Source organism: Pinus tabuliformis, chromosome 7 (assembly GCF_031772625.1).
Source record: "Pinus tabuliformis cultivar Carrire ecotype Pingquan chromosome 7, CPIR1, whole genome shotgun sequence".
Taxonomy (NCBI): Eukaryota; Viridiplantae; Streptophyta; class Pinopsida; order Pinales; family Pinaceae; genus Pinus; species Pinus tabuliformis.
The window spans coordinates 1,425,566,238-1,425,638,326 of NC_142293.1; the positions used below are offsets into that span (position 1 = coordinate 1,425,566,238).

At 39.2% G+C, this 72,089-nt stretch overlaps 1 protein-coding gene across 1 annotated transcript; it reads left to right on the forward strand.

The window, feature by feature from the left end:
• Positions 1 to 4,844: 4,844 nt before the first annotated feature.
• On the forward strand, positions 4,845 to 57,015 carry LOC149253026 (uncharacterized). The gene is made up of 7 exons (XM_089454345.1): positions 4,845 to 5,173; positions 5,375 to 5,615; positions 19,752 to 19,925; positions 20,040 to 20,133; positions 20,333 to 20,561; positions 20,648 to 20,718; positions 55,339 to 57,015. Exons 1-7 carry the CDS (start codon positions 4,845 to 4,847, stop codon positions 56,925 to 56,927), a joined length of 2,727 nt encoding a protein of 908 aa, XP_089310471.1. The 3' UTR covers positions 56,928 to 57,015.
• The last annotated feature ends 15,074 nt before the right edge of the window (positions 57,016 to 72,089 follow it).

Sequence of the window (72,089 nt, forward strand, 5' to 3'; positions counted from 1 at the left end):
TGATTTGACGACTTGTATGAACACGAGACCATTTTTAATGCTACATGATAATCAAGATTATACCAAATATAAGTATGACGAGAACAACATTGTTCGAGGACACTCATCCAACTCTTACTCCCCTGTTTGAGCTCCCAGGGTGTGGAATTGAGATAGAGGGCTTCTAGGGTTGAGGGAACTCTGGATAATAGGGTATCGCCCCTATATGTCACCCATAGGGTTGGAGATGTTGCTACCCTATATTCATAGCATCAAAGATGTTTCTCCCCTATCTGGTCTATGTAGAGTATACCCCAATTGGCATTATAACCACAAGTAGGGCTTGTTGGGAATATCACTTCCTCTTTGGCCAACGGGTTGAGAGTGTACTTGGGCTGTACAACCCAAGTCAATTATGATGCAGGTGTTCTACCACATGAATGCTTAGAGTCGTTGATGGGACGATTACAGGCAATAGGATTAGGTTGAGATTTTCTCCCCTATCTGATTTCGAGTTGAGAATGAGTTGCCTAATGTGATTCCAGGGTTGATATTTGCTCCCTTGTGTGTTTGGATATCCTATTGCTAGATATGGGGTTGTAATAGTAGCTCCCCCATAAGATTTTGGGTCGATATGTGCTCCCCGATGTGGTTCCAGGTTGAGACATGCTCCCTAATTGTATGTTCTTCGATGAGGATACAAATCACAGATTTAGCTCCCCACCAATATCCCCGGGTAGTAGCCTGCTGGAAGAATTTCCAAGTAGTAGCCGATGGATAGAGGGTGGTAGATTGAGCTCCCCTCCGATGTCAAAAATCTTCTTCTTTTAGGTTCAAGAATGTTTAGCACATGAGCAAGAACAATCAAGAGATAAGCAAGAATAAGGAAGAGATGAATTGATATGATCAGTGATGATATGAGATGGTGAGATACTTGAGATTGGATATGATGACAGGATGACATGTTGATCGATGGTCAAATATTGGCGGGTGGAATTCTCCCTAGTTAAGAGGGAGTGTTAAAAATATGCAATCACGATCAAATTCAACTTTGGAAAACTCACTTGTTTGAGACAATAAGTGCATTGAATTCCTCTTTTCGAGAGGACCAAAATCGACCTAAATATCACTCAAATCAGATAAGGGAAAGCGTAATTATGAAGAAAATCCCACATGTGCATATTTGATAAGGTCGGCCCTAAAGTAAAGTGGACCACCTTGGAAGGCTATAAATACAAGTGACTTCTACCTAATTTAAACACAATGATAAGACACTCTTCTATCTTATTTTTGGCTCGCACAAGTCTGAGGTTCATCAGTGGAGGATCAGGTTCGCTCTGAGGTGAAATTGCAGGGTTCGAAGCTCTCATTTCAGATCTACAGTTTTGGGCCACAGTCGCAGGCACAACACAGAAGGATCCCAACTACAGTCTGTTGTAATGGGGTCCCTGGGTCAGTTTTGTTAAGTTTTGAGTCAATTTTGTAATATCTTGTGGTAGCAAATGTAAAGTCTCCGCAAAATATGGAAGCACAGCATGAAGCGAGTAGGAGTCAAAGGGGCTTTAGTCCCTTAGGTAGGTGATAGAGTTGTTTTGAGACCCACCCATGGTTCCCATGGTATTGTAAAGCAAAGGCCATATAAATATGAGTCATAGCGAGTCTTAGAAAAAACTGAACAAGAAGAATCATTGTAAGAGCAAGGTGCTAAGGCAGGAAAGGTTTGTTTCATGTAATTAGGCGAAAGGGGAAGACTCCTGCAGTTGAGTGCACGAAGACCTTGGTAAGTTCACAATCTGAGTGTGTGGGTGCCTGCAGCTGAGTGCGCAGGGATAAAGAGTATGTACCTAAACACTTACACTTAATAAATATTGTTTTGGGCTGAAATTGATGCATCCGTGTCCTTTTATTTATTTCAGCTAAGTTTATATACCTTCGCTCTATGATGTGTTTTATATGAATGAATTTTTATTTGTTGCACAAACTTCGTAGACCTATAAACTTTATGCATAATAAGTACAACTAAGTACCTTTTCGAATATCTAGACGTCATTTAGTTAGATTTGTAGTAGTTATCTATTCGGAAGGGATAAAGCAGCGCGAAGGCAAATCTAAGCCGTAGAACTTCAGGAAACCATCACACGGGCCTCTGGATGCAGAAACCTGGTTCTAGCATCCCCCAATACTTCTTTGGTTGAGACAGCAACTTGCGCTACGTGGGTTTTTGCCAAAAGGGCCAGTAGTTTAGGGTTTTGTGGTTAGCGCAATTAAAGCTGAACCTGGGTGAGGCCCCATCAAGCCAACAAATGGTTCCGTTGTTGGGACCGGGATCTATCTGAGGAATGTGTGATATCAAATAAATGGTTTCCTACTAAGAAGGAAATTGAGAAGTGGATCTATCAAAAGTTTCACGCATTTGTAGCTCAGGAGAATAGAAATTCATGATTATCCAAGGAACAGTGGTTGGAGAGATACCTATACACAGACGAGACTGAAGCCTTTTTCTATTTCTTCCCCTGCAAATTGCATGAGTGGTTGTCTAGATTAGTGGATAGTCAGGGTACATGGAGACTTGACGGCCCTATTGTGTGGACTCCATAGCTGGTGAGGCGCTTGGAAGCTTCAGAAAATAACATTGCACGAGTTGTTGATCACTAGATTGATCGTATCATAGGAGGATTCGTCACTGAGCTCGCAATTGATATGACCATCAGTTATAGTGAAGCAGAGCACAAGCTCTTCAAGGGACCGCGAGGTAAGTATTTAAAATCTCTGAAAACTTGGATTAAGATGTTGTTGTGTGAAAAATGGGTTATGCCATTACCTTGATGTTTGGGACTACACGAAGCGGAAAACCCTTCAGAAGGAACGGAGAATCGGGCTCTAAATATAGTCCGCTATTGGGATCCTCTTCAAGCAACGATGAAGGAACTATTTTGAATACACCGCGAAGTGTACTGCAGTTGGTAAGTCAGGGTATCCTGAGGATACCTCATCCATCCACTCCACCTCTACCTCCACTTCCGCCACATACACCTACACCTTCACCTCCACCTCTGCCTCCGCCTCAACCATTCAACATGGCAAACACAATGAAGATGTTGATCTTCAAGGGGGTAGGGAGCGAAGACCCCGAGAAATTCTAGTTTGTTGCAAATGTTGTGTGGATAACGCAATAGATCACTGACGATAATCTAAAGAAAGCGCAGCTGGTCACAACGTTGCAGGATAGGGCGCTGACTTGGTATATCAAGTTTTGTCAAGACAGACCTGGTGCGATGTTGGCAGAGACTTAGCAAGCATTGAACAATGAGTTTAAGAAGCATAAGTCTTAGACGCATCCTATCACAAAGTTTAAGGAGATACAACAGAGGGTAAATGAATCCTCATGGGATTTCGATCAAAGGCTAAAATTCCTGATCTGACAGGCTAATATGAACATCACAGATGATCAACACAAAGACTGGTACATTGCTTCATTATTGCCTCACCTAAGATTACCATTATCGCAGCAGAAGATAGGAACGCAAGAAAAGTTTGTGGAGATTGCGATGAGGTTAGAGGCCTTGCTAGTACAAGATACAAACGTTGCAGTACAATAGATTCAATGGCAGCTCGCAAGTCTGCACATGGACTTACAGAGCTTGAAAACAGGAAAGGAAGCTCAGCCAAAGGTGTGTGCTGAAGTCTGGTGTATAAAATGCAAGGACAAGGGACATGATAAGGATCATTTCCCTATTTATCAGAATTACCTGATTGGAGGAGGTCTTGTGCCTCTGAAGCCTGAAAATATCGCGGGATCAAGCACGGGAGTACCATTATGGTGTGTTATCTACCAGATAGTTGGGAAGCATGCAACTGATAATTGTCATATCTCACAAAAGCATGTTCAGACACCACAACAATTGTCTTGTACCTTCTGTAAATCAGTTGGACATGATGAGTGAAACTGTCGAAGTTATGAATTCATGATGGAAAGGACCCCTACCTATCAAATGCAGGTGGAAAATCGGCCTCAGGATCAGGGCGCAAGTGTAGCACGCAGAGGATTCCAAGGTTGTGGAAAAGGAAGAGGAGGAGGGGGTGGTAGAGGTTGTGGACAATTTATTCGTTATAACTGTGATGAAGTTGGACATTTTGCACGCATCTATCAGAACCCAATGCATCCATCTTGTCAATATTGCAAACAGTTCGATCATGTGATAGAACACTGTCCGGTGTTGATTGCCAAGATGCAGGAGAAAAAGACACAACAAACTATGTAGAATATCCAAATGATGAGGGTGGAGCCTCGCGAAGAGGATCATAGCATCAATATTATAACGCGCAGTGGTATGGCTACAAGAGAAGATAAGGGAAATCGACCAGAAACTGAAAGATGGGTGCGCAAGGCTACTGAAAAGGAAGTTGGGTTTGACCTAAACCAAGCTAAATAAACTTTTATGGAGGCAAAGAAGAATTTTGCTGAAGCTTCTACGTCCAAGAGTTAAGAGAAATCAGCTGGGAATAGTGAAGTGCAAGATGCGGATCCTTCGCTGTTAGCCACTTTTCTCAAAACTTGTATGAAGTTGTTAAGGGATCAGTAGGTGGTAGAAGGGCTCTAGGAGCTCATTGAAAATTGTACGAGAAAAAATAAGATTCCTTCATAACAGCGCATTGTGAGGAAACTAAGTAAACACAAGAAGCAGATCGGGCGCAAGATGAGGTTAACCTTGCAGATCAGGGAGTATGGAATGGACCAAGTCATCCTGGATTTGGGTTCTAATGCGAATGTACTGCCTAAGAAGACATGGGAAAGGATGGGAAGACCTGTGCTACAATGGTCTCCTATACAGCTACGCATGTACAATCAACAAAAGATCATTCCTATGGGGCACCTATACAAGGTAATAGTGGACACTGAAGGAGCGAGTGCATTAGCTGACTTTGAGGTAGTTGGAATACCGAATGACAGTAATCCTTACCCTGCGCTACTAGGAATTGATTGGGCATTCAACATGGATGTGGTGATTAATCTTAAGAAGAAAAGGATGACATTTGAGAAGAAGGTGCTCAAGGTTATTGTGCCACTGGACCCTGCTGAAGGAGCATGCTACACTGAATTGGTCCGCGATTATGTGGAAGATGATGATCTAGATCAGATATACAAGATAACTATGCACGATGAAGATTGGATCAATCCCACTGAAGATGGGCGGTTCGCATGGGATAGGGACAACTCCTGTACCTCAGACTTAGATGAAGAGGTCGAACACTAGAAGAATTGGTTACATGAAGTCTCTATGCTACGTTGCAATATGATGACAAAATTGTTGCGATGCGTATCTACGGAGGTAAGAAATATCTCGCATTATGATGGTTTGAATGATGTTAATCTCTTTTTGGATGAGTTTGAAAGGGAGGTTCCTGAGGAACATCGATTCCAGGCACTTGAATTGGCACTACGCACTACGCTTGCCCGTTGGTGGGGTACGCATAAGGAAAGCTTCACTAACTGGAGGGAATACAAGTGGATGATGAAGTTGAGGTTTGGATATGCTAATACCTGGATGATTAAGAAATATAGTGGAAAGGATGATACGTGTGATCATTTGGCACGGTGGATTAAAGCTTGGGGAGAAGAGCCACAGCCAGAATGGGTACATATCTTCTGTCATACCCTCGATACTATCCCAATGAATTGGTATTTGGAAACAGAGCTATGCCATGGGACGGTCGAATGGGACATCTTGAGGGAGAGCTTCTTATTAACTTTCAGCTTTGAGGATGGATTCGAGTGCATTGATGAAGCGCTCCAGGAAATTAAGGTCGCTATCTTTAGAACACCTGAAGAGCTGGTAGAATGGGTTCAACCAGACTGGAGTACCCAACTGCGCCATGCGCTGGAATGCTACAATGTGACTGTAGAAGAAGAAGAAGATGATCCGCGAAAAATCAATATTCCAGAGACTGAAGGATAACGTGAGATTGAAGGACCTAAAGCAGAGAACCCTGATATATCAAAACCTTTGAAGACCAAGCAAGTAAACATTGGATCTGAAACACAACCTAAGTTTGCAAACATAGGAGATTACTGGGATGAAGATACAATTGATAAAGTTGAGGAGCTGATGTGTGAATACCAGGACTTGTTTCATACCAAGTTCTCAAACCTGAAGGGAATAGTAGGGGATCTGGGAGTAATGAAGATCATTTTAAAGCCCGATGCGAAGCCCGTGAAATAGAGACCTTACTAGTTGAATCCCAAGTATAAGGAAAAGGTGCACAAAGAGCTAGACAAAATGCTGGAAGCAGGAATTATTGAGCTAGTAGAAGAATCTGATTGGGTGAGCCCTATGGTAGCTCAGGAGAAGAAGCAGCAGGGTGAATTATCCAAAATGGATTCAGTTTTGCCTCCAGATCAAAGTCTTCAAATGCAGATGAAAGTGGTATCAAGTTGAAGTGTTTGTCAAACTCAACGGTGTGAATGGCGCATAAATCCGAGTTCGGATGAAGAAGTTAAGGCCAGTCAAAGTTTCAAGGCAAACTAGGGAAAAAAGAGGGAAAGTCAAATTCAAAGTCAAACAGTCAACGGTCAACCCAGGGTGATGTCAGCAGGACACGTGTCATCCCGGGAATGCACCATATGTCCAGGGTGATGTCATCAAGGTTGATGACGTGTCGTGATTTGATTGGTTGAAACGGGCCAATCCGGGGCTGACACATGGCAACCCGGATTTGCCCAATATTGGCATGCAATCCCAAAATTTTGGGGGTCAGGGATGATCGAACCCCTAACCTCCCAGAAACACTGAGACTTCGCCAAATTCCGCGCACCGATTGGGCTACATTTTGGATCTTGGTAACTGAAGGGATGATATTGTATTTATTGTTTCGGGTGTTGACCGCCGGAAAAGGGCCGAATGGTTAGGGTCAACCCCACGACCACCAATCCCTTAGCATTTAATGTATGTTGTAACCGCCAGACTCACCATAACCAAAACCATGCACCACAACACATATAACATATGTCAATACAATGTATCAAATCCCACATTCACCGTGGAGTTAAACCAACCATGATATATATAGATATATCATATATATATTACGCAACAGTCAAAGGGATATGTGGCGGAAGGGTCGAGCAGAGGTTTCAAACCGCCGACCTTCCAAAACACTTATATAAACAGTGCTTTAACACAAGTCCACTAGCCAAACCCGCAACACCAACAGCGTGCTTTCCAAAGCAGTTTTTGCAGGCAGAGGTGGTTTTGTGCAGTGGAAAGGCGTTTTTTGCAGATGTATGGTGGTTTTTGACTTTCCATGGGGTTTGGAAGTCACTGTAACCAAATATGGCCAAGTTTATACTCGTTTGACTCGAAATTTCGAGCTGGACGCAGTGGTGATGTCCATTTTCTCATTTGAGACTCTGTTTTTGAGCTCATGCCTGTAACAGCATATTGAAGACAAAATAAAGAGGTCAGCACTGGAAGAAAAAGGACCAGGAGACGTAGCTAGAAAGTCTGGTGAACTCCTTTATTAAATTTGGTTGTGTTGATGTGTTTAAATATGTTTTCAAATTATTCATGTGTTTATGTTATTCACAATCTTTTCAATCCATTGTACTAAGTAACATAAGCGAATTCACACATAATCTATAATAACTTTTTCAATAATGGATCAAGTGGTATCAGAACAACAAGGTTTTTAAGGTTTGACAAGTTTGTGTGGAGATTTGAATGCTTACTAGGTTGGGGCTCAAACGAGGTGACGGAGTTGAAGCAAATCCAGAAATTGGAAGGGTCTTTTCACAAAGAAGGATGGCATCTGAAACTCCACTTCGGTCAGAATCCCAATTCTTGGATAGTTTCATGATGATACGTGCCATGGTGGAAGAGATGTATCATGATTTAAAAAGGGTAAAGGTGAAGGCACTTCATCACCTAAACCAGACAAAGGAGCAGAGGAACCTTTTCTTTTTACTCCTCCAGATAAAGAAGATAAAGGAAAGGGAGAAAATCCTCCTCCATCTCCTCCCTCATCACCATCATTGTCATCATCATCGTCTTCTTCTCATAAAACTAGTTCTTTTAAGAAGAAGAAAAAGAAAGCCTCTTTGATCAAATTAGATGTAAAATTTGATTTGCCAATTTATGATGGAGAACTTAATGCTGAAAAGCTTGATATTTGGATAAGGCAAATTGATGTATATTGCAGGGTGCAGAAAGCTGATTTAGAAAGAAAGAAGATCCATCTTGCTAACCTTCGACTTGGAGGAACCGAACTTGTATGGTGGGAAGGCAAGACACAAGCAGATCTCCAAAAGCATGGTAAAATCATTTCAACTTGGAATGAATTCATTTCTGCTATTAAAAATCAATTTCATCCATTGGCTTATATGCAACAAGTAGTGATGAGTTGGCAAACACTACGTCAATTAAAAGGTTAAAGTGTTCAAAGTTATACTCAGGAATTCCATAAGAGAGCTTTAACATTAGGCATTTCATTAGACTCACCAGAAACATTGTTGAAATACATAGGTGGTCTTCATATTTATTTGAGGCATACCATACTTATGTTTAATCCAACTAGCTTAGATGATGTATTTGTTCAAGAAACTCATCTAGAAGCTAGAGGTAAAAATGTAACCCTAGATGTTGGGAAATCATCCAAACCTATTGAAAGCAAGAATAAAGGCAAGAAGAAACTTAAGTGGAAGGAGAAGAAAACAAACAATGTGAAGAAAGATAAACCTTAATGCACTCATTGTAAGAAGGAAGGACATGATGAGGCACATTGTTGGTCTTTGCATCCGGAATTAAAGCCTAAGAAGTTTGGAGGTAAAGAGCGAAAGAATGTTGCTACTATTCAAAAGGACTTGGGATCAGATTTAGGTGACGAGACAATGGTATAGCTACATGTATAAAAGGTAAAGATTCTAAAGCATCTACAAGTACTTCTTCACATTTTGTTGATAATGGTAATGATGAGAGGAAAAGAAATGAGCTATTTCACATAAGAGTCATTTCCAAGCATACTAAAATTGATACTTTATTTGATAGTGGGTCACAAGTTAATTTGATTTCTAAAGCAATTGTAAAGAAGTTGCGTCTAGGAACAAGACCTCATAAAAAGCCATATCCATTAGGTCGGGTGTGTGATAAAACTAAACTACAAGTTACGAAACAATGTAAACTTCGTTTTGCTATTGGGTCAAAGTTTGTAGATGAGGTTGAGTTAGATATAGTCCCATTGGACATATGTGGAATTGTATTAGGAAGTCCATACTTGTACGATGGAAATGTTATATACTATCGAACTGAAAATAAGTACCAACTCACTAAGGATGGAATTGAATATATTGTAAGGGCTCATAAACTCAAAGATAACTTCTCTTTCATAAATTCAGGACAGATGAAAAGAATTGTAAATGCAAGTAAACAATTTTACTTATGATTGTAAAAGCAAAGGATATTGATAAATCTGATGCATTCCAAGGTTGTAATCCTAAACAAAAAGCAGATCTAGTTAAAGTTGTAGAGCTGAGGCTTCTGTGATCCATAACAAGTTTGCGAGAGATTTTTCGGCGAAAATCACATGAGAAAAATCTCTCGCAAACTAGTTAAAGTTGTTTCCGATTATAATATTCTGTTTCAAGAACCTATAGGGCTTCCACCCAAGCGAGAGATAGAACATGAGATTTATTTGCAGCAAGATGCTCCACTACCTAACATTGGAATGTATAGGTTATCAGCTCTAGAGAATGCAGAAATAAGGAAGCAGGTACAGGAGTTGCTCGATTAAGGATTTATTCAACCAAGCACATCACCGTGCGGATCACCTATTGTGTTAGTGCGAAAGAAATACAGTTCGTGAAGGATGTGCATTCATTTAGAGCATTAAATAAAATCACAATAAAGAATTGTTATCCTCTTCCTCATATTGATGATTTGCTATATCAGTTAAAAGATGTAGTTTACTTCTCTAAATTGGACTTGCGAAGCGGCTACCATCAGATTAGAGTTGCAGAAAAGGATGTTTGGAAGGCTGCTTTCAAAACGAAGCAAGGACTCTATGAATGGATGGTTATGCCTTTTGGCTTAACTAATGCTCCAGCTACATTCATGTGAGTCATGAATGATGTATTTAGACCATTCATTGATGATTTTGTAATAGTCTATTTAGATGATATTCTTGTTTTTAGTAGAACATGGGATGAACATGTAAAGCAGGTTTTAGATGTCTTGAAAAGAGAAAATATCTATGTAAAACTATCAAAATGTGAATTTGGCAGAACATCTTTAAATTATTTGGGTTATATTGTAGGGGGTGGTGAATTGAAGATAGATCCCTCTAAGGTCGAAGTCATTGTAAATTGGCCTAAGCCCAATATTGCTACAGAAGTTAGAAGTTTCTTAGGGGCAGCGCAATATTGGAGAAAGTTTATTGCTAACTTTTCTTTGATTGCAGCTCCTTTACATGCTTTGACAAGTGTGAAACAGGTGTTTCAGTGGGGAGGAAATGATCTGATAATGAGATCTAAGATAATTAATAAGGTATTATAGACTTATGTGCATGGATTAGTCTATGTCATTATATGCAATGGATCGATAAGATTGTGAAATGCACAGACAATGAAGCAGTAACAAAACATAATAGATAACACATGACACAACAAATTTAATAAGGAGTTCACCCAATACTCCTGGGCTACATCTCCTGGTCTAGCCTTCAGTGGTGGCCTCTCTATTATGTCTTCAAGCAAAGTTTTGTTTACAACAATGAGCTCAATTTGAGCCTCACACACAACAGAATATAGCAATAAGAGTTTACTTGAACCTCTCAAGTTCTCTATGAGTACAGACTCCCCTAATGCTCTCTGTCCCAACTCTGTCTTGGCATTTTCCTGAATACTGCCCTCTCCCATTATGCTCTATGTCTGTGGCTTTTAAAGCCAACTACACTGCCTATTCGTTTCACATCCTCGGCTCTCAGTCTCCTCGGCCTCTGAATGCTTAGAATCCCTCTGCCAGCATTATTCAATCATTGTTTAACATATGGAGGGGAGGTGGCCACCTATCCATAATGCCAGAGTGCCCGGGTCTCTGAAATTCTTAAGATAGCCGCGCTCTGTTAAAACACAGGGAAATGCATTTGAAACGGAGAAATCCGCCAAAAATTCATATATTGGACTTTAAAAGTCCTTAAATATGTTTCATTTCTCTATCGGGTCCGTTCATAGATCGGCAATAGCATATCGGATTATCAGGCCCGTAATATCGCTACCCTGATGGGTATCAGCCCCGCTCTACTGTATAATTCTGATGCGATGTGGTGATGCGATATATCACAATCACTCATCACAACAACCCTCGGCCATTATAAAGCGCTCCTCTGCATGCTCCGACAGTGATCCCGTGATGTGATATGGGTCGTCGATCTGCGCGCTTGATCGACGGTCCAGATTCACTCTGCCATTCGCTCATCACAAATTATATATATAAAGCGCCGATCCACACCAATAGTCTTCGCCGATTGCGATTTCCCGATCCGATCTGGACCGTTGATTGGCCAGATCGGACAGCTACTGTGAATCACTTATTCCGCCTGCAATTACTCTATTTTTTTCACAATTTCACGGGTTTTGGGCTGCCTGATAGTTTTCCGCCCAGCTAAGGGTGTCCCCTTTATGATATTTTCGATCCTTTTAAAGGATTTTTGGCTTTGGCATGATTTTTAATAGTTTTATGAAGACTTAGAGGCATTCTTGGATCCATTTGGATCAGGCAAACAGCAAAAAGCCTTCGACACATTAAAAGAAAGGATCAGTACAGCGCCAGTACTATCACTACCAGATCTTCAACATCCATTTGAGATCGAGACAGATGCAAGTGAATATGCCATGGGGGCAGTGTTGATGCAGCACGGAAAGCCTATATGCTTTCATTCTGAGACATTCACATCAGCAGTAGTTAACTATCCTACATATGATAAAGAATTATATGCATTAGTTCAGAGTGTTAAAAAGTGGAAACAATACATAATGGGTAAAGAAACAATCATACAGACAAATCATCAACCACTTCAATATTTACACTAGAAAACTAAATTGCAACAATCATGTCATTACCGGGGGATGGGTTTCCTACAGCAATTTCATCTTATTATCAGATATAAGAAGGGCATACATAATAAGGTTGCAGACATGTTATCAAGACCAATTATAAATGCATCCACAATACTTAAGCATAATTCAGTAATTCATGAAAGTTACATTGAACAATATGCTCAAGACATAGATTTTAAGGATGTATATGCAACTTTAAATCATGGCAAGCAGGTAGAAGAATTGGATTATTACATAAAGGACAAACTCTTATATCATTTGGGAAAGTTATGCATTCCACAAACTGAAAGAGTTAATATAATTCAAGAAGCACATACTTCTCTCATATCAGGTCATTTTGGTGTAAGTAAAACAGTTGCACAATTACAAAGATTCTGCTATTGGCCACGAATGAATGAGACAATTTCTAGATATATTAAAGGATGTACTATGTGTGCTACAAGCAAGCCAAGTAATAGAAAATTAGGCTTGTATACTCCATTACCAATTCCTTCTCGTCCTTGGGAAAGTGTTTCCATGGATTTTGTTGGGGGATTGTCAAAGTCCAGAAAGAGTCATGATTATTTGTATGTAGTTGTGGATAGGTTCAGTAAAATGTGTATTTTGACACCATGTAATAAACAGGTCACAGCTGAACAAACTGCAAAGTTGTTCTTTCAAAATGTATGGGTTCATTTTGGGTTACCCACTTCTATTATATCCGATCGAGATTCTCGATTTGTCGGGAAATTTTGGTCAAGTCTATGGGAGTTAATGGACACAAATTTAAAGAAGAGCACGGCATTTCATTCGCAAACAAATGGTCAGACAGAAGTGGTCAACAGGACAGTGATACAGTTGCTTCGAGAATATTGCAGCAAGCATCCCAAACTTTGGGATGAGCATTTGTGTTATGTGCAGCATGCTTACAACCATGCAAAACATTCTTCTACTCAGAGATCTCCTTTTGAGACTTGTTTTTGTCTTATACCAAAGTCTCCCTTGGATTTTTTCTTTGGTAAAGACATAGCAATTAATGGACACAGTGATGTGGACAAAGCGACCAAGTTTATTGAACAAATCCAGGAAATTCACCAGGCAGTATAGGAACAGCTGGAAAGAAGCGAAGCAAAGTATAAGGCACGGCATGACAAGCATCGAGTTGAGCATAGTTTTCAAGTTGGTGATCAATTCTGATTGTACATCAACAAAGAAAGACTACAAGGGGAAGGTAAAAATTTGAAACCAATTAGATATGGTCCTTTCAAAATACTTGACAAAATTGGTGAAAATGCTTTCCACCTAGATCTACTAGCTTATATGCAGATCTATTCCATTGTAAATGTTGAAAACTTGTGATTGTATGAGCCTTCGTTGATTTAAGATCCTGAAGAGCAAGGTCAGCTACCTTCCATTGAAGATCTTCTGCCCGAGTATCTCAATGAGCTACAGGAGGACACAGTTCTTGACAGGAGGATAAGAACTTCGCGACGGGGAAATGTTGAGTATCTTCGAGTTGGAATCAAAGGTACAAATCCAAGTAAAGCACGATGGATAGAGATCGGAAAAGTGAAGGAAATTTATCCTCACATACTCGATAGCTAAAACCAACTTTTGGTGGTCCAAAAGCTTCTAATGGGGAGGAGCGATCCAAAATGGATTCAGTTTTGCCTCTAGATCAAAGTCTTCAAATGCAGATGAAAGTGCGATCAAGTTGAAGTGCTTATCGAGACGATTCCAACGGTGTGAACAGCGCATAAATCTGAGTTCAAATGAAGAAGTTAAGGCCAGTCAAAATTTCAAGGAAAACTAGGGCAAAAAGAGGAAAAGTCAAAGTCAAAGTCAAACAGTCAACGATCAACGATCAACCCTGGGTGATGTCAGTAGGACACGTGTCGTCTTAGGAATGCACCATATGTCCAGGGTGATGTCATCAAGGTTGATTACGTGTCGTGATTTGATTGGTTGAAACAGGCTAATCTGGGGCTGACACGTGGCAGCCGGGATTTACCCAATATTGGCATGCAATCCCAAAATTTTGGGGGTCAGGGAGGATTGAACCCCTAACCTCCCAGAAAGGCTGAGACTTCACTGGATTTCGTGCATAGATCAGGCTACAGTTTGGATCTTGGTAACTGAAGGGATGATATTGTATTTATTGTTTCGGGTGTTGACTGCCAGAAAAGGGTCGGATGGTCGAGGTCAACCCCACGACCGTCGGTCCCTTAGCATTTAATGTATGTTGTAACTGTCGGACTCACCATAACCGAAACCATGCACCACAACACATATAACATATGTCAATACAATGTATCAAATCCCACATTCACCGCGGAGTGAAACCAACCATGATATATATAGATATATCATATATATATATATATATATATTACGCAATAGTCAAAGGGATATGTGGCGGAAGGGTCGGGCGGAGGTTTCGAACTGCCGATCTTCCAAAACACTTATATAAATAGCACTTTAACACAAGTCCGCTAGCCAACATACCAAGCGGTGGAGCTTGGTATTCCATCCGCCCAAATTTTATATATTGTTATGCAGGTGCCAAACCCGCAACACCACCAGTGTGCTTTCCAAAGCGGTTTTTGCAGGCAGAGGTGGTTTTGTGCAGTGGAAAGGCAGTTTTTGAGGGTGTATGGTGGTTTTTTACTTTCTAGGGGATCTCGAAGTCACTGTGTCCAAATATGGTCGAGTTTATACTCGTTTGACTCGAAATTTCAAGCTGGACGCGGTGGTGATGTCCATTTTCTCATCTGAGACTCTGTTTTTGAGCTCATGCCTGTAACAACATATTGAAGACAAAATAAAGAGGTCAGCACTAGAAGTGAAAGGACCAGGAGACATAGCCAGAAAGTCTGGTGAACTCCTTTATTAAATTTGGCTGTGTTGATGTGTTTAAATGTGTTTATGTTATTTGCAATCTTTTCTATCTGTTTTACTAAGTAACATAAGAGAATTCACACATAGCCTATAATACCTTTTTCAATAATGGATCAGTGAAATTAGAATATGCGTAGACCTGAGGAAGCTCCATGATGCATGCGTTCATGACCCATTTCCAACACCATTTGTGGACGAATTTTTGGAGAATGTTGGAGGGTAGGAAGCTTATTCGTTCAATGATGGGTTCTCAGGGTATCATCAGATTAAGATCACGTTGGAGGACCACAGCAAGATGACCTTCACAATGGAGTAGGGATGCTTCCAATGCATAGTGATGCCATTCAGACTGAAGAATGCGCCAGCAATGTTTTCAAGAGTTGTAATTGCAACATTGAAAGAATTCATCCATAAATTCTTGGAAGTGTATTTTGATGACTGGACTGTGTTTGGGTTGGTAAAATGCCATGTTGAAAGTCTATGCCTCATGTTGGATACTTGTCGCAGATACCAACCAAATTTCTCTAAATTTGAAGAAATGTATCTTTTGTGTGCCTTATTGGATATTATTAGGTCATATGGTCTGCAAGCAAGGATTAACGGTAGACCCTACGAAGATAGTAGTGATTGTCAATTTAGAAGCTCCGAAGAATGTAAAGCAGTTGCGCACAATGTTGGGGCAAACTAGTTACTATAGAAAGTTCATCAAAGCTTATGCATAGATAACCATGTCGATGGAGAAATTATTGAAGAAGGACGTGACCTTCTGATGGGATGAAGAGTGTTAGCGCAGTCTGGATGTGTTAAAGGAAAATATGGTGACTACACCCATTTTGGTATTTCCAGACTGGAATAAAGAATTTCTTGTTCACATGGATGCCTCTTGTATCGCGTTGGGTGTGGTATTGACCCAGCCAGGCGAAGGCAAGATAGATCACCCTATAGCCTTCGCGAGCCAGAAACTGTCAAAGGCTAAGAAGAATTATTCAACTACAAAGCGCAAAGGATTGGTGATGGTCTACACGCTACATAAGTTTCGACATTACCTGTTGGGTGCACATTTCAAAATGTATACAGATCACTCCACTCTCAAGTACCTGGTCAACAAGCCTGTGTTGGGGGGAAGATCTGTAGATGGTTATTGATGTTTCAAGAATATGATTTTGAAGTGATTGTAAAGCCTGGATGGTTGAATGTGGGACCAGATCATTTATCCCAGATTGAGACATCTGAAGAACTAACTAGTTTGGAAGAAGGGTTTCCGGATGCATATATCTTTGTTGTACAATTCGCAGATGATCACTTTGCTGATATAATTCAGTTTCTAACTACTGGCACAACCATAGAAGGATATTCTACCCAGCAGAAGAAGGAATTAGTGGTCCGCGCTTCCTACTTTTCTGTGATTGCGTGACACTTGTATAAGATGGTTCTTGATGAAATACTGGGCCGATATGTTCCAGAGTTTGAACGATTTAGTATCCTCACTAAAGCACATGGAGGAGTGGTGGGAGGACACTATGCAGGTAGAGCGACTGCGCACAGGATTATGGTGGCCAATGCTACATAAGGATTCTAAGGCATATTACAAGGCATGTGATGCATGTCAGAGGACGGGAAATCCATCACGAAGGGATGAATTTCCCTTGAATCCTCAGATTTCATTATAGGTGTTTGACAAATGGGCGATTGACTTTGTGGGTCCAATACAGTCCCCAAGGAAGAAGACTGTCGCGCGGTATATTATTAGTGTGACTAAATACTTGACGAGGTGGGCAAGAACAATTGGTGAAGGATTGTAGTGTCACTACAGCCGCAAATTTCCCATTTGAGTATGTCTTGACAAGTTTTGGGTGTCCTAAGATACTGATGAGTAATATGGATACACACTTTCTGAATGAAACTATTGTTGTAATGCTTGAAGAATTTCAAGTTTATCATTAGAAGAGTACACCCTATCATCCTCAAGCAAGTGGTATGTTGAAGCATTCAATAAAATCTTGGAGAACGCATTGACGAAGGTTTGCAATGCATGCAGAAACGATTGGGATGTGTGCATACCAGCAGTCCTATGGGCATATAGGATGACGTGTAAAAAGTTGACTAAACAAACCTCGTTCAAACTAGTCTATGGGATAGAGGTTGTGATGCCTATGGAGTATATTGTGTGGAGCTTGCGAATTGCAACATTAAGTGATATGGCAGATTGTTAAACTATGGAGGAACGCGTCGCACAATTGATGGAATTAGAAGAAGGCTGATTTCTAGCAAGATTTCACTAGCAGGAGCAGAAGGAGTGCGAGAAGGCCTGACATGATCGACATATTAAGAAGCACACCTTCAAGGTGAATGATTTGGTCTTAATTTATGATAGCAAGTTCATATAGTCCCCTGGTCAGTTTCAAATGCATTTGTTGATACCCTATGTAGTCAAAGAAATTACAGATGGTGGCGCAGTTTAGCTCGCGAAGCTGAATGGGGAATTCTTTCCGAGAAAATTCAATGGAAGTCATCTGAAGTTATATCAAGGGGATCCTGCCCCTACGCAATGACTACATGATAGCAGGACAGTCTTAGTACTCTAGGCAGCTGCAAGGAAGTATGGGACTATAAACTACACTGCCCAAAGATTGAGAAAACGAAGTAATGGGATTACACGAGGGGAGCTAGAAGTGTGGCAGGAGGAGCTACGCCCTGGAGGATGGTGTCGCGTAGATGAGTCTAAAAATAGCCATTGGATGCACTATAGCTGATTGGATGGTGAAAATATCGTTAGGAGGAGTGGGTAGGCTGCATTTATGGCGCAAATCTTTGGCAATCTACCACCAAAGATGCATTTAAGAGCATGAATTAGAGGGAACGGTCATATTTGAATTTGAAAGTCCCTATAAATCTGGCATGTTGGCCTACAGTCGAACACTTTTCTTTCAGAAAATTTGTTGCCCTCCCTGTATGTCTAAGAACAATTTGGAGGAACTTATGTCGCAGTCGGAGTTCACAAACTTGCCTGAGTGGAGTTGTAAGCTCTTCCTTGAGAAAATGGTTAATCCCACAAAAGTCACTGTCTCTGAAGCCGCTCTCTCTGAAGCCATTGTCTCTGACATCACAGTCCCTAACATTGTGTTGGGAATGGAAGCTACACCATATGTGCCTATGGCGCCGAGGTCACCTAGGTCTAAACCAACCGCTGCTAAGGAGAAACATAAGAAACCACAGGCTGTCCCGATGCGACAGTCACCGAGGAAGAACCCTACAGAGGCTTCGCAAAAAGGGAATATGGACAAGTCAAAATAGCCTTGGATCTTGACGTAAAGGAGCTTAATGATGGGGTTCAAGAATTGGATGTTGAGGAGGGCGAGCCTATTACTAGGCTCTCGAAATATACCCCCCCTTGAAAGGGTAAAGCGAAGGTACAAAAAGATCTCAATTTTGGCAAGTTTATGGTCTCTACACCACTATTACCGGAGAAAGTGCCATTTGAAGGTGCGTTGTTAGGGTGCATTCCCGCACTCAAAATGGAGGATTGGGATCTAGTTGACCACGAGAAATTCCCACACTTGGAGACAAACAAATATTTGGCAAAGATATATTATGAGGAGACCGGAGTCACGCAACTAGAGACTATGAAATGGGTCACGGGGGTTGAAAAAGTTTGGTTTCTGAATATGTTATGAGTACAAAACTTTAGCTGAACCACTATCAACACGGTGTGTGTACGCCAATTGCTTACGATGGTGCATTATGGGTGTCTCTGGCTCAAAGAGCCCATCCCCATCACAGAAATGTTGATCCATTGTATCACAAGGTTTCCCTACCAAGGGGTGGATCCAGCTGAGGAGTTTGGAGACAAGAGTAAAGAAAAACAAATCGCGAAAAAAATGAAGTGCGAGTATGGCTTAGTGAAGAAGTCACGCAGATACCCTATCTATTCCATCACCGATAGGGTGGTGTAGTTTGTCGCCATATTTTGGCTTGTAAGATTATGAGAAAGTTTCGCGTGGATGAGGTGTCAGCGCCAGTCATTTCCTTGGCTACATAATGCGCGAAGGGGGTGCAATATAACTGGGCGCAGTACCTTTGCAAAGAGTTCCTGTTGAATTGTCGTGAAGCATAGGATGACGGCAAGGCATTCCACTATGCCTGACTGCTATTGTTGATTTCCCTCATCGTGTGGAGGCTCCCAGAGGACATCCAGTTCCCTCCACAAGACGATGATTTACTGGAGGCCACGAAGTTCGCTTCGTTATGGGAAACGAAGGACCCAGAGAGGGTCATGGAGACAAAAGTATTTTGGGTGCTGGTCGAGATGGACCTTCGCACCATGATCAGCTAGAGGCCAAGGTTGTCACCAACATTATTTGGGAAATTGGAGGCCTACGCGGAGTTTAAAGCAGATTTTCATAACGTATCCATCCGCGCAAGGCGAGATCCTAAGAAAGTATGGTACAAGTTTCCATACCTAGTCACTGACACAGATGTACAGGAAGTCATGGGAAAATGGCCAAGTGACTAGCGGCAACCATCAGATCTCAGCACAGGAACCAACACGACCGCAGAAAGTTCCTCTGCACGGGACATAGTAACACAGAAGAAAAAGGAAGTTGTGCAGGCTACTGCTCGAGAGAAAGCAGCACAGAAAAAGAAAGAGGTTAAGCACGCCACAACCCAAGAAAAAGCAGCATAGGAAAAGAAGGAAGTTGTTGCTAAGGCAGCTACTGACAAGGAGTGCACCGTAAATGAGGCCACACTGGAATTTAAGGAGTCTACTTCTCAACATACTACAAACAAGGAAGGGTCTGAGGAGAAAGGAGGTGGTGGTGAGGAGCAAAGCACTCCGTTTAAATTGAAGAAGCAGAAAAAGGAGATGACTTATGGACCCAAGAAGAAGCCGAAATCAGACAAGCATGCACACATGAATCCAATGGTCCTCACTGAGGGGGAGTTGGATGAGATTGGAGACAAGGTCTGCGACACAATGATGAAGTTGTGGACACAATTCGACCAGCAGTACATGCAAACGCTAGGGAGTGTGCAGAAGGATCTGCATGAATTGCATATTCAAATAGGTCGACTTTAGGTGAGCGGGATTCAAGTGAGCCTGCAGCAAGCAAGCACGTCGGTGCTAGACACAGATAGAACTCTGGACCTCAAATTTATTCCTTTACCAGACGGTTCACCATGCGCAGAAGCAAATGAATCAAACACCCATCTTGGATAGATAAAACATGTGGGTGTCAACTTAGTCGTGTTTCCTATTCAGACCCTCCACGCCCTTCATCAGGGGGTATCAGACATGCTCAAGATCAAGGAGCAGCGTGCACTATCAGTTATCAGCAAGGTAAATATGAATAATGAGCATTTTTTTTGCAGAAAAGGCTCAGGCACTTAAGGAAAAAGAAGAATTGGTTGCGCAGAGCCAAATCTTGGAGGCTGAAATTACACAGACATGTCAGACGTTGCTAGAACTTCACATTCCAAAAGATACAGCAGCAGCAGTGAAGATTCAGAAGTTGGCTACCGTAGTCAGAGAATCGAAGGATGAGGTCGACAGAGTAACATTTGAGTTCCAAATGAAGATCTCAGAGCTCGAGTTGAAATTGTAGCCAACAACTCTGCTAGAAGTCAGGGAACAACGCGGAGCAACTATCAGAGAAAGTATGACCACTTTGGATGCAGTTGTCACAGGCTGCACATTGATCTTCGAGTAGGTAATGGAACTATGGACGAATCTGCAGGAGGACCCAAACCTACAGAAAGTTGGCACAAATATTAGGGAGCTACAACAACAATTTGATGAACTGAGGGTGACTACACGCATTATGGCACCAATCTAGCGCTTCGCTCACCTAACAAAAGGAAAACAGCTTCAAACGCATATTGAGGAGCTGCAAAGGAAAGAGGTTGTCTTAAAGGAAAAAATACAGCCATGGATAGAGGAAGCAAGTTAGCTTACTCTGCCAGTCCAGGAAAAATGAAGACACTCCAGCAGACTCAAAGGACGATGCGCCTCGCGATGGAAGGCCCGACTATAAAAAAGCTAGTATAGGAAGTGCAGCAGGTCGCAGTACAAGGTTCTTATGACATAGTTGTGTTGAATATGGAGTTCAACAACCTCCGCAACAAGATAGAGATTCCAACTCAGTGACTCAAGGGCAAGTCACCCAATTTGTGTTGGGGGTTTGTTGGGATGGGGTCCCTGGGGTCAATTTTGTTAAGTTTTGAGTCAATTTTGTAATATCTTGTGGTAGCGAATGTAAAGTCTCCGTGAAATGTGGAAGCGGAGCGCGAAGCTAGTAGGAGTCAAAGGGGATTTAGTCCCTTAGTTGGGTAGGTGATAGAGTTGTTTTGAGACCCACCCATGGTCCGCGAACCATGGTATTGTAAAGCAAAGGCTATATAAAGTTGAGTCATAACGAGTCTTAGAAAAAACTAAACAAGAAGAATCATTGTAAGAGCAAGGTGCTAAGGCAGGAAAGGTTTGTTTCCTATACTTAGGTGAAAGGGGAAGGCTCCTGCAGCTGAGTGCGTGGAGACCTTGGTAAGTCCACAAGTTGAGTGCACAGGCACCTGTAGCTAAGTGCACAGGGATAAAGAGTCTGTACCTAAACACTTACACTTAATAAAGATCGTTTTGGGCCGAAATTGATGCATTTGTGTCCTTTTATTTACTTCTACTAAGTTTATATACCTTCGCTCTGTGATGTGTTTTATATGAATGAATTCTTATTTATTGTGCGAACTTGGTAGATCTATAATATTTATGCATAATAAGCACAACTAAGTACATTCGCGAAGATTTGGATGTCATTTAGTTAGATTTTCAGTAGTTGTCTATTCGGAAGGGATAGAGCGTGAAGGCAGATCTAAGTCATAGAACTTCAGGAAACCATCGCACAGGCCTCTAGATGCAAAAACCTGGTTATAGCATCCCCCAATAATGCTTTGGGTGAGACTGCAACCTACGCTACATGCGTTGTTGCCGAAATGGCCAATGGTTTAGGGTTTTGCTGGTTGGTGCAGTTAAAGCTGGACATGGGTCAGGCCCCATCAAGCCAACACATTCACTATCTCAGAGACTAATGCATGCGAATGGAGCCTTCATATCACACAAACAACTCACTATGCATGCAACTGGGAGTTAGGTTTTCCACAGTCCAGATCTGACCCCAGTTGCTCACTTGCTAGGATTAAGGGAGCGACTAGGTAGCCATAGTCGCTCGCATAACTCCTCCATGTGACCAAGACCTAAAAGATGAAATCTCAGTGTTCTGAAGTTTTATCTTGTTACTGTAGTGTTTAGTAGTTGACCATAAAGACCGCAGATAGTGATAGTTCATTGCAACCTTCAAAATCAAGGGTTTGAGTATATACATTGTTGGGTTCATTTCAAGGATGTCGTACTTTTTTTCCTTGTTAGCTACATAGATGAAGATATGGATCATTGTACTCTCTTTTGCTGAATCATTTGATGACAATCTAAGAATAATAATTTGCAAGGGTTTTCCCCATCCTAGGTTTTGCCCTGATCTTCGACCAATCCTAGTGTCTCTATGTGTGGATGTTTTTCTTCTATTGTTCCTTTATGTTATGTTGCATTGATGATGATGTTATTGTTCTTTCTACATATTTGCATATGTTATTGAATAATTATGTAAATCTAAATAATATTATGATGTTATGGGGTGAACTTAATGTGTTAATGAAAGAGTGCAATTATCAAAGCAAGGAACAATATAGCCCTAAGAAAAATTAACATCGCATACCACCTGACCATATATTGGATTGAACCAAATCTCTCTTTCAGTCAATCACCCTCACGTCATATTCCAAGCATGAATGTGGGATATCATGGAATAAAGAAAACAAAACCAAACCAGGGCTTTCATAGGCCAAACCACCTCAACCCTCAGCCAACAATTCTACCTCATGATCATACATCACTAAGACCAGCCATATCAGTCTCTACGCAAGTTGTCTAGGGCTTCAGAAACTAGTAACTCGACCCACAACCTTCCAAGGCTCCAGAGTGTTTGTCCAACCCGACCCCAAGGACTAGTAACTCGACCCACCAAGGGCTCCAGAGCATTTGTCCTAATCTAGGCTCCAGGACTAGTAACTCAACCCAAGTTGTTCAATGGATTCCACAGTGTTTGCTCCAACCCACAACCATAAGGAATTATGAGCACCAAAAAAAAAAAAACAAAACAAAATAAACAAACAAACAAACAAACAAAACAAAACAAAACAAAACAAAACAAAAAAACAAAACAAAACAAAACAAAAACAAAAACAAAAACAAAAAAACAAAAACAAAAACAAAAAAACAAAAAACCCACAACACCATGGCTATCCAGGAAATGGCAAGGTGATGCTAAAATCATTGTCAATATAAGAAATCCTCCATGCCAATGACAACACATAACTAGATAATCACATGTATGTACCATGCATCCATAAACTAGCAAGGAAATCACACATGCAACCTGTTACCTGTGAAGCAATCTAGTTGTAGTTGTTTATCCACTTGTTCCCTTATGCTTTCCTGCTTTTTTTCCCTTCTTTCTCCAAATCCAAGTGAATACTAGAGTGCACAAAGCATGCTCCAAGAATTTTCTAAGTGTGCAAGAGTAAGAGAGAATGAGATAATAGAAGAGAGATCCACCCAAAACTGTCAAAAGGCTAATAACTGGTCCTCAAAAACCTTTTTATCATCGAGGCCCCTATTTTCTTCATTTTCCTTCATTTTTATTTCAATTTTCCTCACATGCAAATTTGTGACCCTTCATCTCCCTTTTCTCTTATTTTCCTTTATTTTCATAAATAAAAATCCAATTATTGCCACTTTTCCTTTGCCAATTTCCATAGCCATAAATTAATCACTAGCAATACCCATCACTATGTTTTGACCAACATTCATCATGGAATATGTGTCCCATGACCTTCGTCTTATATTTTATTTATATAGGAAATCAACCAGGGGTTGTTACAGAGAGCTTGTAAAAGTGGGTAAATGTGGAAGGAGGCATTACAACCTATGACATGCTTGACATCTTCACACCAGATATTTGATTGTCCTTTGAGATTGAAAGTAGATATCTTGGCTTTCATATTATTTGAGTAATCATGAAGTCTGAAATTTTTCCTCATTCCAAGCATTCATGCTTCTTCATCTTCTGATTTGGTCATCTCACCATCAAAAGTAGGAGGCTTTCTTTCTTCAATTCATCAAGAAATTACTCCTCACTTCTCCTATAATGTTGTTGGTGGTGGTGATGTCTCCTAGAAGTAGATTTAGAATCGAATCCATGTGTACTAGCCCTCCTCTCAGGTGTATCCAAGAGTCTGCCACTCTTTACTGTATCATCACGGCCCATCCTGTACCTCTTCTGAGACTGTCTTCCATCTACATGATTAGTATTTTCTTCCTTTCTATCTCCATGACTAGTCCCCAGTTGTCTATGCTTCTGTAAATCTGAAAGGCTTTGAAGGGTGACTACATTAACCTCAGCTCGCATTTCTTTAGCTTTTGCAATTCTTTCATGGGATTCAATCAACCGCTCATTATCAAATTTATAGCTTATGATCTCTCATGCGGACTTCTTAATGTATCTACTAAATCAGGAGAGTCTCCCTCTCTCTGTTGCCAAACTAATTTCTCCCATCCCACTAATTTCTCTTTTGGTTTGTACGGGGAGTCATATGAATTGTAATCCACCATTCTTCTCTTCATCTCTTGGCCTTCTATTTTCCTGCAGCATACCACTATTAGATAAAATGAAAGGCATAATCAAAACATTACTTCAATTTCCTGTTGGCAAGGTTATTACATCTGCACAGGTCAATCCATATTAACGCCATACATAATAACATCACAAGAATATCATGTACATGGATATAATAGCAATAAAAATAAATAGTTGGCATGCATGCATGGTAAACATATAAACATCTCACCTGAATGCGTAACAATCTGAATTTACCCCAAGGTCTAGTGTTGTGAACTTGCTCTGATACCACTTTGTAACACCCCACCCCATATTCACCCACCTTAACTTACTTATCAGGGTAAACATGAGTTGAGAGTTACTATGCATGAACCAACCTCCAAGATTCAGTTATGGAAATGGGGTCCACTTGTCAAAACTTATAGCATCACCCAGAGACACATGATCACCTAGATGTCAAACAAAATCCATTGGTGACCTTTTCTATGAGATGGAACCACTTTTATATTAGCTTTACGCGTGCAGGCCTGCCACTATGGCCAGAAGGCTCCAGTTGCACGCTTAATCCATCCTCCATGCGATTGTGGTTGAATTTCCTCTTTCAGTGCATGCCGCCACAACCTTTGTTCCAGAGTTTTAGGGCTAGACTACATGAAACCTTCCCATAACTCTATCAATAGTCTATATGAGGATTTAAACTATGTTTCCAAGTTCTATTCTTGCCCAATATTACAAAACATGTGTTAGTCATTACTACAAACACTTGATAAACATGGTACTTGTAGGTCATGAATGCATAATTGTTCACTATTTCATTAGTTTCATCAATGTTCATCAAGAAGACTTACTGCCCCTCAAGCTGGCTGCAACAAACACTTATTAGCTCATGCATTCATATAACTATTTAATAGCTTGCCAAAACATGAGCAAGATCAATAACAAGAGCATTTCATATAATAAGAAATATACCATGCATGTAACCAACATTTAACCAGCATAAAGCAATGATAAACCAATCATATAATCACGCAATAAACCAAAACTTGTGCTCATTGATCTCATTAAAGAATAAAACATAATAACATATACATAGTGCCAACCAAGTCAAGGACTTTCAGGTACCACCCAACCATAGATTGGGTTGAACTGGATCTTTCTTCCCGCCAATCACCCCCATGCCATATTCCAAGCATGAATTTGTGATATGGACTTATGCAGGAACATAACAAAATAAAAATATAAACATAAACACATAGATGCATTAGAAATAAAACTTCATTTCATTAATATCAAAAAACTAAAATATGCTTACATACAAAATGGAAATAAACTAGCTTGGGCAATTGTAGCTTATCTCTAAAAAGAGATGTAGTGGCTACATGCCTCTGAACTGTGTTACAATGAGGCTCAAGGGCCTTTTTATTATTGAATAATAAAGTAAAACCCTAAACAACCAAAACCCTAACCCCAGGAGGTGAAACGCCAAGAATTTGTGGGCCCTGTTAGGGTTAATTGGTCAGCCAACTTCCTAGGGTCGTAACTTGGTCATATGAGCTTCGTTTGGCGCGTACAATACCTCATTGGAAATATATTTCTAAGTACTACAGGATTTGCCATAGGCCCTACCTATGGTTATGGGCTTGTTATAGACATCAGAAAACGTCGTTTAGGGGGTCAAAACAGCTCCAGGAATTTAGGACTCGAAAAATTGCTAAAACAGTAAATGCTCCTATAATCAAGGAAACAGATGAAACTGGCTGAAGGTCTAGGTGGAATAGGGATCAATTTGGGATCACATGGGATAAACCAAAATAGGGAATCCAGAGGAAACCACCTCCACCCTCAAGCCACAGTGATTTCACCCAATACCGAGTCCAAAAAACACCAAAACCAATACAAGCTTGGATGCCTCATAATTTCTTCACCATACCTAGAGGAGGTTTCCTATCTCCACCCACTTGTCAAGAGCTTCACAAAGAAAACCATCTCCGCCCTCCACCCTTGGGATTTTGCTGAGACCACTTCAACCAACATCCAAAATCTATCAGCATTCCAAAGCTCAACCAAATAGGGAACTCACTACATCATGGTTATCCAGGAAATGGATAGGCAAGGTTATACATATGTGACAGCCCCATCAAGGGCCCTCACATAAGTTGAATTTTAAATATATTGTAAATATTATGCAATATTTGAAATCAAGAAAAGCGAATTGAGTCAAAGGGACACAAATTCTAAAGCTAGGGAAGAGAATTGCTTGCTTGGGATGTTGTGGTTTCTTATGTAGAGGAAGAAACCTAAATTGTAGGACAACCATTAAAGGTTGGTTGGTGCATGAATTCAAGGGATTGGTTCTTGAATTAAATGGGTTGCAAGAGGAAGTACTCAGGCCCATGTTTCTTGAAAAACAACAACAAGAAAAGAGGATAGATATTTATGAAGAGGGATTGTGCATTGCAAGGTAGCAAGGACACATCAGTAATTATGGCTAAGAAAGAGGCCAAGGCAGCAAGCACGAGGGGGTAGAATCCCTGAAAAATAAGAAATACAGTAGGAGGGATTCATTCGAAGGAAGATATAGGCAGAGCAGGAGAGACACCCATAGGAACCTATGCAGGCTAGAGGAAAATAGAGAAAAGATTGAATCGAGCATGAAGGGGGAGATATCAATAGGCAACGCTGAAGGGAAGAGAAGAGAAGAGAAGAGAAGGGACTAGTTCTTTGTCCCTAAAAGTTGTGGGTTGAGATGCTAGTCTTTGGAGCCTTGTAACAGCTTGGGGTCCCTAGGGGTTGTGGGTTGAGATAGGATCCATGGATCCCTGTAAGAGCTTGGGTCCTTGGAGGTTGTGGTTTGAGACACAGGTCTTCAGAGCCCTGTAATATCTTAGGTCCCCGGAGGCTGTGGGTTGGGATGGAATCTTTGGGGCCCTATAACAGCTTGGGTCCCCTATATGCTATGGGTTGAGATAACAAACTTTGGAGCCATGTAACAACTTGGAAAGAGGCCATCACGAAACATCACCAAAGGAAGACCAGACTGAAGACTTACGGTTACAATGTTATAGTTACAGTGGACTTTGGACTCCCTAGAAGGGGGGGGGTTGAATCACTATGTGTGCACCTAGGGGTGAGGTAGAGTGCCTCTAGAATCCTTATGTGCCAATGAAGTAGTGGTCAACTAGTGGGATTGAGGAAGGAGGTCCTCTAGAGTCCCATTTTCAGTTGGAAGTTGATGTTTAAATCCCTTGAGCAAGCACCCCCCTCAAACTATGGAATCTGGCTCGAGGGTGACAACTGCAAGTAAGTGTGGTTGTAGCTATCTATGGTTTGGTGGAGAGTCCTTGTCCCGTACTCAGTTTCCCTACAAGCTCAAATATAAGTATTTGTATATGCTTGTTTACCTTTTAATGAACCATGTTGCATTATTGTTGGTAATGGTTATGGACTTAGGGACTGCATTTGTGTTATTAATGCTTGCATATGCGGTGCATCTCTATGAGGATATGTCACTAATATATGTGTTGATTTTATACATGTATGTTTGTTGAATCCGAAAGAAAATGTTGTGTGATGATTTTATGATGGTAAACATAGAGCATATAATGCATAAATGTGCAAATGAACCACATGATAATCAAGGCTATGTTATATCATTAAGTTGGACATTACTCTGAATAAATGCTTAACTATATTGAAAGTATTAAATAAGTAAGCAATCGAGGAATATAAGGCCCTGACGTGGGCTGTAGCAAAATATTGAATAAAAACTTGGAAGAATGGGCTTAGAGACCCATTTTATTAATGTAAAACAGTTACATGGAAGACCCTTTGCTTAGCAAGCTATGTATTTGCTTAGAGTTGTTGTTACCAAGTTACAGGTTGTTGTGTTGCATGGCAAGAAACGCATTAATGCTGAGGGAATTTTCCTCTAGGGCTAGTCATGCCCATCAATTTTACCTAAATGGGATTTAGCCTTGCATTCTCAACAGGATGGATATTTGTCATTGGCGTATTCGTGTTATCGGTAAGGCACTAGAAGGATCTATGTGGCACCATAGAGCTTCTTACAGGCTCGACATGGATTCGAGTGTTGTTGGTGTGTGGCAGGAGAGGTGGGAACCTCTCAGGAGCCTGCGCCAAGCCTGTGGTAGGTATTAGACACATGAGTGCCCATGCCACCATACGTGGATTTCCCTATCTGAGGGTGGGGAAGAACCACAAGTTAAGAAACCATTGGAGAATCCATCATCCAAGCTCAGGAGGGGTAGCACCATGGAACGCCTTAATCAACCCTGGGTATCGACGCGAAAACTTGGTGTGGATTTGAAGGTCTATCGGGCCTCTGAGACAAAGACATGGTCAAGAAGGTTAACTCGAGGGAGCCTACACAATGGCAGAGCTTATCTTCGAGGTGATTGAATAGATCCTCATCTAGGATGTTGCATGAGGCAGAGCCAAAGCCCCTTAACCAAGTCATGGTGGAAAATGATTAGGAAAGATTTGTTGTGGCACAAAGGTGCGAAGCCCTAGATTCATAGGAAGGATCAGATGCCCTTATCCCTTTGAAGATAAAAAACACTAATTGGGAAAGCTTGTCATTGGTGCGAAAAATTTCCCCTTTTGTGATTGGTTGGATGAATGTAAATGTGTCCCTGGGGTGGGTTAGCTCAGAGAGCTAAAATGCCAGCAAGTTAATTTAATTAAACATTAAGAATTCAATGGTAAATGGTGTTGGGGCCTGGGTTAGTCAAAAGACAGTGACAGGAATTTTCCTATTGCCCGGGACTGATAAGTCGGAAGGTTGAAAGGTCAGAAGTGTCGGAAGTGTCAGATCCATAAGTTATTTAAAATTGGTGTCAGGAATTTTGTCAAGTTTTGGAGCGGACACTGTCTACTAACAAAATCCCTTAATGGAGATTCAAGCAGAGGTTGGGAACTCGAAAGCCCTAGAATCCTGTAAGTGTTTTAATTACAAGTCTGTGGTGTGTCGGGGACAAGGGATCGTCAAGAGACGATGATGGAAGGAATGTTCGTTCCCCTGATCTATCAACTTAGAAGGAGTTTCCAGAAGGTGGTTTAGCCTAGAAAGCCTGGAGATCTCAATTCCCATAAGATATTTAAATTGAGCGTTAGGGTGCCTAGAATGCTAATTGACGATGCGTGGGTTGACATAGAAATTCAGGCTAATACCTAGGATTGTTAGCCCGTAGGTTATTTTAATAAAAACGTTAGGGTCATGGGGCCTATAAGGGAATGAACACATTGGCGGGATAACGGCGTAAAGGTTACGTGGTCACCTCGAAAGCCCGCAACTATTTCGAATTGAGTTTTAGAAGTGTCAAGGGTCCGAGGTAGTGGGGATGACATAAGGAGGTTGTGTGGTTGGGCTTGCACCGATGTAGCATGCCATTGGCTAGAGAGTTCAGCCACAACCACATAGGCTAGGAAGTTGTAGCCCGGAACGATTTTGCGACTATATCCCTTGTGATTCTCTTGTTGTAATTCTGAGGTTTCAATGGGATTTGATCCTGTTGGTTTGGAGGAAGTGTTGAGTTAAAGGCAGTTGAACAAAAAAAAAAAGATACCCCAATCCTCCAATGCCAAAGGAGGGGTTGGGTACATTACATAGTGGTATCAGAGCATCCAAGTTCAATACTTGGACTGGATGGGCTTTGTCATGGACAAGTGATGGTTTTTTAAATATATATATATATATATATATATATATATATATATATATATATATATATTATTTTTACTAAGTAATTGTTTAGGTGTTGAAAGTCGGTATGAGCTATTGCTTGCTGCCTGCTAATAAACTTGTGTTAGTGTGAGTTGTCTGGTGGATAGCAGTTCGATAAGAGCAGGATTATGGTTGTGAATATGTTTTTATTATTAATTAGGCACTCATTGAAAAATTGAATGACTGTTGCATATGATTTGTAAATGGGTTTGCACATTAACATGGTTGTTTTGTTACAACAGAAATCTCCATGGCAAATCCACGAATGCAAGTTCATGATCCTGATTTTGTGTTTATTTATTATTGGAATGCCTAAAAATGTGTGTGATTGATAGCACATCCCAAGCAACATAAAACAAATAAGTTATAGTAATAAGAACCAGAATGGTTGAACCCAGTTTCGACGAGTCACAACATGGAAGTGATGGGGTCAGAGCTAATGAAGAAGAGAGATTAGTTGGCCAAGGGGGAGAGAATCACTCCCCGGACTTGATGGAAACATTGAGAAGTCTAAGCGATGAGATGAGAAGCTTTAAGGTCAATAATGAGAGGCTGGTAAGATCCCAAGAAAGGCAAGCTGGGATCAATGTAGTCATCCTGTAAATTCTCTTAGATTGGCAAAAGAAAAGGAAATCTGAAAGGAGGGCTAGACATAGAGACAGGAAAAGCCTTCATGAATCAGAGGAGAACACCAACGAAGAAGATGGTGGAAGATCTAGAAAAATACACCAGTAGGGAAGTGAGGACAATGTGCTAGGTGGTGAACCTTTGAGCACTCTAAGAGGAGGAACTAGCACACATGTGTATTGTTCAAGAAAACCATCTAGGTTTTTTGCCCAGAGATATCACCATTCTTGCCACCACCATCAATCAAAAAGAAAAGAAAAGGATCATGTGCTTGAAGAATTTAAGAAAGCAAAGCCACCTACATTTGATGGGGGTATGAAGAAAGCATAGGATCTAGAAGCATGGCTGCTAGCAATGAAGAAATTTTTCAGAATACATGACTATTCTGAGAATATGAAGGCTAGAGTTACCTCTTACAGCTTAAAAGGAAAAGCTAACATATGGTGGGAGGACTTGAAGAATGTTAGAGCCATTACTGAGAAAGTGCTGACCTAGGACGAGTTTGAGAAGCTCTTCAGAGAGAAATACCTGTTTAAGCGCTACTATGATAATAAATCAAAAGAGTTTTATCTCGAAATGGGCTAGTCAACCAGTGATGAATATGTCACCAAGTTTTTGGGACTATTGAGCTATGTGATGAGCGTCAGTATTGCAGCAAGGATGTTGCAACTCCTAGGCTACCAGCTTTACTTATCAACATTGGGTTCGTACAAACTTGGAGGTGACAGTGCTGTATGCACAAGTAAAAGTGATGGTCCTGCCCGTTATCATTGTTCAGCTGGCAAGAGACCACTGGGGTTCCAAGCCAGCCTTCTATAGAGTCAGAAGAAGCTTGATTCTTTGATGGAAGAAAGGAAAATCTACTCTAAGAGAGTTACTCTACTGCAGTAATGGAGAAAGCCAATATGTAATGCTAAACCACACCATACCCTAATTAACCATTTAAGAAGCTATGCTAAGCAGAGATGCTAAATAAAAAATAAACAAATGCTATTATCTAAGTTGCAGGAGTAAAAAGCATCAAACAATACTAATGTGCAAGTAAAGAAACTAAACTAACTCTATTTTCACTCTTTTGGTCTTTTTAGGCAAAATCAAGTATGCAAACTAATTGTTCTTGTGGATGTGACAAGTGGATTGAAGGCGTTTGAGGATGGCTAGAAGGCCTATGAAGTGGTTGGATGGTGTGGAGGGGTCCTAGGAGGCTTTTTGTGACTTCCTAGAGGTTTCCCATCAATTCAGCCTCAAAATAGGCCGTTTCAGGAAAACCTACAGGATGTACTAGAAACCTACAGGATGATCCTATAGGAATTACAGGAAACCTACAGGATACAGCCGAGAGCTAATTGTGAGGTGTTGGAGGTTTTGGGAAGCTTAGGAAGGGTGTGTGATGAGTGGAATGGAGTGTTAGAAGGTCTAGGAGCACTCAGGAGTCAATATCCAAGATAAGAGATGGCTAGATTCACTCAATGTGTTTAGGATAATTTCAATGAAAAATGAAAAAAAACTAGTGAGGGTGATGGTGAAGACAAGGGATGGCTAAGGTGGATGAAGTGGAAGGGGGTTGTTGGCTATGAAGTCTTGGTATCCTCTTGAAGCACATGCTCTGCATAAAACATGTGTGTCTTCCAAAAGAACTATGCAACAAGATACATTTTCATAAACTAGAAAAGCATGAATCAACTGCCTATATTATGCATGAAGAAAGATGTTGAAGGGAATGAAAGCATGAGTGAGATCTTATTGCAGAAATGGAGATGGAAAAAGATGACAGTGAAATTTTGCTTGCAACATTAACCAAATACTGAATTAAAGACAAAAAACTCCCAAGCTCATAAAAGAACTAGAAATATGTGTTTTTGGGGTTGTTGAAGGGTCCCTTCCTCAAGTCATGGTCCCAGAAGGAGGAAGTGAGGCCGAGACACCTACTGACAACCTTGTGGCGATCCTTTTTCTCCTTGCTAACCTGCTACTTGAAAGAAGGCACAAATGGAAGCAAACTATCACACAACCAATCTAATCTACACTACTTGTAATGGAAATGCATCTCATAAGCAAATTAACAATTAAGCTATGAATCTACACTAAGCATACATGTACAATAAACAAGAGCCTTGGCTGCTAGGGTTGGGCCCTGTGATGCAGGAAAGTGTTCCCTCTGCAGACAGAGGCAACCCCTCTAGCCCTAGAGGGGTTGCCTCTGTCCGCAGAGGGAACACTTTCCTGCATCACAAAATGGCGACTCCGCTGGGGACTTTTGGCCTTTGTTCTTTTCTTGTTTACTCTTTTCTTGGTTTTTGTTTGGTCTCTTTTGAAGTTTTGGAGTTCTTAGTCTTTGGAGTGATTGCTGATAGTGTTGTTAGTGTTTGTGAGTTTGCTAGATAGCTGGTGTGAGTGGGACAAGTGTGGGATTGTTGATAGCTTGAGGAAGGTTGTGAAGTGCCCTTAATCTTGTGTAAAAATTGTGAGTGAGAGAGACTTGTGTATTGGGAGATCCATCTTCAAGAGTGAATGCTTGAGGAACATGCTGGCTGGATCCCTCTGAGAAGGCTTGTGACGTCAAGACTTTAGTTGTAAGCTTACTCTTATTTCATTATTAATGCAATCAATGATGTTTTCCTATGTCTTGTATGTAATATACTTGATATCTCACGACTTCTTGACTTTGTGAGTAAATAGATCATTGTTGTTCCGGTTACGTGATTTGTTGTATTTCCTTTGCATTGTTTCAGGTTGATTACTCATTAGGAGAAGGAATCAGAAGCTGGAGCAGTGCAACGGAACTCCATCGACCACCGGTTGAGGTAGGCCTCCAACTATGACTGTTTAAGGAAAGCTATTATTGATCTGTCCTTGTTTGTGACTAGACCCACTCTAGGGCTAGAGGGGTTACCTCTGTCTGCAGAGGGAACACTTTCCTGCATCACAGGCCCTAACCCAAGAGCTTCACCCCTCTGAGTTAGCTCAGTACTGGCTCAAAACAAAACTCATTCTTATTACAAAAACAACAAATTACATCAAAAAGAACTGTCACAAGTCTTGCAGCTTGAAAATAGAGTAAAGTTTTACAATGAAAATCTGAATCCTACTGAGGTCCTAGGCCTCTCTACTTATACATCTGAAGTCTCCAATGACTTCCTAAAATTAGGGAGGCTCGGCTCCCAAACTCAAGATAAACTGGTGCTTTATCTCTCACTTGCTCGGCTGCCTTATAGTCCTCATGATTTGGTTGTTTGCACTCTAAGCTAATGGAAGAATATTCGAATGGAGGGGTAGTAAATGAGGAGGATTTACCTCCTATAATCCCTCTCCCTTGTCCCATTCGAGCTTTGACCTTGGTCTTTGCAAAAATTCCTTGATTTTCTCCTTTAATCCTGTATTAAATGCACATTAGACCACAAAGCAAAATATCCAACTCTAACTCATCTCATAAAAAAAATATAATCAAAAGCATGCAATAAGTTATGAGAATAGTTGGTTTGACTAAGCTAAGAGGTGAATTAAGGCCCATATAATTACCCAATGATGATGCTCATCATCACCCCTACTGAAAGTGTTTCTCATCCTCTGAGCAACTTCGTCAATATCCATATCCTTCATGGCTCTAGTAGCCTCTCTGACATCCCATGCCTCTATTGTGGTCTCCTCTTCTTGTTCATAGAAGCCTACTTTCTTTTCTACCTCTTCCCACTGCCTCTTTTCTTCTTCTTCTTTTCTCCCTTCTAGCATCCCTAAGAGTAGTGGTGGACTGAGTTTTAGGCCTATCCAATTGACCTTCAACCTTTGCATAGATTGCTTATACATAGGTGTCCTATTGAGTGCCTCTCTCAATCTTTGAGGGGAGTGATATTCTCTTATCTTTAAGCTGTATGGCAGGGTGTTCCATCTCCTCAGGTAAGAATGTATACTATCATCTCCTAGCAGCCTAAACATGTCCTCAAAATGTGAAATTGCTTGCTCTTTGGCAACAAGATATCTAGGTGCCAGCTGAGGATCATTTGTAATCAAATTATGGGTACTAATGAGGGCCATGGGATTTGATTGTTCAACTCTGATCAAAAGAGGTTCAGTTTTCTCTCTTGCTAATATCCTTTTCATCTCTACAGCTCTTGACTCCTCATGGTTCATCCATGATGCCAAAGGCATTAATTGTAGATCTCCTAGCTTGGCATTAGGATCCCATACATTCATGTTTGTGAGGCCCATGTTGTGCAAATAATAGTCAGCCATTTTGGCCCTATCCTTTAGTGTACTTTGATCACAAAGATCAATAAACTGCCTGTAGTCCTGAAATGGCATGGTTCCCCTCTGTGCTAGTGTCTTAATCTGAAACTGCAACCATTGTTCTTTGAGGTAGAGAGCATAGGATTTAGCTGCCATCCTACACTAGATTGCCTCCAAGGAGAGGTTGGCCGTATATGCCAATTGGTTCTCTCTTTCCTATAGTTGTCCCCTCAGCCATGAATTTTCTATCTCTAGTTGATTTCTCATTATAGCTTCTCTATCCCTCAAGCCACTTAGCTCTCTACCCATTTCTTTGAGTTTCTCTTCCATGTTCCCAATGTCTTCCACCCCCTTTGATTTCGTGGTTTGCATCCATCGATGAGTTCTGGCCCTTTCCTTCGCTCGAAGAATGGTGGGATGGCAAATTTTTGAGGTATGACCCTGCCTCCTTCAATAAACCGATAATACGAGTCCAGGTTAGGTTGGGGGCTGGGTTCTTTTGTCTCTGGGTCCTCCTCTTTAGTTTCTTACTTCTCCCATACCTTCCTTTCCAATTTTTGTGCCTCATGTAGATTCTGCAGAGTATCTTGTAGGATTGTTTTTGCTTCCTGTAGATTTTGTTGTGGATAATCTAGGATTGCCTTACCCTTTGAGGAAGTTGATCTAGTAGTAGGCCTCCTCACATAGGTCATAGGGGACTTAGGGGAAGGCATTTTGTCTTTTTGTGTAGGGGAATCTTTAATCACAATAGGAATTTTGGTTAATGTTTGTGGCTTCCCCTATCTTATTCTTGTGCTCTTTCTTATTCTGAGATATAGTGGGCTCTGCCTCTACCATTTTCGTTTTTGCTTGATTGGGGTGCTGAGAGCAGTGAGGGAAGCTACTACCTCTCTCTTAGTGGCCTCTAAAGACACCCTAGGTGACTCCTCCTTGTTTTATGTCCCCTCCGTTCTATTTCCTTCTTCCTCCCTATCTTTCCTGTCTTCTTCTTCTTATAGATCTTCATCATCTCTATTGATTTCCTCCTTAATTTCCTCCTCCGTTTCTTCATCATCCTCCTTCTCTTCTCCATCTTCTTCTTCATCTTCATCATGTTCCTCTATGTCAGTTCCTTCTTCATCCATCTCATCCTCATCTCCTTTTGTATCTTTCTCTTCCTGTTTTACTTCCTCTTCACTGACAGTAGGACTAACATCATAAGAGAGAACTTTGATGTCATCCTCTGATGGCATGTCTCTGAAAACTAACCATGTTATAGGAGTTCTGAGGTTTTGGAGGGCATCTTCTATGAGGATCCTAATCAGCCCATGGTGAGATAATTTTTGGGAATCCCCCTCCTTCACTTTGATGCTTGAGTCTATGAGTGATTGAAGCAAGAAATATGGTATGTTGAGCCTTTGGTGAGGGGGTGTTTCAGCTCCAAATCTTAATTCTTCAAGGATCCTAAAATGATAGCCATACACAACACTATACCTACCCTCACATGAGATGTATTTTATTAGTTGGTAGCCTACCTCATTCCATGGATATGGTAGACTTTCCCTCCTTACTCCATTTTTGTCCTCAGTGGGTTCCTCACCTTCTAAAAAGAATTTTATTTTGGCAACCTGGCTATCTCCTTTGTCTTATTTTCTCCATGGTATTCCTAGGGGAAGTGTGGTGACTCTGTTGATGAGCTCAGGGGTGAGATCTATAGTGAGGCCCCTTATTACAACAGTGGCACGAATTCTGGTGTGTGGAGTGAGGGAGAGAGAAAATTCTTACCTCATCATCATACCCTCTTAATTTTTCGAAAAACCCCATCCAATTATGTCTTGTGAAGATTTCAAGCACTTGGGGGTGTTGTTGGATTCTCACAATGTTTGTGGGCTCTCTCCTATTAAATCCTCCTGCCATCTTGTTGGTGAAGCTTGAGGAGAAAAGGAGAGGGTTGAAACAATTTTTCAAATGCAGGAGCAAAACAGAGATGACTGTGTATTTAATTCCCTTCACACAGTTGCTAAATTCACTCAAATTTAGAGTATTCTTGGTTAATTTACTTGCAAAGGGGAATGTAATTTCAGAGCCTACCCCTTTAGACTGTTTGCAGTGGCCAACTCCCATGATATCCCTTATGAACTCTTCTTTGCCAATCCTGTAGACAGTCTCTGTGTATCCTGTAGGAATTTATGTGCATGCTCCTGTAGGAATTCCTATGCAGTCATGTAGGAATTCCTGTGCAGTGAACCGATGGATCTTTGCTTCTGGTGGGTTGCTTGGGTATGAGAGTGACTTGAGTGAGGGAGTTTCGAGGAGGTGAAATGCATGAATGCATGGGAACGATGTTTTATTTCCTCTTATGGTGATTCAGGGTGAGGTGGTGTGCTGGCAGCAAAGGTACGTTGCCATTTTTGGACCATTGGTCCCCACTACCACCTCATCATTTCCCACTCCTCGTAATCATCTCCCACCTTGTAGATTTGTATTTTAACTGCTTTTTTCCCTACTCCTTTTCTACATTTGAGTTGACTGTAGCCACGTGTGAGAGGACACCTGGTTGTGCATGTGTGACTAAACAAATGTGGCCAGGTTAACTGGCCACCTTTTCACTTATAAACCAACTATCTCATAACCCTTATAATTTTTTACTACATGATGCATATGAGAGAGCGAGCAGGATACTTACCTGTGGTTTCAATGCTATGCTGCAGTTGTCGAAGACCAAAGGTGTTGCTGTGTATATTTGCTGCATGCCATTCTTCTTCCTCCTCTTGCTATCTGCTAATGGCTTCTCTGTTTTTGCAGGTACCTGTGGTTGAAGATCTGATGCTGCTGCTTTGGAGCTCCTGGATCATCATGGTGAAGACTTGTTGCTAGTGTGATTGGTATTCTGTGGGATAGGCTGCTACAGGATTTCCTACAGGATGTCTTGTAGCTACTTCTCCCTCAAAATTCTTTAATCATTTTGCTTGCTGGGGCTGTGAGGATGGTGACATGGATGGAAAGAAGGAGTGGGAGTGTGGAGAGCAAAGGATACTCAGGTGATGCTCTTTACTTCTCTCTGTTTCTTTTTTTCTTGTTTTTTTTTGTTTTTCTTTTTTTGAAGACTGGATAAAAAAACTCTTGAAACTGATCTTTTTTTTAATGGTGAGTGCAGGGATGATGATGGTGGACAAGGTGAGGTGCTAGATCATGAAGAGGGTGAATTTTAGGGACCTAACAAGTCCATCATTTGCCTTCGGATTGCTTCCTGTAGGATTTCTGGGTCACTGTAATTCCTACAGGATCATCCTATAGGTTTTCAGGGGATCCTGTAGAAAACACAGTCTTTGTATAAACTAAAGCAATGGAGTGGAAGAATGACAAAAATGATGGAGGGATGAATGGGAATGAGTGAAAAAAATATGTGAGTGGCAAGGGTCTCCTTGGGATCCTCTTTTGCTCCTTAATTGTCCTTCTTGCCCACCTGCAAATGGAAATTTCATGATTAAAAAAATATGTATATATATTTTTATTTTTATTTTTTTGAAAAACAACTAGGCTGCCTCAGAGAGGTTTTCACCCTATCTGTTTGCCCTGGGTGCCTCAAGAAAGGTTTTCACCTTGGGATCTTCTTATTTTTTTATTTTTATTTTTTATTTTTGTCATCACTGGGCCGCCTCAAGAGGTTTTCAACCAATGATGGGACTCAGGCACCTCATGGAGGTTTTCACCAGAGTCCTTATTCTTTTTTCCTTTTTCTCAGTGATTTGATGAGGGAGGAGCTAGAACTTGCTCCACTATCATCATTGTTTTATTGATATCATTAACAGACTCTTGTTTTGATAAAGGTCTCTTGTAAATTTTCAATCGATGTCCATTAACAAGCAAAGGAATGGCTTCTTCATCTATGGTTCTAATTTGCACTAAACCATTATCATGACATCTTTCCACAACATAAGGTCCGAGCCATCTTGTCCTTAACTTGCCCTTGAATTCTTTATACCTAGAATCATATAACAATGCCCAATCGCTTTCCTGAAATTGCTTCTCCTTGATATTTTTATCATGCCATATCTTCCTCTGAAGTTGAACTACCTCTGTATGTAGGAGGGCCTGCATTCTGAATTCATCCAAACCATTCAATTGGAAAATTCTCCCTTTATGTGCACTGCTGAGATCCAAACCTAGTTGGGTTGCCAACCTTAAGGTGTTATATTTAAATTCAATGGACAGCAAGGCCTTTTTCCCATAGACTAGCTCATAGGGTGTGAATCTAGTGGTGGTATTCCATGTGGTATTATAGGCCCAGGTGGCCTCAACTAGTCTTTCTGCCCAATCCTTCCTGCTGCTGCTCACCACTTTGGTCAAGATGCCCTCCAATGCTTTGTTGGTCACCTCTACTTGCCCATTAGCTTGTGGATGATAGGGAGTGGAGGTTCTATGCTTGATCTTGTGATGGTTGAGCAAGTCTTCAATCATGTTGGAGGTAAACTGGCTGCCTTGGTCTGTGACCAGCTCTCTAGGGTACCCAAATTTGTAGAATACATTCTCCCTTAGGAACTCAGCCACCTTCTCTTTTGTTGCTGCCTTAATTGCCTTGGTTTCAGCCCACTTAGTCAAATAATCAGTGCACACAATAATGTATTGTTTTTTCTTTGAAGGAGGGTCAATAGGCCCAATGAAGTCCATGCCCCACTTGTCAAATGGCTCGAAAGTCACTTGAGGCTACAGAGGCATTTCATCTCTTGGAGTAGGCCTTCCCATCCTCTGGCACCAATCACACTGACTAGTGTATTTTTTCACATCCTGATGAAGAGTGGACCAATAATAGCATGCTTGTAACACTTTGAATGTTGTCCTCTTTGCTGCAAAGTGACCTCCATAAGGCCCATCATGACAGGTCAGAAAGATGTCAAAGACTTCCTCTTCCCTGACACACCTTCTCAAGATTTGATTTGGCCAAGTTTGAAAATATTGCCCCTGATCCAAGTGAAGGGGGCGCTTTTCCTTACTATCTTGCTCTTTTCTTTGGAGGACAAGTTTGGTGGGAATTGTGTTGATACCAAATAGTTTGCTATATCAACAAACCATGGAGAGAGAACTGAAATAGAAAATAAGTGCTTGTCCGGTAACTGGTCATCCACCATTCCTTCTTCACCTGTAGGAAAATTTACCCTAGATAAAAAGTCTGCAACAACATTTTCCTTACCAGGCTTGTCAACAATGGTTAGATCAAACTGTTGTAATAAAAGTAACCATATTATAATTCGAGCATTCACATCTGGTTTGTTCATTAAATATTTGATTGCAACATTGTCAGTATGCACAAATGTTTGATAGCTTGTAATGTAATGCCTGAATTTGTTTAATGAATGCACAACAACCAAGAGTTCCTTTTCGGTAACTGTATAATTTAGTTCAGCCTTTGATAAGTTCTCACTGATAAAATAGATAGCATAAGGCAATTTTTCATCTAACTGGCCTAGGGCTACTCCTATGGCTTTATGTGAGGCATCAACATGAATATGAAAGGGGAGGGCCCAGTTTGGGCCTCGAAGAATTGGTGCAGTGGTTAACTTATCCTTTAGGATGTCTAAGGCCTCTTGACAGCTTTTTGACCATATAAACTCAGAATCTTTGGCCAACAAACCAAATAAAGGAGAGGAAAACTTGCTAAAGTCCTTTATGAACCTTTGGTAGTATCCAACTAACCCTAGGAAACTTCTGACATCTCTCTACTTTTGAGGAGGTGGGACCCTTTGGATGATAACTATTTTGTTTGGGTCCACCTGCAGTCCTTGCTGAGATATTGAATGACCTAGCACGATCCCTGCAGTCATTAAGAATTCACATTTTTCAGGACTGAGAGAGGTTCATTTCAATGCATTTGTGCAGTACTTTGCCTAGGTTAGACAGGGCTTCTTGAAAATCACAGCCATAAGGTGTAAAATCATCCATATAAATCTCCACCGCATCATGGACTAATTCAGTGAAAATACTCAAGATTGCTCTCTGGAAAGTGGCAGGAGCATTGCATAGGCCAAAAGGAAGGACCCTATAGGCAAAAGTACCCCAAGGACAGGTGAATGTGGTCTTATCCTGGTCTTTTGGGCAGATCTGGATTTGGTTGTACCCACTGAATCCATCTAGGAAAGAGAAAAACCTTTTCCCTGCCAGGCCATCTAACACTTGGTCAATGAAGGGTAGAGGAAAATGATCCTTCTTTGTGGCTTTGTTCAACTCCCTGTAATTGACACAAATTCTCCACTTACCATTTTTCTTGGGAACTAACACCAAAGGAGAGACCCACTCACTATCGAAGATAGGGTAAATGAATCCTACATCTAGTAGTTTTTGCAGTTCTTCTTTGACTATATCTTTAAGATCTGGATTCATCCTCCTTTATGGTTGTCGGACTGGCTTGCAACCTTCTTTGATGTATATATGGTAAGTACACACTAAGGGGTGTACTCCCTTCATTTCCTTGTAACTCCAAGTGGAGGCTTCTAAATTTTCCTTTAACATGTTTCATAGCTTTTCTTCTTCGAGAGTAGAAAGAGGTGGATTGATTTTCAAGGTTCTCTCTGGGCCGAATTCTATGGTTTTAACATGGAGTGGGTTGGAATCAGCGAAGCATAAGTCAATTGGATGATTGTTTTGGGTTTCCTTTACTGCTTCTTCTAAGGATAATGAACCGAGAGTTGGACTTTAGAGCAGGTGTTCAATCAAGTCATCCTCATCCTGCTGTCCTCCTCCCATGGTTGCTTCCAAAGCATAAAGTCAGGCGGAATAAACTTCATCTTCTTCCTCCTCCAACCATAAAGGTAAGTCATACTCTAGAGAAGGTTGAGCAAGAGGGTATAGGACTAACAGCTTGGACATATGCCCATTCTTGATGGTCATATTCCCAGCTTTGCAGCTAATGTAAGCATCGGAAGTGGCCAACCATGGCCTCCCAAGGATGAGAGGATAACCAGTAAGCTTAGCCTTAGGCTGGAGAACTAGGAAATCTGCAGGGTACTCCCAAGAGTCAATGGAGACCATCACATCCTCCACAATTCCCTCAGGGGTTACTGTGGAACGATCTGCAAGTTGCAGAACTGTTGTGGTCTTCCTCAATGAACCTTGGAGGTTGAGCTTGAGCATGGTGTCCTTGGTCATCACATTAATGGCAGCCCCAAGATCGATCAGAGTGTGTGGGACAATGGTGCCATTGATGTGCATATTTACTACAGGGCTTCTAGGGTCCAAATATTTTGGACAGATTACCTGCCCCAGCATCAACTCAGACAGCTGCCCAATGACATTAATGGAAGGCGTATCCCTCTTTCGCCTCCCTGGATGCTTGAAACACTTATCCTTAATCAACTTATTGTAAATGGGAACATCTTTTATTGCTTGGAGAAGGGGGATCTTTACACATAGATTTTTCAATTCTCCCAGAAGTTCAGTCTCTTTTGGGGTAGGCTAGAGTGGTTGGGCTAATCTCTCAGGAAAGGGTGGATTTACTTTAAGGTTGCTTTCCTCTCTTTCTTTCTCAACTTCCCTAGGTGGAGGTTGGTTATCCGGGAGAAATGTCCCAGATCTCAGGTTAATCTCCTAGATTTCCACAGCATAAATTGGATATGATGTCTCTCCACTGTATACTTGTTGAGCCTACCTGTTGTTCGGGTTCGGATTTGGCTGGGTAGGCATCTGGGGTTGCTTGGGTGGAGCAGAGTGTAGGAGCTGTGGTTGGGCAGGTGGTGGAGGCAATAGAGCTGGAGCATTGTTATACTGGGGCCTCCACCCCTGGAGTGGTGTATTCCACTGAGGTTGTGGCGAAGCATAAGGTTGAAATGACTGGTTGGATGGTTGGGAATGATACTGAGATGCATAGGACCAAGGAGGGGGTGTAGACCAGGAAGAATGAGTAGGGGGTCCTATTGTGGCCAGCAACAACCCCCCTTCTTATTTAGTTTTCTCACTAATACTAAATAAGTGGGGACCCTTATCCATAAAATTTTAAAAAATAAATTAGGACTTGTATTCCCTTTTTGAATAAATCTTACTATCATAAACTTAGGAGAATACCCGAAAATCTAAAAAGACTTAAGTTTTATGATAAGTTCGAATAAAATTGTTCACTCAATAAAAAGCGTCGCATCGCAAAAAGGTAATAGATGCTTTCCTATAAACAGAATCCTAAGATTGCGAAATCATGATGCGAAATTACATATTAAAGAAATTCATCGCATCGCAGTTTTCATGTGCTTCAAGTATCACTTAAAGTGAAATACCTCAAACCGTCGATATGCGATGGCGCATCTCGCAAATCACATTTCGCAGAAAACATATGGTAATGGATGATTACCACACGTAACGGATCAGCGATATTGCGAAGCAAATCGCAAAATTGCCTTATCGCAGATCGGCAGGGCTCAAAAAAGCTTTTCCATAAACCGATGCCCAGTTATGCACGTTAATGTTAATTTAATGAGTTAGTTGGTAATTATTAATGAGATATGGTTTTGATCTGATTGAAGAGCCATTTCTCGTAAGGTGATATATTTTATATTATTTTGGCATTTAAAGCTTTTCCATCACCTTTTTCTTATCATTACTCTTTCCTCATTTGCAAATTGCAGGAGCGAAAAGCAAAGAAGTATACATAGCAGTGTTCAAAATATTATGTGAAAGAAATGGAAGGCTCCGAGTTCTGAAGACAAAGAAATGACGCCCTTGTACAGAGACACCACCTGTAACAAAGATGCAGGTGTTACTACATGGGAAGGCATGCATAGTCTACTCGAGGAAGAAATCCCCAGAGTAATTGAGGTTACAACTACTGCAGACTCACGCGGATCATCTGAGGTGTCAATTACAGAACTAGCATGCTCGTTCTTGCACTGTATAGCAGCAAGGCCCAAGATTCTTCCATACACGGACATGGTCAAATGAGTACTAGATAGTGCTGAGATAACAGACCGATAGTTTAAGACTCAGAGCTGAGAACTCATGGAGTCATTCTTTCCACAAAATTTAAGGTTTACGTTCTCTCAACAAAAAGCGCGCAAGAGGCGAAAAATAGCACCAGGGAAGCCCAGATCAAGAAACGGGGGCAGCTTCCGACATCGCCGCAAAACCTCTTGAAAAGGAAAGCCTCTAATCACTCAATCGCCTGTAAGCCCGAAAAATTGTAGGAAAAAGTACTAAAGGCGAAAGGCAAAACTCGAGCTCTAAAAACCAGTAGTATTTATCAGGGATATCTTCAGGTGGTATGTAAATTTCTACCAAATGTGCAACATCTACAAACAAGATGGAGATAAAAGGCTCAAGAAATAGCATAATCCATCAAAAGGTTAACCAAGTTAAATTGGGATTCTTACTGGCAGTACTTGGTTAAACCACACAGTCAATGCATGACTCTCAAGTGTCTCACTAACTCTGCCGAGAAGATGGCGCCAGCACTTGTTGATTCCGTTTTCGCAGGACAGCTAAAGTCGGAGGTCGGCCAGCCAACTCTCCTCAAGTCGATGCTGGATGCTTGCGACTACAAAGATCAGATACATAAATAGTTAATTGCCAGTTTTACTTTTAGATTCAGATTTAGTTTTAGTTTTGCTTTATTTTTGCCTGAAATGAGGACGGTCATTTAAATCGCATCCTATATTTTTGTAATAAACTATTTTTAGATTTAGCTAGTAGTATTTAAACCCTTCTCATGCATTTAGAGAAGGGTCCTGAGTTTTATAAAAAACTTGTCCTCAGAACATGCACTTCTGCACCCTTCGAGGAGGTTTTGATGAATGAATGGAACAAGATTTATTGATATCTGTGTTTAATATCTGCTACTGAAATTTCACTTGTGTACTCTTAGTAGATGTTGAATTAAGAAGAAGATAAATCATTATTGCTAGAGCTCATGAGTAGAACTCGTTATAAATGGTACTTTTATCTCTTAATAATTTCTGCTTATGTGTTAAGGTGATATTCATGTTCAGCTATTTATGTATGAATGCTTGAATACTTGAGTTATCATTTTGCACTTCTGTATGGTGATAGCCATTTATTTATGCTTAATATATGAGTGACTTATTATGCGATATTTTTTTCACAATTGTTTCATCTAACTTTTTATACGTAATAATTTATCTTTATTGAATTCTGTTCTCATAGCAATTGAATGATCTTTATTACCAATTGCCATTAGAAATTATTTTAGATCACATAACTAAAAGATTAAATCCCGGGTTATTTTGAGAATTAGATATTTCTGTTCATTAGAATATAATTGCATGTTGTTAAATTAGATTTAGAATAAAAGCATTTTACTTAGAAGTTATTAGGAAAGAAATATCAATTCTCAACACACACACACATAAATTGGGAAACTGGTCCCATATCCCCAGTTGGACCCACTATACCAAACGGAAAAGGAGCTGCTAACCAAGGTCCGGACCGGGTGGGTATCCCCCTTGTTGTAGACCCGATTTTCGGGGCTTCAACATATTTGGTGCTAGAAGGAGGGCCCTGAACTATGAATGGCAAGTAAATCTAAATCTAAATACCATTCTGAGAGTAAATCGCCCTCACCATCTCCCCTGACTTCTCCATCGCATTTAGAATCTTTAAATCTTGAGCGAGAAGTCGATAAAACAACAACCACTGCCACAAACCCGAACATTTCAGAGAAATCTACTATTGAACCTCTTGAAGTTGAATCTTTGATCCATAAACTTCAGCAATTTTCTATATCACCCCAAAAATCTGAAAAATCTCAAGGTAGTGTGACTTCGCAATATAACCCTTCTCATCCCCTTACCAGATTGCAAAGTGAAAAGTTTGGTATCGAACCAACTGAATTACCTCTACCTACAAGGAAAAGAGCAAGGAAATCACCTAAAGGGTCTGATAGCGAGACTCTTTCGTCATCATCATCCATCTCAACCTCTCCACCGCGAAGTCAACCATCCACTCCTCCACTTCAAATTATTGTCCACCAGACCACTGGAACTTCAACATCTGCTTCTCAATCATCTGGAACTATAATATCCTCATCTTCCCAACCGCAAGGATCATCTTCTATGCTTTCCTCTATTAGTAGTTCAACGATGGCCCAAACTCCATGGAATAACCCAGGGGCAGTCTTAATGCCTGCACCCTTGAGTCAATTACCAGCCCATTTTGAAAAATGGCTGCCTAAGTTTAATCCTGAAGCAGGCATGCTAGTAGAAGAACACATAAACAACTTTATGTTATCTATAAACCTCAATGGGCTTACTAATGAAGACGCTGTCGTCCGGCTCTTTCCTTATACTTTGCAAGGAGCAGCCGGATCATGGTATTTCTCATTACCATCTGGATCTATCACTAGTTGGGATATTTTCCAAGAACAATTCTTGACTAGGTTCGGTGATGACAGGTCCACTGCAACACTGATCAATGACCTATCTAGCCTTAGGGCTGAATCAAGGGAACCTGTCAAAGATTTAAACTCGTGTTTCAATAAACTTTTGAACAAAATTCCTACTGCCTCCAAGCCTAGTGAAGAATTTCGAAGTGAATGGTACATATCTGATCTACCATCAAACATAGCAATCTTCGTTGATAGAGCTAACAAAACAACTTTAACTGATAATATGAAGGAGGCAATAGCGGTAGAGAAACGTATCATAGCCTTTGAAAAGAAAAACGTCGTTGATGAACGCAAATCTAAGAAGGTTACTTTTAAAGAAGATCCAAAGAAAAAACAACCTAAAGACCCGTTTGATTTAGAAGGATTGTAGAAAGTTTTGAAAACCATGTCTAATGAAATGGTTGAAATTAAGAAACAAGTAGCAGAGACTTCTTCTAAAAAGCCTTACAAGCCTTATAAAAGAAATCCTTCAAATGATCCAAAGCCTCCTAATGTCATCACAAATGCTGAATCAGAAGAAGAAGAGGAGGAAATTTCCAACAAGGAGCCTACTGATGAAGAAGAAGTTGTAGAAGTACAGGGAATGTGGGATTTCATCCTCCCAGATGAAGAGGAACAAGAGGCATCACCAGTTAGTACTAGAAGTATAAATCAACTTGATCCTCCTCAACCTACTTCTAAGCCAAAAAGCGCAAGCTCAATGTCTAAGGATAAAGTCGCAGGAAAGAAAACGTCACCCAAAGCAACTCAAACAAGCCCAGTCCAAATAGATTCACCAACTCCATCTAAAACATTGATTGTTTCTGATGAGATGGAGTATAATATCGTAGAAGACATGAAGAAGACTAGGGCTAACATTACTTTTTATGAATTGAGCAAGTTAAAACATCAACAAAAGCTACTTTTGAAAGAGTTACACGTAATACCAGTTACACCTTTGCCTGCTGTTGTAATCTCGCAAGCTTCTCACGAGATGGGAAGACCTCCGACTAATGTGACTAGTAAAGTTGATCCAAACGATATCACTCTAATTGGAGGAAGGTCAATATCTCATACCCCTCCATTTCTTCTTACTTATGAAGTTTTCAACAAAAATTTGCACAATTGTTTAGTTGATTCAAGAGCTTCATCCAATATCTTACCTAAATCAATATGTGCAAGGCTGAACGTTCAACCCCAAAAAGCTGCAGTACGCATAGTTCAGCTGGACTGGTCACAGGTTGAAGTAATCGGTGAACTAAATCAGGTTACCATAAGGTTGTCATCTAATCCAAAGGTATGTCAAATTATTGATATTTTAGTTGCAAACATTCAAGAATTTTATGGCTTAATTCTTAGCAGGGATTGGTTTGAAAAGCTTCATGGATATTTTGCAACCGACTGGTCACATATGTGGCTCCCCTACAATGGTAAACCAAATCAAATAAAGGTTGAGCGAGAAAGGCATCAAAAATATATAGTAACAGAATTGGAAGGAGAAAATGAACTTGTAGCATACAGCAACAATATAATTGGCAACTATTTTGTTGACTCTTTCTTAGGAAATTTCAATGCTCATACTTCGCCTTATTTAGAACATTTTGTTTTATCTCAAGTAGAAAACTTTTCTCAAACAGATAGTTCTAAATGTGTTAATTTCATAGATAGTCCTGTAAATAAATCTTTATTTTGGAAGTTATTTTTTGACGGTTCTAAGTCTAACGATGGAGCAGGAGTAGGATGCGTATTAGTTAGCCCAGAGGGAAACAAAACTATGCTAACTTGTAGACTCGAGTTCGATTACACCAATAATACTGCAGAATACGAGGCTTTAATCCAAGGATTATACAAAGCAATCGGACTAGATATCAAGTATTTACAAGTTTTTGGAGATTCTGAAATTGTAATTAGACAAGTACGAAACACTATACATTGTATATCAGGTCATTTAAAGCATTATCAATCTTTAGTACAAGATCTGACTGAACATTTTATAGCATTCAATATTTCATCAATTCCCAGACCCCAAAATGCTAGTGCTGACCTCTTGGCAAACGTAGCTTCCAAGCTCATTCCCTCAGAAGACTGTAGCCCGGATAAATTCTCAATTGAATTAATTTTTAGACCCTCGATTCTTGATAATATTACCAATTGGAGAATTTTCAACGATGATCCTAATATTGTAAGCTTCCTCACATTAGAGGGATCTTACACTAATCAAATAATAGATGAATACCAACATGACCAACAGTTGCAACAAGATAGCACTAATAATTCTATGCCAAAATCAGTGGTCAAATTGGAAGACCTATATGATTTGAAAGACCGATTCAAAAGATTTACCAATTCAAAACTTCAAAGTTCAACTCTGAACTATGAATTAGTAAATATAGGAACTGATACCAAGCCGCAGAATATCAATCTAGGTCTTGGCCTAGCCCTTGAAGAAAGATCAACGTACATTCGTCTCTTGAAACAATACAAAAGTGTCTTTGCCTGGAACTATGATGAACTTAAGACTTACGACACTTCTATCATTCAGCATACTATCCCAATGATAGATGATGAAAAACCTGTCCAACAAAAGCTGAGAAAAATCCACCCTAATTTGGAAAATCAGATTAAGTCTGAGCTCAATAAATTATTGAAAGCCAAAATCATTTTTCCCGTTCGACATTCTAAATGGGTTTCCAATATGGTTCCCATTAGAAAGAAAAACGGAGACATTAGAATTTGCATTGACTTTCGAAATCTTAACAAAGCCTGCCAAAAAGATAATTTTCCTTTGCCTCCCATGGAGCAAATATTACAAGCAGTTGCAGGATCAGAATTAATGTCCTTTTTGGATGGTTTCTCCGGCTACAACCAAGTTTTGGTCCACCCTAATGATCAATTAAAGACCACGTTCAGAACCAAATGGGGTACTTATGCATATCAAAAGATGCCTTTTGGTCTGATCAACGCTGGCGCCACATTTCAAAGGGCCATGGACATCACATTTAAGGGATTAGTAAACAAATCAGTAGTAATCTACTTGGATGACATAACTATATATTACAAGAAACGAGGTAATCATCTCAAAGATTTGAAACAGATCTTCCAACGTTGCCAAAGGTATGGAATTTCACTTAATCCAAAAAAGTCCTTTTTTGCATTAAGTGAAGGAAAACTTCTTGGATTTATAGTGTCAAAATCTGGAATCCATATTGATCCCAACAGAATCAAGGAGATTTCCGAAATACCCTTGCCTCACAACAAGAAAGCTATGCAATCCTTCCTTGGCCAGATTAATTTTGTAAAGAGATTTGTTCCAGACTTTTCAAGGATCGTATCTCCCTTACAAGCAATGATTAAAAAGAATTCAATCTTTAAATGGGGCCAAGAAGAATATGAAGCATTCAATCTGATTAAACAAGCAATTGTAAATGCCCCATCTTTAGCCACTCCAAATTTCTCCAATCCTTTCATTTTGTATACATTTGCCTCTGATAGATCATATGTTGCGATACTCACTCAAGCAAATCAAGATAAGGCGGAAGCCCCAATTGCCTTTTTCAGTTCAAATCTACAAGGGGCCGAATTAAATTATTCTGACGTTGAGAAGCAAGCTTACGCTGTTTTCAAAGCGATCAAACATTTCAGACCCTTCCTACTTAAAACCCATACAAAAATCATTGTGTTGTTTCCAGCAGTAAGAAATCTCTTAGTACATAAAGATTTGGGTGAAAAAAGAGCAAATTGGATTACAGCCTTACAAGAATACGACGCTGAAATTAAACCAACAAATATTATAAAAGGTCAAGGCTTTTGTAAAATGCTGGCTGGAGCATCGCTTATTTCCAAAATATCGTCTTCAGAAGTACAAATGTATGAGGTAAGCCTAAACGATATTGAATCATTATACGCTGATATCATATTTTATCTAAAGAATGGATATGCTCCTTCAAACCTAGATTATACAAAGAAAAGAGCCCTAAGGTTGAAGGCTAAGCAATATCAACTCGTAAACGATGTACTTTTTAGTATGAATTATGATTATGTTCTCCTTCAATGTCTCGAGAAAGCTGAAGCTGAAAAGGTGTTGCAGGAACTCCATAATGGACCAGTAGGTGGACATTATGCTGGATATACTACAGCACATAAAATCTTGTGTGCAGGATACTATTGGCCTATACTATTCAAAGATGCGCATAGCTACGTAAGGAAATGTCAAGTCTGTCAAACCACTGCTGGGAGACAAAAGAAACCATCGTTGCCTTTGCAACCAGTCAATATCGATCAACCTTTTGATCAATGGGGATTGGATATAATAGGTGAGCTCGTTCCTCACTCTTCTAAACAGCACAGGTATATCCTTACAACTACAAATTATTTTACTAAATGGGTAGAAGCAGTTCCTCTCAAGACAGCTAATGTTGAACACATCATTGATTTCATAGATCAGTTCATAATCACTAGGTTTGGTTTACCCTCCACTTTAATGTTTGATAATGCATCGTATTTTTCTAGCAATGATATGACTGAATTTGCACTCAAAAGAGGTTTTAAGCTTAAATACTCTACCAATTATTATCCGCAAGGGAACGGGTTAGCTGAATCAACAAATAAAAACTTAATTAGAATCATTAAGCGAAGCATCGATCAAACTCATAAGAATTTGCACAAATCCTTAACATATGCTCTATGGGCAGACCGAATAACGCAAAAAGCCTCCATTGGCACTTCTCCCTTTAATTTGGTTTATGGGAAAGAAGTGGTCCTTCCAACTCATCTAGTGATTCCCTCATTGGCCTTAGTTCAATTTATTGACGAAACACCAACTTCTTCCTTACAATTAAGGCAGCTGCAAATCCTTAAGCTAGAAGAGCAACGAGAACAAGCTAAAATAACTCATGCGCATCACCAAGCATTAGTAAAAGCTTCTTTTGATTCAAACATGATATCCAGAAAGGACTTTCAGATTGGAGATCTAGTTTTAAAATGGGATAAGGCTCACGAGGAAAAGGGAAAACATACAAAATTTCAACGAATGTGGCTTGGCCCTTTCCAAATCACAGAAATCATAGGTCCATCTACTTTTATGTTACAGGATTTAACAGGAAAAAGAGAATCTTTACCTGTTAACATTCAGATCCTCAAAAAATACTTTCCATAGGAGATCATTCTTCTATTGTTGTAAATTAGTTTTTTCCTTTATTTCGATAATAAAACCAGTTGTAAATGGTTACATTTGGAATTCACAAAAAAGACTATAATTTCTTTTAAATTTTGTTTTTTCGCTTGTATAAATAGGACTAATTTAGAAAATTGGACATTATTATTGAAATATACAGTCAAAGGCTATAAGCTTGAAAATGATACTAGTTTCAACCTTGTAAATTTTGATAAAAAACGACCTTTAGTGGGAATTTGTTTTATATTAGTCGAATGAAAAGTATCAATAACAAAACGAAGATTCTCTGTAGGAAAGCTCTTTCCAAATAAACTCTACCATTGTTGTCCAAACCTATTCTTAAGGAAACAATGACTTCCTCCCCACCTAGGGAATTACGAGCTTCAAGGAATAATCCAGCGATACACTTTAACTTAAAGAATAAGAGGTCTCATCATGAGCCGACTTATCATGATCATAGATATTATAGCTTGCTAACTTTGCCAAAACTGCATATCACAACAGGGCAATGACTCGAGATTATTGCAATCAAAAGACAAGGGGTCTCATCACAAGCCAGCTTGTTCAGAAAAGTTATAAATCAAGTGAGTGGCACTGTCATAATTTGGCTACCAAACCAAGGCATTGTTCTTTAAGGATTAAAAGAAAATAAAAGCAATAAGTGTGGATATGGATTTCCCTTTGAAAATCGTATATTTCTCCAAGTAGGATACAGGATCATTGCTGGGTAACAGGTAACCCTGTCAAGGCTATAAACACTTGCTGGCAGCAGAGGCTCTACCTACGACAAATGAGCATATTTAAAATTGATTTACAGAGAAGACTTTGTTTTTATCTTTATAAACCAAGTAGTGGTTGATGTAAATATAATGACTAGCTCTAGGAAGTAAATAACCAAAGTTAACATAGAAGAAACAAACTATCCTCAATAGCTGAAAGCATGATGTACTTTATCTTTCTATAATAAAGTTTGATTCTCTAAAAAACCTTCTGTTTTGGAAGTTTAGAAAATTCAAAAGAAAAGCAGAGATAACTGGTTCTTCCAAGTGAATCGCCAATTGTTGTGGCCAGCAACAACCCCCCTTCTTATTTAGTTTTCTCACTAATACTAAATAAGTGGGGACCCTTATCCATAAAATTTTAAAAAATAAATTAGGACTTGTATTCCCTTTTTGAATAAATCTTACTATCATAAACTTAGGAGAATACCCAAAAATCTAAAAAGACTTAAGTTTTATGATAAGTTTGAATAAAACTGTTCTCTCAATAAAAAGCGTCGCATCGCAAAAAGGTAATAGATGCTTTCCTATAAACAGAATCCTAAGATTTCGAAATCACGATGCGAAATTACGTATTAAAGAAATTCATCGCATCGCAGTTTTCATGTGCTTCAAGTATCACTTAAAGTGAAATACCTCAAACCGCCAATATGCGATGGCGCGTCTCGCAAATCGCATTTCACAGAAAACATATGGTAATGGATGATTGCCACACGTAACGGATCAGCGATATTGCGATCTGCAATATTGCGAAGCAAATTGCAAAATCACCTTATAGCAGATCTGCAGGGCTCGTCGTTCGAAAAATCTTTTCCATAAATCAATGCCCAGTTATGCACGTTAATGTTAATTTAATGAGTTAGTTGGTAATCATTAATGAGATATGGTTTTGATCTGATCGAAGAGCCATTTCACATAAGGTGATATATTTTATATGATTTCGGCATTTAAAGCTTTCCCGTCACCTTTTTCTTATCATTACTCTTTCTTCATTTGCAAATTGCAGGAGCGAAAAGCAGAGAAGTATACATAGTAGTGTTCAGAATATTATGAGAAAGAAAGGGAAGGCTCCGAGTTCTGAAGACAAAGAAATGACGCCCTTGTACACAAACACCACCTGTAACAAAGATGTAGGCATTACTACTTGGGAAGGCATGCACAGTCTACTCGAGGAAGAAAACCCCAGAGTAATGGAGGTTACAGCTACTGCAGACTCACGCAGATCATCTGAGGCGTCAATTACAGAACTAGCATGCTCGTTCTTGCACCGTATAGCGACAAGGCCCAAGATTCTTCCATACACGGACATGGTCAAATGAGTATTGGATAGTGCTGAGATAACAGACCGATAGTTTAAGACTCGGAGCTGAGAACTCATGGAGTCATTCTTTCCACAAAATTTAAGGTTTACATTCTCTCAAAAAAAATGTGCAAGAGGCGAAAAATAGCACCAGGGAAGCCCGGATCAAGAAACAGAGGCAGTTTCTGACATCGCCAGGCAAAACCTCTTGAAAAGGAAAGCCTCTAATCACTCAGTCGCCTATAAGCTCGGAAAATTGTAGGAAAAAGTACTAAAGGCGAAAGGCAAAACCCGAGCTCTAAAAACCAGTAGTATTTATTAGGGATATCTTCAAGTGGTATGTAAATTTCTACCAAATGTGCAACATCTACAAACAAGCTGGAGACAAAAGGCTCAAGAAAGAGCAGAATCCATCAAAAGGTTAACCAAGTTAAATTGGGATTCTTACTGGCAGTACTTGGTTAAACCACACAGTCAGTGCATGACTCTCAAGTGTCTCACTAACTCTGCCGAGAAGATGGCGCCAACACTTGTCGATTCCGTTTTCGCAAGACAGCTAAAGTCGAAGGTCGGCCAACCAACTCTCCTCAAGCCGATGCTGGATGCTTGCAACTACAAAGATCAGATACATAGATAGTTAATTGCCAGTTTTACTTTTAGATTCAGTTTTAGTTTTAGTTTTGCTTTATTTTTGCCTGAAATGAGGACGGTCATTTAAACTGCCTCCTATATTTTTGTAATAAACTATTTTTAGATTTAGCTAGTAGTATTTAAACCCTTCTCATGCATTTAGAGAAGGGTCCTGAAATTTATCAAAAACTTGTCCTCAGAACATGCACTTTTGCACCCTCCAAGGAGGTTTTGATGAATGAATGGAACAAGATTTATTGATATCTGTGTTTAATATCTGCTACTGAAATTGCACTTTTGTACTCTTAGTAGATGTTGAATTAAGAAGAAGATAAATCATTATTGCTAGAGCTCATGAGTAGAACTCGTTATAAATGGTACTTTTATCTCTTAACAATTTCTGCTTATGAGTTAAGGTGATATTCATGTTCAGTTATTTATGTATGAATGCTTGAGTTATCATTTAGCACTTCTGTACGGTGATAGCCATTTATTTATGCTTAATATATGAGTGACTTATTATGCGATATGTTTTTCACAATTGTTTCGTCTAACTTTTTATAAGAAATAATTACGCCGTAAGGCGTTTCCCTCTGAAATGGACTCCCCCAAATGCTTTTTTGTCCTAATCGTAGCCGTTGGATCTTTTGTTAGACGATTGAACAAAAATCAGTTGTCTAATTTAATCAAAAATGTTTTAAAACATTAAAAAACCTTAAAAAGCGTTATTAGGCGATTGAACAATGCTCTTCGTTTGACATCTGTGCGATTTTTCCGGAGGAGTTCCAGATATAGTCCATTTGAATTCTGAGCAGAGTTTATGGCAATGAACTCCAGTGCCGGCGAAGCCTTTTCGTGGCCTCAAGGATGGCGTTAAAGTCCCTTTTGTTGGAAAAATCAGGTGGGTATTTTTGAAGGAGGCAGTGAAAGTATGGCTGCGAAATCCGAAGAATTTGGCACTGTTAATATGGGGTATTGCTGTGGCAGTATCTGGAGCTATTCTTTTTTTGGTTCTGGTTGGCTTTCTTAATAGGGCTGTGCCTAAAAAGAGTGAGAGGGATGCCTGGTTTGAGGTCAATAATCAAATTCTAAATGCGCTTTTTACCATGATGTGCCTTTATCTACACCCACAACATTGTTATCATCTTTTACTTCTCATTAGATGGAAACCAGAGGACATTGTCAATCTTAGAAAGGTCTACTGTAAAAATGAGACTTACAAACCTCATGAGTGGGCACACATGATGGTAGTTGTGCTACTTCTGCAAATAAATTGTTTTGCGCAGTATGCGCTCTGTGGTCTGAATTGGGGCTATAAGAGATCACAGCGTCCGGCTATTGGAGTGGGTTTGTGCGTTTCTGTTGCAATAGGCGCCCCTGTTGCAGCTGGTCTTTATCTTATCCTGAGTCCTCTTGGGAAAGATTATGAAGCCGAAGGTGATTTGGAGACTACAGTTATAAGTATCACTGATGCAGATGCAGATGCAGATGTTATTAGGATAGATGATAACTCTGTGAAAAACAAATCTACATACGCGCGTCTTGAGAAGAAATACTCTCTTCTTAGAAGAGGTAGTAAAAGAATGGAACCTAAACCGGAATGGCAGGGAGGTCTATTTGACTACTGGAGTGATCCTTCTGTTGCAATTTTTTCAACATTTTGTGGGTTCTACGTTTTTGGGTGGAATATGGATAGACTGGGGTTTGGGAACATGTATGTGCACATAGTGACCTTCATTTTGTTGTGCATGGCCCCTTATTGGATCTTCACCTTGGCTGCTGTCAATATTGATAATGAGAATATTCGGGAAGGTCTTGGTATCACTGGGATCATTCTTTGCGTGTTTGGGCTTCTGTACGGTGGGTTTTGGAGGATTCAGATGCGGAAGAGGTTTGGCTTACCTGGAAATGGCTGCTGTTGTGGGCAGCCTAATGTGACAGATCTAATGCAGTGGCTTTTCTGCGGTGTTTGTTCTCTCTGTCAGGAGGTTCGCACTGGAAATTTCTATGAGGTCTGTGAGGATAAACTCTATTCTAAAAAATATCTTGGCCAAGATTCACAAGACCTGAGAGATGCTTCACCGAGTTTGGCTCCATTGGGTCATGAACCAAGATCACCAGCTTTGAATTCACCCTCTTGGTTCAAATCAGACATGTCACCAAATTTGAATGCTCAAGCTTCAGTGTCGCCAGTTTTGAGTCCAATGCATTATTCCATTGAAAACTCTCTTCCTCCACAGGGTATGCCCCTTGTGCGGGAAGGGTCGACATTTCCTTTGTCTAACTTTCTTTCAGCGGAAACTCATATTACGATTTCTCCAGATTCAGAATCAGCGGATGCACATAACGTGGCAGCTCAAACAGAAAATCTAAAGAGGGACGGCTATCCGATGAATGCACCCATTCCCCAGAGACTGGAAAAATAAGAATAGGGCATTAACGCAATCATACTCCTATGGTTGATGGCTGGAAGGTTAAATTGAATTACCCTGGAAACTCGTCCAATATTAAGATGCATCTAGACATTGACTTGTTCTGTAGCTTTCTGCAGTGCCCATTATTACAGTTTACACTTCAGGTTTGGTTGATTCTTTTCTTTATTCGATACAATGGTTAGATAGAAACGTTCATTGGCATTGTTCTTTAGTCCATGAAACCTTACCTTACTTAGAAGGGGTTGATTGGTGTAGGAACAACATTTCAAGCTTTACAGATCATCCATCCGTCTTTTATGTTGCTCCACGGACTGTGAAAGTAAGAAATGTGAGATAAGAGCAGTCAACAGTTCCTCACTGATGTATATTTGTCTGCAAATACGCAGAATATGAGATTCTGATTTTTAACTGTGTTGATGCAATTTAATTTTGCTTTCTCATCTAAATTATCTGACTGAATCCTGTGTAGTGAGTTAGTAATATATTTTGGGACAAATTGCATTACCTGTACTGAACCACATCCTAACATGGAATATTGCCCGTGTATGGTTTGCATTTATGTTCTGTACATTCAAATTTACATGATTTATGGTTCTATGGACAAAGCTGGATAGTTCTTTCTAATTCTTGATCACTATGTGGATCCAATACATTGAAATTGGAGCATTGCTGACAAATGAAGAGGATTTTAAAAGAAAAATTATGCCTTCATCTGATTTACAACCTGTGAGGGAAATTTTACTTCTATCTAGCTCAGGCAGCCTCTCCATAAAACACTACCTTTTGGTAGCAAAAGTGGAAAAAGGAAAACCTCTAGAGCTGGAGGCGAATGAAGAGGAGCAGGGCAAACTTTCCAGAGCTGGGAGGGAATGAAGGGGAGCAGTGGGAGTCTAACACAGGTCGACTAAAAGTGAGTCATGTTCGACTCAAGGAGACAAGGATGAGCTGGTCTGGTGATTCTCTACCCCCAGACTCGGTTTCAATGCAATGCAATGTTTGTTAACAGATCGGCCTGATGGAATCTAATGGCAGTGGAAACCACTTTGGAAAATCAAGTCCCCACTAAAAGCATGAAGCAAGGATCTTCATGTGGCTGGCCATATAGAACAAGGCCCTACTCTGTGTAAGTACTACATGGTACAGAAGAGGATTGGACATGGGCCAAGTCGATGTACTTTATACAAGCTGGATGAGGAAGCTATAGGAGATCATCTTGCCCATATTCTTCCCCATTGTGGGCTGGAATGGATAGCCTGATACGGGTAGGAGGTGCTGGGCAAGGTGAAACTAAAGTAGTAAGTTTTACACAGTGGCAGTAGAAGCCAGATTTAAAAGAGTTCAAAGCTTTACTCTTGATAGTTGGGAATTTGGTTTGCAAGGAACGTTGACGCTTTTGAAGGGAGATTCATCCCACCTTTCCAGTGTGCATCCCAGCACAGATTTATATTTGCTAGTTATATAACTCTTCCCAAAGCAATGCCTGAGAGGCAGCCTTTTCACGATTTTGACGGAGCAAGCCAAGGATCTCCTCTTAAATATAAATATAAAGCAAGTGGCATAATTTTTTTTTAAGACACCCACTTTTTCAGGGTCAAGGCCAGATTGGGAGAGGAATTTGATAGTTATGCTGAGCTCCTTGCTTTGAAATTGCTTATTAATATACTTTGTAAAAAGGGGTTCAAGCTTCAGATTTTTGGTGGTAATAAATTCGATGAAGGGTGAATTTACGATGGGGAAATGGTCTTAATTTTGATTTTTGATGAGTTAAAAGGTCGATTTCTGACTCCATTTCTTTTTTCATCATGCCTACAGAGAACTCAACTCTGAAATTGATCTCTGGTGACTCAATTGGTGGTAATAATTTGGATGAAGGATGAATTTAGAATGGGGATCTGGTCTGAATTCAATCTCTGGTGACTCAATTGATGGTAATAATTTGGATGAAGGGTGAATTTAGAATGGGGATCTGGTCTTAATCCTGATCTTTGATAAGTTAAAAGGTCAATTTCTGTTTTTAACTCCATTTCCTTTTTAACAAATCAAGGATCTCCTCCCAAATATAAATATAAAGCAAGTGGCATAATTTTTTTTAAGACACCCACTTTTTCAGGGTCAAGGCCAGATTGGGAGAGGAATTTGACAGTTATGCTGAGCTCCTTGCTTTGAAATTGCTTATTAATATACTTTGTAAAAAGGGGTTCAAACTTTAGATTTTTGGTGGTAATAAATTCGATGAAGGGTGAATTTACAGTGGGGAAATGGTCTTAATTCTTATTTTTGATGAGTTAAAAGGTCGATTTCTGACTCCATTTCTTTTTTCATCATGCCTACAGAGAACACAACTCTGAAATTGATCTCTAGTGACTCAATTGGTGGTAATAATTTGGATGAAGGATGAATTTAGAATGAGGATCTGGTCTGAATCCAATCTCTGGTGACTCAGTTGATGGTAATAATTTGGATGATGTTGATGAAATAGAAGAAAAATAGGAAAGAATTACACACATTCAGTTATATATTGACCAAGAAAACACCATAACTAACTGGAAACCAAACACACAAATAGACACAGGATTTACGTGGTAAAACCTCGACAATGTGTCAAGGAAACATCCACGGGGCAAGGGATTGGAATATATTAAATCAACAATGATTCTCCTCACTTACATTTCATGGGCATTCACCAGTTTTATATCATCGACCTCCGTTACATAACTGACAATTCGGTATAAAACTGACTAATTACATTTTACCCAAAATTACTAATTCGTTGTCAAACTAACAAACTCCACCTTGACAACAATTTTCCTAATCCCTTGCCCATGCCCATTCATCATCTTTTCTGCAAGCCAAGAGAAGCTAAACACCACCGCAGCTTCTCTATTGTAACTGGCTTTGTGAACATGTCTGCACAATTCTCTCGCGTATGGACCTTTTGAAGAGCTACTTTTCCGCCATCGATCACATGTCTCAGAAAATGATACCTTACATCAATGTGCTTGGTTCTGCTGTGATAAGCAGGATTTGTAGCCAAGTGAATAGCACTTTGACTGTCACAAAGTACATTCACTTTCTCCTGCGTCCTTCCAATCTCATCGAGCAGACCCTTTAACCAGATTACTTCTTTACTAGCATCTGAAGCAACTATATATTCAGCTTCGGTAGTGTACAACGCAACTGTTTCTTGAATCTTTGACATCCAACTAATTGCTCCACCTGCAAGAGTAAAGACATAACTTGTAGTAGATCTTCTTTTGTCCAAATCACCTGCATAGTCAGCATCTACATATCCGCAGACTGATCCTTCACTACCATTAAAGACGATGCAATGGTCACTTGTGCCTCTTAGATATCGAAGCACCCATTTCACTGCTTGCCAATGTTCTTTACCTGGATTTGCCATGAACCTGCTGACAACCCCAACTGCATGTGAAATGCCAGGTCTTATAGATACCATCGCATACATTAAGTTGCCTACAACATTTGCATATGGTACATGAGACATATACTACTTTTCTTCATCAACTCTAGGACTCAAAACCGAAGAAAGCTTAAAATAGGAAGCTAGTGGAACATTAACAGGTTTCACATTATTCATAGAGAACTTTTCAAGTACTTTCTCCACATACTTCTGCTGTGATAACCAAAGCTTACCATTTTTCCTGTCTCTATGTATCTCCATGCCCAAGATATGTTTTGCTGCTCCAAGATCCTTCATATCAAACGTCCTAGAGAGTTGAGCCTTTAACCTGTTGATCTCCTCCATGCTTTTGCTTGCAATAAGCATATCGTCAACATACAAAGCTAAGATAATGAATATGCCATTGAAACTTTTGAAGTACACACAATGATCATACTCACTTCTTATAAAGTTCTGGCTCACCATGAAGGAATCAAACTTCTTGTACCATTGTCTGGGAGACTGCCTCAGACCATACAATGATTTCCTGAGCTTGCAAACTAATCTTCTGCTGCAACCTCGTACAAAACCTTCTGGTTGTTCCATATATATCTCTTTGTTCAAATCACCATGTAGAAAAGTTGTTTTAACATCTAACTATTGTAACTCAAGATTAAGCAATGCAGTTAGTGCCAACACAGTACGAATAGAAACAAGTTTTACAACTGGAGAAAAAATTCATGAAAGTTTATACCTTCAACCTGAGAATACCCTTTTGCTACCAATCTCGCCTTATACCTTCTGATACTTCCATCAACTTTCCGTTTCAACTTGAAGACCCATTTGCATCCAACAACACTTCTTCCTTCAGGAAGCTCTACAAGATCCCAGGTATTGTTCTTGGCTAAGGAGTCCATTTCTTCTTCCATAGCCGTTTTCCATTTGTCGCTATCTATATCATCTACTGCTTCCTGATAACAAGAAGGTTCCCCATCTTCAGTAATCAAAGCAAAAGATGAAGCAGAATCTTCATACCTTTTGGGAGTTTTCCTTTCCCTTGTAGACCTTCTTAGAGTGACTGGTTGCTGAACTGGTTCAGAAAGTTGCACTGGTTCAGAAGCTTCAACGGCTTCCTTTGTGTCTTCAACACCTTTTTCTCCAGAAGTCTCTCCTTCCTTTCGACTATCACTGAAAGGTCTAGCCTCCAACTGAACTCGTTGATTCGGTGATATCTGTTCCTGTTCAATTCTTTCAACATTTGATTTTAACAGAGAGGATTCATCAAATATTACATCTCTACTAATGACTATCTTCCGCAATGCAGGATCCCACAACCTATATCCTTTCACTGCATAGTCATACCCAACAAAGACATAACATTTCGACTTTGGATATAATTTTGAACGCTGATTTTTCGGAATGAGAGAATAAGCACCACAGCCAAATATCCTCAAATGTGAATAGTCACAAGACTGACCTGTCCAAACTTCTTCAGGAATTTTACAATCAATTTCTACTGAAGGTGATATGTTAACTAAATAACAAGCAGTAGATACTGCTTCTGCCCACAACTCCTTTTGAAAGTTAGCATTGCTGATCATGCTTCTGGCTCTTTCCATAAGAGTCTGATTCATACGCTCAGCAACACCATTTTGCTGAGGAGTATAAACAACAATTTTGTGTCTAACAATTCCCTCATCCTTACAGTATTGTTCAAATTCAACTGAAGTGAACTCACCACCATTGTCAGTTCTTAGACATTTAATAGATTTGCTTGTTCTTTTCTCTACCATTACTTTAAATTGTTTAAAGACATTTAATACATCAGCTTTCCTTTTTAGCATATAGACCCAAACTTTACGAGAGTAATCATTAATAAACGTTAAAAAATACAATGCACCTCCATATGACACAACAGGGGATGGTCCCCATAGATCAGAATGAATATAGTCTAAAACATATTTACTATTATGATTTCCAACTTTAAATCTCTGTTTACACTATTTTCCATACACACAATGTTTACAGAAATCTAACTTCAAGGATTTCAGATCGGGAAGAGATTTACGTTTCATCAGTATCTGAAGACCTTTCTCGCTCATATGACCCAATCGCTGATGCCATAGACGAGTACCTGCTTCTTCCTTTTCTGATGCAACCGCTACTTCACTGACTTGAGTACTTCCTTTTAACCTGTAAATATTTCCGACCTTTTCTACCTTCATAACCACAAGGGCTCCTTTAAAGACTTTCAAGACGCCATCCTGACCTGTAAACTTATAACCATCTGAATCCAACACTCCCAAAGAAATCAATTTTTTCTTCAAATCAGGTACATGTCTAACACTAGTTAATGTTCTAACTGTGTTATCATACATCTTAATCCTGATATCTCCCATCCCAATAGTCTGACATGACACATTGTTACCCATAAACACAGAACTACCGTTTACATTTTTATACGAAGTAAACCAATTTCTATGTGGGCACATATGATGCGAAGCACCAAAGTCTAACAGCCAACTATCTAAACCCTGAGAGACAATACATTCAGGTGAAGTTTCATCTATCATACATAATTCTTCAACAGATAAAACTTCGTCTATCATACCTGAATCGACCTGATTCGCTTCCTTCTTCGGGTTTTTTGATTCCTTTCATTTCCAACAGTCCTTCTTCAAGTGTCCAATTTTATTGCAGTTCCAACATTTTACCTTACACTTCTTTCCCTTCGATTTCGATCTGGAAGACCCCCTTGGTTTTTCTCCTCTTTCCTTTGAGCGTCCTCTAGCTACCATGGCTTCTGATGCAGCTGTTTCAGTGTTGGATTTCCTTCATACTTCTTCAGACAGGAGAGCTCCCACGACTGATTCAAGCTTCAATGAATCAGCAGTGCTCAAGCTGATTGAAGTTACGAAGTGATCCCATGATTCAGGCAGAGAACACAGCTTCGTTTTTCTCCTCTTTCCTTTGAGAGTCCTCTAGCTACCATGGCTTCTGATGCAGTTGTTTCAGTGCTGGATTTCCTTCGTACTTCTTCAGATAGGAGAGCTCCCACGACTGATTCAAACTTCAAAGAATCAGCAGTGCTCAAGCTTATTGAAGTTACGAAGTGATCCCATGATTCAGGCAGAGAACACATCAAGGTTATGGCTTTATCTTCTTCCTGTATTCTAACTTCCATATCTGTTAATTGACATATTAGTGTATTAAATACATTCAAATGTTCTGCAACGTTTGAACCTTCTTTCATTCGAAGACTATATAACTGTCTTTTCAGATAAATTTTGTTGGTTAATGACTTTGTCATATAGAGGTTTTCAAGTTTTTCCCACAATCTTGAAGTTGTAGTCTCTTCAACAATATTGAAGAGAACTTCATCCGCTAGGCATAACCGGATGGTACTGAGAGCTCGGGCATCCAAGTCCTCCCAGTCTGAAGTAGTCATGGTTGCAGGTTTCTTAGTTGCCCCATCCAATGCCTTGTGCAACCCTTGTTGCACAAGCAGATCCCTAACCTTCAGTTTCCAAAGAGCAAAATTGCTCTTTCCGGTGAATTTCTCCACCTCGAATTTTGCATTCGACATCTTGGCCATTTTCTAAGATTTTCAATCTTCAGTCTAGGGTTTTAAAAAAAATATTTCAATTGTCTCCTTCCAACAAAAAAATAAATTCCAATGCCAACAAAGGATTTCCAAGTTTTAACTCTCCCTACTTCAATTTTCTTGAAAAATTTCCACAATTTGACTTAAAACCCTACAAAAAATTTGTTGAATATTTTTCAGGGAAAAACCTTTGTTTTTTTTTTTCGATTCAAAGAAAACCCTTTTAAAAAAACTTCTTTTCTCCTTTCCTTAAAAAAAAAATCTGTCTTCTTTTCTTCAAAACACATCCACCCCTTTATTTTCCACAACTTTCTGAAAAACAATTTCTGAAACAAAAGTTTCTCTCAAATTTGACCACAAAAAAAATACCCGGATCCAACACGCAGGTCTAGTAGCACTGCTGGCAGCAACTGTGGCAGCAAACACGACGAGGTTCTAGCAGCATGCAGGTTCTCTCTGTAGCGGATCAAACAGGCTCAGTATGCAGCAAACACGATGAGGTTCTGGCAGCACGCAGGTTCTCTCTGTAGCGGATCAAACAGGCTCAGTACGCACTTCCTCTGCAGACTCTGCACGCAGACAGCACACGCTCTGGTCTTCATACGCAAGGGAGACAGTCACGTTCTGGTCTTCACACGCAGGGGATACAGTCACGTTCTGGTCTTCACAATGGCAGTTGATTCTCCGAACGCAGATAGCACACCGCCCTACACGCACCTTTGTGCAAACACACAGGGTTTTCTTTGCACGCAGAAGAAACAACTTCACGCAGGCCGGTTCTGGACTCTCACGCAGGCTGGATTGCCTTTTCTTCAAGGCCGGTTCTGGACTCTTCAACCTCACGCTCTGATACCACTTGTTGGTGAAATAGAAGAAAAATAGGAAAGAATTAGACACATTCAATTATATATTGACCAAGAAAACACCATAACTAACTGGAAACCAAACACACAAATAGACACGGGATTTACGTGGTAAAACCTCGACAATGTGTCAAGGAAACATCCACGGGGCAAGGGATTGGAATATATTAAATCAACAATGATTATCCTCACTTACATTTCATGGGCATTCACCAGTTTTATATCATCGACCTCCGTTACATAACTGACAATTCGGTATAAAACGGACTAATTACATTTTACCCAAAATTACTAGTTCGTTGTCAAACTAACAGATGAAGGGTGAATTTAGAATGGGGATCTGGTCTTAATCCTGATCTTTGATAAGTTAAAAGGTCAATTTCTGTTTTTAACTCCATTTCCTTTTTAACAAATCATGTTTACGAAAAGCTCCACTCTGAAAATGATGTCTTTCTAAAGCAGGACTATAGATTTTCGTAGCTGGTCTGTTTTAGAAGTTAAGGATGGGCAAGCTATTTCAAAATGCATTCTTTCAGACTTGTGACTCACAGTAGCTAGAAGTCGCTTCCAAATTGGTCCTGATTCTCTGTTATATATACGCGTGGGCAAAAGCTCCTGATATTATTTAATGGCTCATATTTGACAACTTAATTCCATTTGTTACAAGATGAATGCCATATGCTGGGAGAGTTGCGATTTCTCTTTTTCAAAAGTTATCCTTTTCTTTGGATGTTATATCATGGGGATATTAATGTGATTTTGATGAGATTTTTGAACCTGTTTTGACAATTTGTGATTTTTATGAGCAATATTAGGATCACACTGTAGGCTCTCTTTGGACAGATCTTGAGCCTACTCGGGCATAAAATTCTAGCAGGGAATACTCTTGAAATGCTTTGTGCATATGCAGAAAGTAAAGCTAAGCTATTTTAACATTTGACCATTTATTCATGGAACAGATTTACTAATTAATAGTTGGTCCTTATTAAGGAACTTCAATGAGGATGACACGCCTTCCATCTCTCACTGCACTGTTAATGCCCACTTTGGCCTAGGAGATTATATTTCACAACATTTCTAGCTTCATAGGGCAAGGAAAAAATTACATCTCTTCCTTCCCTAAGAGCTTAAACCACCTGCCTGGTTGCATGATATTGTTCACGCGACCGATAATCTCCATAATCATTTGACAATCTTATTGTCCAAAATCAATTCTTTGTTGAAGGCGTAAGATAAGATTCATATATTTTCTTGATTTTCCAAATATTTTAAAAATGATCAAAAGATATATATTTTAAATTTTTAAATTTTTTATTTCTTAAATATTTATAAAAAAATCAAAATGTCAAATTTTGATTTTCTAAATATTTAAAAAATATCAAAAGTAGAATTTTGATGTAAAGAAATCTTTTACTTTACAATGAATTTAATGCACATAGAAATATGATGTCTTTACAAATGAATCTCATCTCTTTTATTATAAATAGGATTTTTTATTATAAATAGGATATGTCTATATAAATGAATCTTATCTCTTTTTATTATAAATAGGAGAATATGAAAATATTTTTTTATTATAAATGAATTTAATGCAGAGTTAGGAGAATATGAAAATATTTTTTTATTATAAATGAATTTAATGCAAAGTCAAATATGATCTCTATACAAGTGAATCTCGTTTACTTTATTGTCTAAAATCATTTTTTTTTGTTCTTGTTGTTGAAGGCATAAGACAAGATTCATATTTTTTTTTTATTTTCTAGATATTTTAAAAATATCATAATATATATATTTTTTATTTTTTAAATATTTTGAAGAGATGGAAATTCAAATTTTGATTTTCTAAATATTTTGAAAATATCAAATGGGAAATCTTTTTTTACAATAAATTTAATGCAAAGACAAATATGACATTTATATAAATGAATCTCTATCTCTTTTATTATAAATAGGAGAATAGGAGACAGCGCCACATGATGTAACCTATTAGTAGGTCAATTTAGTCCTAATAAATAAAGTAATAATAAATGCTTATTAGAGTTTTAACCGTCCTCATCTTTTAAAAATGTTTTGCCTTTAGAGTTTGTAATTGAGATTGTGTCTTCAACTTAATCATAATAAATAAAGTAATAATAAATCTTTATTAGAGTTTTAATATAGCCCTCATCTTTTAAAAATGTTTTGCCTTTAAAGTTTGTAATTGAGATTGTGTCTTCATGAACCGTTCATTTTCCATTTAGCCTTTTCAAAATGCATGTTCTTCCAATGATTTTAGCTTTTCAAATCTATTCTAAAGTGATATAGAATGTTGATCTATAACTTTTTCTAATATAAGATCAATTTTCATTCTTCATACAATTTTAGAAGTTTTGTTTGCACTAGCATAGTTTATCTCAAAACCTTTTTTTAGACAATATACATCCTATGAATGTGCGAACACAAATCTAAATGATATGCCACTTGTCCAATCCTATGAATAATCTTGTAGATTTCCATTATATTTTGTAGCTATGTTTTTTTTTCTTCTTTTGCTTGAATATAAATTGTTTGTAAGGTTGCAGTCTAAAAAATACCCAATCAATTTTCTCAAATTGTTCTTCATTTACATGTTGATTTGCTTCTTGTTTTGCGCTATTTGAAGGTTTTACTTGAGAATTGTTAAAGTTTCTAGTCTTTTCCATTTGTAACTCTATTGCATGTACTTTGGACTTATCTTGCAAAAAGTATGAGATACTAGGCGATGTATATCTATAAATGACCTCAAATGGGGACATTTTAGTAGATGTGTGATAGGTGGAATTATATGACCATTCTGCCAAAAGCAACTACTTCATCCATTGAGTTTTCTTATCTAAATCATAACATCGTAGATAACTCTCTAAACATGTGTTAACTATTTTTATTTGACCCTTTGTTTGTGAATAAAACTTTGAACTCATATCTAGTGTTATTCCACTCATTTTTCATAATCCTTTTAAAAAGTTAATGAATTTTGGGTCTCTTTCACTTACTATTACTTTCGGAAAACCATGAAGTTTATGAACTTCTTTCATGAATCCTTTTAAAAAGTTAATGAATTTTGGGTCTCTTTCACTTACTATTACTGTCGGAAAACCATGAAGTTTATGAACTTCTTTCATGAACATTTTCGTTGCTTGGCTTGTTATATATGTACTTTGAATTCCAAAAATGTGCATATGTTGTGAGTCTATCAACAAGCACAAAAATGACACCCTTGCCTTTAAATTTTAGTAACCTTGAAATGAAGTCTATTGATATCTCTTCCATCTTTGATTAAGTATGTGTAATGGCAAAAGTAGCCTTGGAGATTTTATTGTCTCCCCTTTATTTTTTTACAAGTTTTTGAATATCTTTCTTTATTCATTAAAAAAAATGATCTTTTGATATGTTTTAAGAAACCCTGCATGTCTTGGATCTTGGATCATGTAATTCTCTTAATATTTGTTGCCTCAACTATGATTAAGGGTATGAAAACATTCTACCCTTGTATACTAAAGTATATCTCCCCTCCACTCACAATGCTCCATATAGTTCATCCCTTTATCCATTGTGTTTTTTGTTTAGAACTGTTGTCAGTTTTCCATTTATGGTGAGCTTTTGCTAGCCACTTATGGATAGAATGTGTATTAGAATATGAACTTGAGGTTTCTTTTATTTTATAAAGAACATTTGCTACTACATTGTCCTTCCATTTTCTGTAGATTATTTCAAAATCAAACCCTTGTGCTTTTGCTACTCTTCTAATGACAATATTTGCTCCAAAAAGTACTTTAGGATATCATGGTTTGTCTTGACTTTAATGTTCTCCTAATGAGACACTGTCATCATTTTTTATTGCATGTAAAATTGCTTCTATTTCTACTACACGTTGATTTCACCAAGTCTTTTCCCTTAAATTGTTTGCTTTCAAAAACCAATAGTCTTCCTTTTGTGTCAATATTTCTCTAATTTCTTGTCCCGATGCATCATGTTTTTTTGTGAGTGTTTTACAAAACTTAGGCATTGCCAATACTGGTATACAAGACATGCAGTTGATCTTAAAAAAAGATACCACTATATCAAATTAAGAAAAGAAACCATTCCAAAAATAACTTCTAGAACACAAATAATACTGTGAGTTCTTGGTCATGCCTTTAGGGTTGACTAATGCTTCTACTTTTCAAAGCCTTATGATCAAATTTTTTTGACCCCATCTTGAAAAAATTGTGTTGGTTTTCTTTGATGATATACTTATCTATAGAAAATAATAGGAAGACCACATTAACCATGTGGATAAAGTTCTAAAAATTCTCAAGAACAATTAAATGTATGTAAAAATATCCAAATGTCCTTGTGGGAAACAAGAAGTAGAGTATTTAGGTCATATCGTTTCAAAGGAAGGAGTTAAAGTGGATCCTCAAAAGATCCAATCCATTACAAAATGACATTTTCTCAAGAACATCAAGAGTCTTAGGGGATTTTTGGGACTTGAAAGATATTATTAAAAATTTGTTAAAAATTATGCACACATTACAAACCCACTCACATCTCTCTCGAAGAAAAAAAAAATTGTATGGAATGATGAGACTACTTTGGCATTCCATTTAACTTTCATAAAATAAAGTTTAACCACAACTCCCTTGCTACCCTTTCTATTTTATGATAGTTGATGGCTTGAGAAGGTCTGGATTTTACCTCTTTGCCATTCATATTGAATTCCTCTCAATTCAAATCTCATGAATAATTCATTGTAGTTTGTAGAAATTTTACCTAATGTTCACAACCATGGAATCCATAGAACATCTACACCTCCAATGGAAATGGCATACATTGGGCTTACCAAATTATATTCTCCCATACTTAGTTTAATGTGGTGGCATTTTTCCCATACTTAATAGCTTGGATATACCAAGCTATTGAGACACTTTGCTAATGTTTTATCAATGAAGTGATAGTTACTTCCTTAGTGAATAAACGTCGTGACCTTTTGCTTCTCAATGTAACCTACAATCTTCAAGGTTTGAGGTGATGACAAACTTGCCAATGCATGCATAGATATTTCACACATGGATAAAACAATATTGTGCACAATTTCAACTTCTATGTCTGCTTTTTTAAGTTGACAAGTTCTTTTTCATTTCATTGTGTAGATGTTTCCATTTTCTCTCTATCATTAGTTTTCAAGGTGAACACTTTTGTTTCTTGGCATTTATGCTCTTTTGATCCTTTGTTGTTACAACCAAAGGCTATACATTTTTCTCTTATTTCCTTTATTTTCTTCTGTGATATTCAAGTAGGTTGAGTTAGGGTTGTCTTATGAATCTCAAACAATCTTTGCTTCATGCATATGGTCCCACCAGTAGACTTGTTTGTAGCGTTATTCTTGGCTTGAATATGACTATTCAATTGCATAGCTTCCATAATATTTTCATGATGTTCTAGGAAAATCTCATGTTTAATGTCTTATTTTAATCCAGCCATGTAAGCTTCCAACAAATGTTCATCACTTATGTTATCCATCCTTGTGGCCAATACTCAAAATTTTGAATTTTAATTTTCGATATCACCTAAGTACTTGATTCTTGTCAATTGACTAAAGTAGTCTTTTTCCCAAACTTTTCCATATTGTGCTTCTAAGTCTATTGTAAATAAACCCAAAGTATAAGAATAAAAAAAAGGCTTTCTTTTAACTACCCATTTAGACCATTGATAGCATTATATTTCAAAATTCAAAGTTGTTATGTGAATCGTTTGTTTATCATCTATAATATTATGCAATTCAAAATATTTATTTATTTGTTTCACCTAGGTAAAGATATTTGTTCCTTCAAACTTCTTTAATTCAACCTCAAGAAATTTCATACTGTTTGGAGACAATCCATAAGTAGCTCCACTATTTAGAGTTAAATCTTTTTGACAACTGCTTATTTTTAGAAACTTTAACAACATGGATATTACCTTTATTTTCATGAATCACTTCAAACATTATCAATTTTAGGGAGCCTTTCATAGAGGGCTTGTACGATCTTCTGCTCTAATTTTCCATCTTTTTCTCCATTTCCTTATTTTCATCCATCTTTTGTTTCAATCATTCCACCATTTTTTTTTGTTTTTTTGTTTTCGTTTTTCCCATATACTATTTAATTGATTCTTGTATTTGTGACAATTCAACCTCTCTTAACATAGTGTCAATTATTTTCTTAATTTGAATATTTAAATTGAATACTTGTTGTTGCACGTCTTCTATTTCTTCATCAGTCATGATTGAGTTTTCTAGAAGTTTAATTGGTGAAGTAACTCTTGGGTGTTTCTTTGGAGCCATGTGAGAAAAATAATGCTCCTCTTTTATCTCTTTATCACAACTATGGTGAGCTCACTGGAGAAAGTTATTGGTTCTGAGAGAAAAGGAGTGTTAGGTGTTATAGTCGTTTGATATACATGTGTGGTTCAATAGTAGTGCTTGGTTAAATCATGCCCTTAGTTGTACTACTCAACTACCTACGCACTAAATATTGGCCTCACCAAACATTGTTCTCAATGTACTATAACAATTAGGTGTTGAAAATTGCAACAAGAAATTCTCAATTTGATTTTTCCTTGATCAAATTGATAAAATTTGAATTTCCACATCAACAAACAACTTGAATGATGTTAACTTGTGTGACATGGCTTATGTCACCCAATTTACTCAATAAATTCGAGTTGGAGGAGTTAGAGTTCAATTTTGCATGTGTGATTGCTAATTTTTAGCAATCAAGGCCATTTATCTCATTTCCAGTTAAACTAGTTCCAACTGTTGGACGAACTAGTGGAGGGTCAAGTTAAGCAGTGGGACTTCAGTCAAACTTAATGATCATCCAGTAACTGATCAATCATCCCAAAATATCTAGTGCATCCAGAGAATTCGAGTTACCAAGTTGAGGTGGAGATTCCAAGGCAATGTAACATCAATAGTAGACTAGTCTTGAGTGTACAGGTGTTGCATGCAGTCAAATTATCAGCCTAAGGAATTGCACAATTTAATTAGAGGAATTTCCTAAATAATGGGGCTTAATTCCTCAAGGAACAACACAAGGAAGTATGAGCTCAAGATGAGGCAAAATGTGACCTGGTCTAGGTTAGATGGCTTCAATGAAGAATGAAATAAATTGTGCACTTGCAGGGTGAGATCAGTTGTGCAAAGCAATTGTAATACATCTCTATTCATTTGATTAATGCAAGCAAGCATTGGGATTTTTAGCAAATTTATTTCCCCAGATAAAAATACTTGTTGCATGTGTGTTATT

Coding starts and splice junctions, on each gene's coding strand:
- LOC149253026 (XM_089454345.1), top strand. CDS start 4,845: ATGGGGCACCTATACAAGGTAATAGTGGACACTGAAGGAGCGAGTGCA. Junction 5,174..5,374: donor AATCCCACTGAAGATGGGCG/GTTCGCATGGGA, acceptor TGAGTTTGAAAG/GGAGGTTCCTGAGGAACATC. Junction 19,926..20,039: donor TGGATGAGATTGGAGACAAG/GTCTGCGACACA, acceptor GGTCGACTTTAG/GTGAGCGGGATTCAAGTGAG.